Raw genomic sequence first — 72,089 nt, forward strand, 5'->3', positions numbered from 1 at the left:
ATGCCTGTTTCGGACTGGTTGATACTTTAAGTATCTCTCTGTCAGACATAACGGCGTTTTCCACTAGTCATTCGCTTAGAAATATGTTAGACGTCCTCCCTATGCTGAGACCACTGTCTTCTTTCTGTTGTCATATAGTCGCTGGATGAAACTCTACCCCGTTTGTCTATCAAAGTATTGCTCTCGAAACTTCATCCTCATTCATTCCTCGTTTCATTGTTCCTCTAAAATGAAGTTACGAAGTGTCTGCTCATGCACCCGTTAAACCATACACTCATACTTGCTTGCTGCAGTTCCACTCGCCTTTCGGTGATTTCCTTCTTCTGCAGTCCGCTCGGCACGTCTTCCCTGTTACAAAAGAATGATGTTCATCTAATGAAAAGCTGTAATTGAACCAGTAGAGCATCATACGAATACAACGGGTGTAACAGAGGATTTCAGTATCAGGTTAACTGAATGACTAATTGAAAAGTAGTTTAAGAGTGACAACTTCAATATATCGTGGCTTGTTTGATGCAAAACAGCGCCAAGTTCAAATGGTTCAAATGGCTCTCAGCACTTTGGGACTCAACATCGGAGGTCATCAGTCCCCTAGAACTTAAAACTACTTAAACCTAACTAAGCAAAGGACATGACACACATCCATGCCCGAGGCAGGATTCGAACCTGCGACCGTATTGGTCGCGCTGTTCCAGACTGAAGAGCCTCGAACCGCTCGGCCACACCGGCCGGTTAGCGCCAAGTCCTTGTGCAATCTTAAGTTACAGTTTCATGATTCAAACGCAATCACACTCACTCGTAATAGACGGTAATCAATCAAGCCTGTATCAGAAGGATTACAAAGCGATTGTCGGTGACAGAATGCTCGCTAAAACATTACAGAATTTGACCACTACGAATGTTGTTTGCGATCACGCATTGTATAACACGTAGAAGGAAACTTTAGAAAATGCCTGTCCGTGTATAAAAATATACCGAGGTTGCTTCACAGAGAAATTTGCACTTTTACTTAGCATATAACGGACTACTTTTATATTTTGAATTTAAAATAAGTAACCTTATGTTCACACGATATTACAGTTTTCCATCTGTAACCCGTGCTTTGAGTAGTGAAAGCATACTTCATTTAAAGTGCTGAAAATGTAGCAGGTCAAACTGAATACAGACGGCTAGTAGACAAAATTAACAGGAAATGAAAAATGACTAAGCTTGAGAGGCTGGATGAAAAAGTCAAGACTAGGAGCATGGATAATTACGGGAAACATACATATATAGACAAAAGTAGTGGTTCTATGAATATGAGGAGCATAGATGTCAACCGAGTAGTAGGAAAATTGAAAGGGGGAAGGAATACACAGGGTGTAACAAAAATGTATGGCACAAATTTCAGGACACATTCCTCAAATGTAGAGGAAGAAATTATATTATATGAACATGGGTCAGGAAACGCTTTGTTTTCATGTTGTAACTCATTTTCTTCGATTCATTAAACATGGTAAACACACACGAAAAGAATGAAGCAGCATACTACATGGAGGTCTTTCTCGTAGGGTAGAACATTCTCTGCGAAATTACGATAACTTTGACCGTTGAGCCTGGATGGAAGAAAGTAAGGCGCTACCAAACAGTCACCAACAAGGACGGCCCAAACAGTGACAGAAAATCTTTGTCGATGACTTGCTTCAAGAGTTGCATAAGGATTGACCTCTGAACACACTTGCCTATTGTGAAAATGTAAAATTTGATCTCGTTGAGACTTGCTGGAGAAAAAGAGTTGTAACGTGGAAACAAAGAGTCACCAGACCCACGTTCATATAATTTCTTCGTCTACATGCGAGGAATGCGTCCTGGAATTTGTGCCGTACAGTTTTGTTACACCCTGTATAGAAGAACTACACAAGGGAAATTAACCTGAGGACCTTATTGTAGAAAGGAGTGAGGAAGAACATGAAATGATAAGTACGCTATGTACAGGGTGAACCATTGATAGTGACCGCGCCAAATATCTCACGAAATAAGCGTCAAACGAAAAAACTGCATAGAACGAAACTTGTCTAGCTTGAAGGGGGAAACCAGAACAGTGGGAAAACAGAATAGTCACAAACATATGGCTCACAATTTTAGACGAACAGTTGGTAACATGTAGGTATTTTAAATTAAAATGCAGACCGTAGGTACGTTTGAACATTTTATTTCGGTTGTTGCAATGTGATACATGTTCCTTTGTGAACTTATCGTTTCTGAGAGCGCATGCTGTTACACCGTGATTACCTGTAAATTCTACATTAATGCAATAAATGCTCAAAATGATGTCCGTCAACCTCAATGCATTTGGCAATACGTCTAACGACATTCCTCTCAACTGCGAGTAGTTCATCTTCCGTAATGTTCGCACATGCATTGACAATGTGCTGACGCATGTTGTGAGACGTTGTCGGTGTATCACGATAGCAAATATCCTTCAACTTTCCCCGCAGAAAGAAATCCGGGGACGTCAGATCCGATGAACGTGCGGGCCATGGTACGGTCATTCGACGACCAATCCACCTGTCATGAAATATGCTATTCAGTACCGCTTCAACCGCACGCGAGCTATGTCCCGGACATCCATCATGTGGGAAGTACATCGCTATTCTGTCATGCAGTGAAACATCTGGTAATAACATCGATAGAACATTACGTAGGATATCAGCATACACTGCACCAATTAGATTGCCATCGGTAAAACGGGGGCCAATTATCCTTCCTCCAATGCGGCACAATTCATTAACCCGCCAAGGTCGCTGATGTTCCACTTGTCGCAGCCATCGTGGATTTTCCGTTGCCGAATAGTGCATATTATACCGGTTTACGTAACTGCTGTTGGTGAATGACGCTTCGTCGCTAAATAGAACGCGTGCAAAAAATCTGTCACCGTCCCGTAATTTCTCTTGTGCCCAGTGGCAGAACTGTGCATGACGTTCAAAGTCGTCGCCATGCAATGCCTGGCGCATAGAAATATGGTAAGGGTGCTATCGATGTTGATGTAGCATTCTCAACACCGACGTTTTTAAGATTCCCGATTCTCGGTCAATTTGTCTGCTACTGAGGTGCGGATTAGCCGCGACAGCAGCTAAAACACCTACTTGCTCATCATCATTTATTGCAGGTCGTGGTTGACGTTTCACATGTGGCTGAACACTTCCTGTTACCTTAAGTAACGTAACTATCCGGCGAACTGTCCAGACACTTGGATGATGTCGTCCAGGATACCGAGCAGCATACATAGCGCACGCCCGTTGGGCATTTTGATCACAATAGCCATACATCAACAGTATAACGACCTTTTCCGCAATTGGTAAACGGTCTATTTTAACACGGATAACGTGTCACGAAACAAATACCGTCCGCACTGGCGGAATGTTACGTGATACCACGTACTTATACGTTTGTGACTATTACAGTGCCATCTACCACAAAGCGAAAAAAGTGGTGCAACTGAAACATTCACATTTATTTACGTACTACACGAATAAGAAATAAAAATGGGGCTTCCTATTTTTAAAAAAACGCAGTTGATATCCGTTTGACCTACGGCAGCGCCATCTAGCGGGACAACCATAGCGCCATCTGGTTTTCCCCTTCGAGCTAGAGAAGTTTCGTTCTTTGTGGTTTTTTCGTTTGATGCTTATTTCGTGAGATATTTGGCCCGGTCACCATCAGTGGACCACCCTGTATACAGGGTGAACATTAATAAAAGCAACGAACTGCATGGGACGGTTGGTGACTGGAAATGGATGAGAAAAGGGTAGTACTAACGAACTTGTGTCGAGAAATGCATCGTTCCTACGGTAGAAGGCGCTGATGAACAGAAGTTCGTCTGACCTCGTGCAGTGCGTTCCTCGCGTACTGCCGAAGCCCAGTTCTCGTGGTCCAGGGTTCGCACTCCGCAGTGTTCTCAGTTGAACGAGTCTACTTGCAGGTGAACGCCGTCTCTGTATGTCGTTCTGTGGATGTCTCTCTGTCAGAGGAGGCTGCCCACTGTTTAGAGTACGTTGCTCTGTGCCAATTTCTGACTTTATCTCTTTGTGCTAGTTTCTAAATCATTTATTTGTGTTGCGATTTCTACCACCAGACATTCTTAATTATGAAGAGATCTGGTGACCTTGCTGGCCTAGGTGGGGTTTGGGAAAAATGAAGACAAGCCGTAGAAATTCTCGGCGTGTGCAGTCTGGCATTATGTTGCTGAAATGTAAGCCCACGATGGCTGGCCACGAAGGGCAACAAAACGGGACGTACAATATTGGCGACGTGAAGCTCCACCTCTCAGTTGTTATACGAATAAGAGTACAACAGAGCGGCAAGTTAAGTGTTTTTCTGTGTTTTCGTCTTAGTGTATTTATTAAATTACGTGCGTGGTTTTCGGTTTAAGATGTTTAACCTTTCGTTTCTGAAAGTATAATTTCATTCAGTCTGTAGCGCAGTAGTTGCTCACTGAACAGCTAGCCGTATAGCTCATTACCGCATCAGCACCCACTGGTGATACATCGTAAAGGGAGCAAGTTGCAAGTCTACAACTCTGTCTGTTTCTGTCGTTTGCTTCTTCAGTTAGTCTTCTTGGGATGGCCAGGGTGTGTGCAGCCTGAAGGTGACGACCCTCGTCACCTTCAGGCTGCCGCATCGGAGTACAGCAGTGGCGCAGAATCTGGCGCGTCGCAAGGGATGCCGCCTGTTTACCCCAGGGCTCTGCTTCCGAGGCACCTCCTTGTGCGCCCGGGTGTCCGAGCAGGAACTAGTCACTGGGAGCGCGTTATGGAGCCCCTTAGGGAGATCGCGTCCAGGGCCGGTAAGAAAGCCAATGTGCACTCGGTATGTCTGCCGGGGGGCCTCATCGGAGACGTGGAGACAGCCTTGCCGGTGGCTATGGAGCGCGCAGGATGCAGGCGTCTGCAGGTGGTGGCCACGTCGGCACCAACGACGCCTGTCGCATGGATTCTGAGGCGATTCTCATTGGTGGAGGTGGCGAAGGCTGCTGGCATTGTGTACGCGGTGCGAGCAGCGCTCGCAATTTGCTGTACCGTTCCCAAAGTTAATCTAGGTTCTTTGGTTCGGAGCCGAGCAGAGGGTCTGAACCAAAGGCTTCGTCGACTCTGTGGTGTTCTAGGGTGCAGGTTTCTAGACCTGTGTTATCGTGTGGAGATTTGTAGGACTCCCCTGATAAGTCAGGGGTGCCCTACACAAAGGAAGCAGAATACTTGTGGAGTGAACATGAGGGTGTTTTAGAGTTAGACAATACTATAACTGCAGCTAGATATTTTAAATTATAATTTCAGATGATGGCGTAAAAAACTTAAAACATGCAAAATGTTAATTAATCTGATACAGAATCTTTGAAATCGAAATGATGTTGAGTAGTCATGAGACTACTTAGTCTCATGACTAAGTGCGACACGAACCCTCCCCCCGTCCTCACGGGTGGGCTGAAATCTTGGTTATAGTGAGAGGTCGACTTTTATCACAGTCTATTGTTTACATCCGCCCCTTACATAACTGTACTTCACCATATTTAACACACTTTTTGTCGGAAAAACTAAAACTGGAAAGTAATTTCAGATAATGTATTAAGATAATGGGCAAGGCTCCAACTGTTTGCTGCATATTATGCAAATGTATCGTATATGAACAACAAAAATTGAAAGGGCAATCCACTAAGTAACTTTGCAAAATTTAGTTCTGTGTTTAAGCAGAGTAAACTAATTCATCAGAAAGACAAGGTAGTATGTTTACTATTATTTTAATAAACGCACGGTCAACTAAAAACTTCACTGCATATTCGTCTGTCTCGGTAGCTCAGATAGAAATATACATGCTATGTAGGTTGGTGGTCTCCTTTTTCAGTGAAACATAAGTTTTTGTTTTGAATGTGTAATGAATGGTACTTAAAACCGTAATAACGCTCGTCTCTGAAAACCTTTGTTATCTATCGAAAATTTTCTGTAGAGAAATGCTGTACTAAAACACACGAATATGAATCCTAAACTCAGTTTCACAGACTCTATGTTTTACTTGTAAATGCTCTCCTGCTGACCGTCTGGGGTTACAGTATTTAAATGAAAGCTACTGACACTATCAGGAGACGATATATACAGCGTATCCATACGCTGTACTCACAGCTAAAATGGTTTGTGCATTAAACTGCTAAATGTTAACACTTTCAATTTCGCAATTTCATGTACCAAGTCCCTTTCTTTCGACTTCCGAAAACACGTCATAGTGTGGTTCAGTTTGCCTCGCCCTGGTCCGGGCGTTGCGTATCTATGGTGTTCTATATCTTCAGCCTGTCAAAGCTACCCATTAATTTTTATTGTATTTCGTTGCCCTGCTTCAGTCAATCGTTGCCTAAAGCCCCGTTTGAAACTCTCAAGAACCTCTGCTTCCTGCCTTAATTTCCAACTTTTGTGTAATTTTTTCTGTTCTAACGTGCGGTTCACAACCAATAAATTATGGTCGGGGGAATTTTTTTATAGTTTAAAATCTGGTTTCGTCCTCTAATGCACAGTGCACCAACTGCAGCGGTGGGCTACTTGTCCGTGTCCGTCTCATGTGTGTGCATTGTTCTAATTTTTAGTTTATCTGAAAGTAACTATTCGTCGTGTAAAGTAATTTGGGTTGGTTGACTGTCATTGCAAATCTTTGTTTGAGACATTAAAATAATTTGATATGTCGTATGTTTTTCCGTGTTCTGTGTACTTTCTGTCAGCAGTGCGCTGCAAATCAACTTTAGGCTATATCTGCGTTACTGCTTAACTCAGCACGCTTATATGTCTTTGGTACACCCTTCTGCAGCCGACACACCCTTGGTATTTGTTTTACGATTCCTAATTTGTAGCTGCGAGAGGCACCTCCGTTAACTATGGTTACCACTGCCCAGAACTTGCTGCGCATATTCGCTCGATATCTTTCGTTATATCCTCATCATTGCCTAGTTTGCTTATTCGTTTACAGAGATCAACAAGAAGCTGCAATAAACTAAAAGGTACACACTTCGAGAATTATTTTTGTCTGACGACGCAGCTCAAAACGTGGAGCAACACAATAGTCCAACGTCGCTTTACATGCAACAATTAATCATTTTTATTTCTATGTCCCGTTGCCAATTAAAGCAAAACGGAAAACAACTCGAAAAATATTCGTTCCACTTTCGTGTCATCGGATCATTTGGCGTGGCTGCACACAGTAGCCGAAAACAAGACACACGCGACTTGGTTACACTGCTGCTGGGCACACCGCACAACACACCTCTGCGTCTTCCCGTTCCGGTGCTCCCCACACCTACACCTTCTTCCCGCTCCTACCCTGCTCTTACTGCCCTCTTTCTTTGCTTTTCCTAACTGTCAATTTTTACGCTAGTCACAAACTGCGCCCCAAAAAGGATACAGCATCTAAGGCAACTTCCCCCCCCCCCCCCCCCGGATGGCCGCTGGCAAAAAAGACCTCCTTCGGACCGTGTTCAGCCCATACGTCTTTTTTCTCTTTCCCTTTGTCAAAACGCTTGCTAACCTGTCTGGTATTCTCACCCTGTCAGTGTACCGTGCTGTTTTCAAGTTCCTTAAAATCTTAATAACCGATTATCACTCTTCCGTATACAACTTCCTCCATCATAAATTGTGGCTGGTCCTAGTCAACTACGGTATTATTTTATAAATAATATGCAGTTTTTATTTCTCAGTGCATTCATCGATCGTCTTGTATAGTCTCTTGTAGCTCATTTTACTGACGCCCATGAAACCAAAGCTGCTTTAGAAAATAAGCTTATTATTAAGCATGCAGTGTCGTAAATTTCTGATTATCAACCTTAGAGAAATGTGAACAACAGTTTGTGTTGATTTGTTGCTGTTAATGCTTGTAAATCATTCAGATGCAGGGGAGGCTGGGATTATCAGATAGCTAGGGTTAATCTAACCATCGTATTAATTGACAATTAAAGAAGAATAATTTCTTGCGTACCACAAAGTTTTGACCTTTGTTTGGATGTACTATTTGATCGTATATGGCTACTGTATGTTAGCTAGCCAAGAATATTTTTTTCTTTTCTTCAACAGTCTTCTAAAATTTTAATTACTTGTAGGACACAATATTTTTTCTTTGACTTAAATTCAGTGTTTATTGCTTGATGATACTGCATGAAACATAAGCTGTGCACGGGAACCATTCTTACCCTATTTTAAAGGTTTCTGATAAAGTGAACGTGAGGTTACCTGCACCATTAAGGTTTGGAGTCAGGTGGACCCAGACTTGCCATGTAACACACTGCAGCCTTGTAGAGGTAGCACAACCTTTGGTTTTTACTGTCTGCAGCATCTTGGAAGGCTTTAGTGTCAGTCATATTGAATCTTTCAGTTCAAACTTATTAACCGGCCGACACTGTTTTGTCATCATATGCACAGAACACACTTCTACCAATTCGGCAACAAGTAGCACATGACTCACTGGCGTAAGATGCGAACAAAACTGCAGATCACAGTGAGGAGAATCTTGAGCATCAGACAGACTGCACGTCCTGCTCAAGTTTCGACGTACTCTGAGACTGGTGCGAGGAAAACGACAACAGGGGAAAGAAAGTAAATAAACTGTCCTCACTGGTACACTGGTTAAACAACAGTTAGACGCATCTGTAAAAGGCAGTGGATAAGAAAAGCAGTTGCCAAAAAAGCGTACGTTCAACAAAGCAACCCATCAGTCAAACTCCAAATAGTGGAAGAGGGCAGCAGCACATCTGAAGACCCTGGTCACGTCCAGAATATTGATTCCTCTCATAATGACTCGATTTGAACACCAGTGGTCACGAAAATTTCGAAACACTGAAGATGGGAAAACTGCTACGATTAGTCACTATTGTGTTGGCCAAGCCATTAAAATGTTCGATGACGGCTGTTAAGAAAAATGTTTTAAGAAGTTGCTTTTACCACAGAATTTGAAGCTACAGAAGATGATATCTTGGTTGCTACAAATGGAATAATTGTCAAATTACTTCAACACGTGGCACTGGGGCTTGCAATGAAAACCTGATCTGTTTCTAGACTGACGTCACTAAGTTCATTGTGCGTTAGTTTTGCTATTTCCACGATTTTTTTCATTAGCATACAAAGGTTCGTTTAGCAATGTTACTAGCGTTATTGCAATAAATTTTCAAATTTTATAGTCCTGTAATTCATTTATTTAACCGAGAGGTCTTGTTAACCCTGATAGTCTAGTTAACAAAGCCATTGGGGTTAAATGGCCCAAAGGTAGGGTCAAACTTCTGATTCAGTTTTGTAAAAAAGAAAGCGCCTGTAGTAGTTGTATATGTTTCCCTTCAGGTTCAAAATTTTTAAAAATTATTTAAGTAACATTTCAAGCGAAGAAGTAAACAGGTCCAGTTAATCTCAGCTCTCCCTATACATTTTCCCAGCGTTTCTTGACCTTCACCTTGCAATAGGTTTGATTGTGCAAGTCAGTAGATTTTTGCCTTAAATTACTCTTCCACTTCATTATGATGACATCGGTGTTGCCAAATAGGCGACCATGCAACGGGTTCCTCAGTTCCAGAAGCGAGAAAAAAAAAAAAAATCATCTGCTGGGAGAAAAAGGCGGAGGCTGCAAGCTCTCAAATCCAAACGACCTCCTTTTGTCAGCTGCAACTTGAAATGAACGAGCCGGGTGCAGTATCAGACGGTAGAGGAAAGCCACTGGGGGCACACCGCAGCTTTTTTTAGTCAGACATCGTCCAAAAGGTTGCTATAGTATTTGGCAGTGATGGTTTGGCCCTTTGCAAGTTAATCTGTGAGGGTGACTCTACGACAGACCCAAAAGATGAGTGTGGCCTTTCCAGCTGACTCGCACTTTTGCCTTGGGGCGGAGGGAGGAATCGACTTGCTTCCATTCCATGCTCGTGGTTTTTGTCTCTGAATCATACTGCTATATACATGACTCACCTGTGGCTAGTAGACTATCAGAAAAATTACGTCCACCCTGTTCGAACAGCATTTGACATCTGATGATGGTGGTGGTGGTGGTGGTGGTGGTGGTGGTGGTGGTGGTGGTGGTGGTGCACGGTAGAAGGGGTGTCGCCTGACCTCTGAGGCAGCGTGCGTGTTGCACCCAGCCAGCAGGTGGCGACCCGAGCTGCCGTCAGCGACTGTCCTCGCACCTCGCCCTAGCACCGGTGTGACGTCACGACATCCCGCTCATGCGACGCCGCTGTTCACAGGACGCACCTGTGCCTCACTTCCCAGGTGTCTCTCCACGTGGAAGGTCTGCGTTTGAAGCCTCGTATTACTCCTGTACTGCCTTTTTCTTCTTGTGTCACGGCATTGGTATTCAGACATTCCTGTCATGCCGTGTTTAAAGGTTTCCTAGACATCTTTGATTAGATGCTTTTAATGAAATAGTTACACAAAAGTGGATAAAAATACAAATCGGTTTTATAGCGCCTCCGTCGATGGAGACACCGTACGAAGAGTTAAAATATGTATTTGGGACAAAAAGGAAAATACAAGCAAAACAGGTCGAGACCTATTACACTCATACTGCAGGGCATTCACGTTAAAACTGTCCTACATTCTTAATTTACATATTTTACACAAGTGTTAATATGATTACTGCACTTCGTGACACCTTTTGCCTTGTGTTGCTTAGCTTCACACTTTCCAAACATACTCTGTCGTTCATCCCGTGGGATGTGTACATACATTTCAATTCTCATTGTAATTATCTTTGTGTACTCGGAAGCAGCCTGTTTCTGCATTGCAGGATTGCACCACAATTCATGGAAAGTTGCAAAACATTTCTCCATAAGATGGATACTAATCAAGCCAAATAGTATGCACTCCACATTAACGAACTGACTTCTTATGCAAGAAGCGTTTGCCAAATATCTACGTGTACATTCAGTTTTAAAAAAAAGTCTATTTTGGCAATGTAGGCCTACGACCCACATCGAGAAAGTACAAGTACTGAGCATCTGAATGTCCAGGGGGACATTTTTCCTACAAAGTTTGCAGCACTTCGTTCAACGACGAGGTGTTGGCAGTAGGACGCATGCTTCTCTGTCTCAGTCGGCTGAAAATTCAAGTTTCTCTTAACGGGACATCCACGACTTGATCACTGACAAGACCTGCTTCCTTGTAGGAAATACGAGATTTGACAACTGTAGCAGATCTCATCATTAATGATGATCTTGTTACAGAGCCGTTATGAATTTGGTGTCTCTTCCCGAATGCCGCCAGCTGCAAGGTAAGGAGCGTAAATGGTTTCTCTCCACACAGAAGGTGCCGTTCCAAGTTTTTAGCGAAATCTAAGCTGTTATTTGGATGGTGCTAAGGTGTACAAGTGGTGTCGTGACTTTCGAGCGGGCAGAACGAATGTTCTTGACGAGAAACGGAGAGAGCGTCCCTTAGTAGTGACTGATGAGAAGGCGGACTGATTTTGGACGAGGTGTACACAACGTTTCCCCAAATCTCCAGATCTCATCTGAGTGAAATCATTACTAAAATACTTGACTTTCGAAAACTCTGAGCGATGTGGATACCAAAACTGCTCACTGATCAAAGACACGCCTCTTCATGGAAATTTCTCGAGGTCTTAAAACTGAACGGTGAACAATTACTTGATTCTATTGTGACCAGACATTCGACGTCGGTAGCCAACTACACCCCTGAGATAAGAAAACGTTTGTTACGGCCCGAAAAACCATGACCTGTTTCTTCAGAACATAAACAGATTGACTCCATCGAATTTTTGCCTCAAGGGGATCAACTGATGCTGCTCGGTGCTGTGAAACCCTAAAAAACTAAAGAGCACAATAGAGAACAAAAGAAGGGAACTGTTAGCGAAGGGTGGGTGTTTGTTCCCTGAAAATGCACGTCTCTGCACAGCCAATGCCGCGATGCAAACATGAAATGGTGGTACGGCGTTATTGGCCGGGAGGTCCAGTCCGAGTCTGATCGGCCGCTTGGTGCAAATCTTTATAAAAACCCGGCCTTAGTTCGTCAGGTTGCGCGTCTTTGTCAATAAGATGAGGTGAAATGACCTGAAAAACCGGCACACCCAGTCCTCGAGCGAAGGAAAACCTCCGACCAAGCCAGCAATCGAAGCCGGCACTTATATATCGCAGACAGCCTGTCGCTGTTTGGAGACACATACGAGGGTTGGGACTTTAATAGTGGTAACTATTTATGTACAGCTCGTACAAAATAGATAAGTGTTTCAAAGTTTTACTGAGCTTCAAAGTAGTCACCAGCATTGAGTATAGCTCGTTGCCAGCGATGTGGACAGTCGGATACTCTTAGCAGTGCCAATTGTGTTGACAGTTCGAGCGGTGCGGTCTATTGCCCAACGAATTTGCAGCAGTTCCAAACGAATGCCATGGAGGGATTCCTTCAGTTTAGAAATCGAGTTGAACTCACGAGGGCTCAAGTCAGCTGAGTGCAGTAGGCGGTACAGCACTTAGCAGCCCCATCAGTCAAACAAATCAACAGCTTGCACTATATGTGCTTGAGCACAGTCCTGCAAAAAGATAGTCAGGTCCTGCAGAAAGTGTCACAACTTCTGTCTCTATGCTGGTCGTAGGTTGTGTTCCAAAAATGAACAGCACAAAGACAGAAGTGATGTATTTCAAGAATTCCAAAATCCTAGCTGCTGAGAAAGCTAACAAAATTTCCAGATTTCTCTGTAATTCTACTGAAGGTCACCTGCCAGCAACTGAATACTCACCTTCTTTGCAAATTGCCCTCTGATATTCAGAATATAGATGCAGTAGCACAGATAGCACAAATGTGCTCTCACTGATTATAATTTACTGTTCACTTATGATGCCCTGTAGTATAGTCTGATTAAAATTATGCATTAGTTGACCCTTCACACAATGTGGCTGGTTTCCTTCGAACAGAGCACTTGATATCATGCCTGAACCGTTCCACAGTGCTAGACTGCCAAAACAATTAGTTCACTTCGAATTCTTTGTCCAGCTTTTTGTCTTTAAATCCTTTTATTTTGTAATTCATCACAGGTGAGTGTATTCTAATGAAATACACATTTCATACACAGCCCTAATGAAAACACTACTGGAACCTTCTATACAAGATGTGATCCAGCATCATTTATGAACTTGTTATAACCACAGAAACTGGCTTACATTAGGTAAGCTATGCATGACACTGAAGACATTTAAGGCGGCCACTTCTTATGACTGGGCAAGCTATAAATACAACAGCCTTTTGTAGTGTAATGGCAAAATGTAGTGGTTAACATTTCCTGGTGTGTGGCAGCTTGAAGACTGCAACTTTACTGCAGAGACAGCTTTTATTTTTCAAAGTCTAATCAGAAGATTTTGATCATTTTCATTTAGTTAATTGGTTCAAATGTAACTTATTTCCAATGCTTGTCATGCCATTGTCATTACATTGACTTTTTTTATTTGCTCTTACTTTTGTTATCCTTGTTTTATTTGGATGCCATTTTGTCACCTATAATTTGCAACGAAGTGTGTCCTGTGTAGCCTGAAACACTGTTACGAAGCAACTGTTATTTTAGTTCTGCTGCAAATTAGTGATAATTTTCTAGGCAACATTGTGCACCATGAGGTTGTGATTAGGTTAGGACATGAGTGTAAGTTCAGGACTATAATACCTGTTTATTACAGTTAAATCATTGCACTTACAATCAATGTTAACATAGCATCTCCTATTTTTTGTAATAGCTTGCGTGACATTGCTTGGCACATTGGTCAACAGTACACATTAACAGCATTTGTGAAGTGACCCACCATGTAACCTCTAAGTAGCAGCCAGCAGCAGATTTGGCAACACTGCATCAGCAAGTGACAGTTCTGTCAAGTCATTTCCTTCTTACTGTTTCCATACTAAGGAAAGCAAATTTTATAAAAGCAGTAGCTACAAACGTTTTCTATGGTAAGTATACAAACCACAGGAAAAAAAAAAACACCATTCTCCTTCCAGGCATGATTGTGGATTTTAAGATAAACATCAGCTGGCCAGGACCTAACTAGACTTAATGTAACTTTTGGCAAACATGAACATTATGAGTAATCTACATAAACAAAAATGGTGTATATTACCTCATTTTCATTAATAGCCTCAGATTTTTCAAGTTCTCATGTGAATGTGACTTGTCCTCAATTTCTGATGAATATGCACTTTCCATATATGGCCTCTTAACATATAACTTTAGTTCCAGGCCAGCCATAACACTTTCCTAAGGTCGATATTAGACTGTCTAAATTCTTTAACACATCTTTCATAAATGATAGGATCAAAATAAATTTTATGGTGTGATGAAAGTACCCCAGTACATTCAAAATTTTCATAAAATTTTTTTAAACAAAGATATTTGATAATGGTCTTTTACGTTGTAATACTGGCATAATGTCAGGGATTAACAATGAATGTGCAGGAAGTTAAGTTGTGTTAAGTGATCCTGCAGTTAAAGCATTTGGCAGTTGCAAACTGAAGTAAAAAAACAGTGCAATCAACTTCATTTGAAGTTTGCTTTCACTGGCAATCGCACAATTATTTCAGGGTTAATACAAACCCTAACAGTGGTTACTTCACAAAAGATTAGAGTAGTCCAGCAATATAAGAGCATCCTTTAATTTATAAGTTTTGGCATACTACGTAATGGGTTTGTGCTAATCAGATCACACTGAAGAATCTTTACTGTGGTTTCTGACTTAGGTAAGTCTTACTACCAAGTAATTTTATTTTCATAAACATGATTAGAATGAAACATTTGAACCAATGGCTATTTAACATTATTTATTTTAAGAAATATTCTGAGTGTAACTGAAATCCAGGAGCAAAAGACTCTTAAAGAATCTAAAATTTAGATCACAATGTGAGCCAGAGAATGGGTTTCAGAGTCAAAATAGGTACAAATGAATTCATTCCATCTCAGTACTACCCATTTGCTTTCCACTGAAAGACTACAGGTAGAATTAATTAAGACATTAGTTGCTTTTGTAAAGTTTTAAAAATATTGACTTGTTTGACTGTTTGAAAGTCATCCTATTAGCAGTAGTGTGATAACTATGAAAACTGACATTTTTCTGAAATGCAGTTAAAATGTTAATAGTTCAATTCCAGAAAAACTTCAGTTAGGACAAATTCTGTTATGTTTAACACCTCAATTCAAGACACAGAAACTGATGCACAATTGTTTAATAAATTGAAGGATAGGGAACTTCCTTAGGCCATTTTTGTCTTTATTTAACATTATACAATTTTACATAATCAATGACAATCTTTATAAAACAAAGATTCACATGCAATCATGAACACAGCCTGCTGTAAGGTAGTATTTATTAGAAAGGTTTAGTGTTTAACAATACTGTATTATTAAAATTCAAAGTATACAAAAAATAAATAACAATGTCTCGATTCAAGATCACTTTTCCAAGTGTTAAGGATAATTTACTTCTGTCTGTGCTCAATGTCATTAACTACACACACACTGGCAAATTGAGTTTTCTTAAAACAGAAAATCTTGTACCTGAGAAATCTTTCTCCTGCAAGTTATCTGTCAACATTGAGACAGGCCTAGATGACAAGAACCTCATAATGACTATAAGCAATTTCTCTTCCTCCATAAGGAATGTAGCAGACTGAATGTGACTGGTGAACCTGAAAAACACAGACATTACTTCAGACACTGGATCAGGGGAGAACTGAATTGCACCATTTCTCAGTTCTCTGACAGTGGTGAAACCTCACCTTTCCTGGTGTTGTTGTGCCATCATGCTGGACCCTGGCTACATAGAGGGTCTCACCATCCGTCGTATGTCCCACGGGGACAGCCCCGTCGGGAACCTCGCCATTACTGGATGGCACCCATTCTGCAACACCTGCTCCCAGCACCAGCACCTGGCAAAGTATGACTTCTTTCAATTCTCCTGCCTGTTTGTGATTAAACAATATATTTCCTATCCATTATGTACCCAGATCTCTCTTCGTATGCAAGAGGTTTCAACTCCTAGAAAACCCCATTACACAATTATGCAAATTTGTTACTACTACTACTACTGCAATCAGTTTTATTGAACACTTAATACAAAATGTAGAGGGAAGAAGGGTGCCAATGGAGACTAGGGCTCTTCTTTACAAGACTAGATCAAATTTACATGAAAACTATTCTCATTCATCATCCTGAATCACTACCTAAACATAGGCAGATCAACTTTTTCCTTTGCTAACAATGTCAGAAATAGAGTGAAAATAATTTCCTAAGAAATGGCTTATAAGGAAACATTCTCTTTAATTGAAATCAAACTTTAGAACAGTAAATTAAGTTTGTTACTCTGTTACTCCAGCCTCCACCAATCTGTTGTCATATGGTTGACCATCCACTTGTTGGCATGTTAACTCTGTTCTTAAAATTTAACATCTGGTTTCTGTCCGTGTTAATTTCCATGTGTTATTTGTCGACTCCTAGTTGACCTCACTGAGATTTCCAAGAAAATCAAAATGTTTGAAGTATATGCTGAAAATGTGTGAGATGAAATGGAAGAGGAAGTAAATGAAAATAAGATGGGAGATATGATATTACAAGAAGAATTTTACAGAACATGAAGATGTTATGTGCACCAGGGAAGTGTATTACAGTCACTACTATTTTCTGTATATATAAATGATCTGGCAGACAAAGTGGGCAGCAATCTATAGTTGTTTGCTGATGTATGGGAAAGTGTATGTCAAGTGAATATAGGATGAAGTAAGATAAGACAATTTTCAGTTTGTGTGATGAATGACAGCTAGCTCTATATGCAGAAAAATTTAAGTCAAAGCAGATGAGTGCAAAAAAGAAACCCATAATGTTTGGCTGCAGTGTATTGCTTGACACATTTACATTATTTAAATATCTGGACATAATGCTGCAAAGCAATACGAAACTTAACATGCATGTGAGGATTGTGGTAAGGCTGGCTAATGGTCTACTTATTGGGAGAATTTTAGGAATGTGTGTTCATCTGTAAAGCGTATCATATATAGGACATTAGTGTTTGGGATCTGTAACAAGTTGATTTACTGGAAGACATCAAAGCAGTTCTGAAGGAGGTTGCTAAGTGTCACCAGTAGATTTGAACAAAAAGCAACTTTATGACAATACTTCCCTACTTTTCAAGAAACTCTTGAGAAAATTAGTGAATTGGCATGTGAAGGTGACATCAGAATGACTGCTGCAGACAAATACACATTTCAGGTAAGGACCATTAACAGAAGATACTAGAAATTAGGACTCATGGAAGCATATAGACAGTTTTTCCCTTGCTGTATTTGTGAATGGAACAGGAAATGAAGTAACTATTAATTGTACAGGGTACCCTCTGCCATGCACTGTGTTGTGGCTTGCAGAATACCTGAGTAGATGTGGAAGTCTAAACACATCTCTTGGAGTTGATTAAACACCCTCAACATTGTGATCTTGGCAACAGCCAGCCATCACCAGAGTATTCCACCTGGTAAGACACATGAAATACCATAAAATTCAACAGAAATGTTTTAGTTCCTTTTCCAAAGAAGTAGGTCTTAAGTATTAAACTATCAGTTTAATATAAATTTGCAAAATACGTCACTTATCGAAGAATGGAGAAAGTGGAAGAAGTTTACCTCATGGAAGATCAGTTTGAGTTCTGGAGAAATGTACAAATATGTGAAACAATGCTATGACTTAGCTTAAAGTTAAGTTAAAGAGGCAAACCTACTTTCTTAGCATCTGTGGATTTAGAGAATATTAACAATGTCAACTGGAATAAAATCCTTTAAATTCTGAAGATGGCAGCAATTACATTCAATTTGTACATAAGCCAAAAAGGGCAGGGAACAAGAATGCAGTATTGTAACCTCAACCTCATGTTAATCTGTTATTGAGTGAACTGTATAGAAAAGATAGGAGAAATATGGAAAGTGAAGTAAATTTAAGAGAGACGAAAAAAATTCAGATTTCTGGTGACCCCTTAACTCTGCCAGAGATGGGGGAAAAATTAGAGTAGTTGAATAGATGGTAACAGAAAATAGTGTAATTTAATTCCGTCAGCATGGCCAAATTTGATTGCAAAATATGACACTATGTAGAAGAGGAGTTTTGCTCTTACTGACGATGGTTAGGTAGATGCAGACTGACCGTATTAAGAGTGCTTCTGAACATGAGGTATTTATTGTAGAATATAAATTTGAATGATAGTTCTTCCTGAAAGAACTTTTCATTGTCTCCTGCTACAGAAGTTAAATGAGGACAATAAGCAGTTCAAAAAACAATGAAACAAAACTCTAATGTGCTGCTACTGAATGCTGAAGATCAAATGGGCAACTTGACTGACAACTGAAAAGCTACTCCATCTAACCACGGAATGAAATTTGTGGCATAGTCTGAATCAGGTATCTAATGGAGAAAGGATGGGGATAAAAATTTTAGAGGGAGACCAAGGCTAGCTACAGAAATCACATTCAAATTGATGTAAGATGGAGAAGTTATGCACAGTTGACTAGAATAGGCTTGCACAGAACAAATTAGCACAGAGAACTTCATCCTACGTCTTCTTATTGAAGATAGTGAAGACCACAGCTGTTTTTTTTCAATACTCTCCAAAGACGTACTTTATATTTTATATGGTATGACATTGTCCTCAATAGCTTTCTGCAAAATTACAGGAATATTAAAAAATACTTCTGGCAACGATGCTACACAAGATTTTCATGGTTGAGGATTCACTGATATTGATAATGTGCTGTGAAATTTTAACAGCACTGAGCCCTATGGGACTTAACATCTGAAGTCATCAGTCCCTTAGAACTTACAACTACTTAAACCTAACTATATGACGTCAACCACATCCACGCCCGAGGCAGGATTCAAACCTGCAACTGTAACGGTCGCACAGTTCAAGACCGAAGCACCTAGAACCGCTCGGCCACAGCAGCTGGCCATAAAACTTTATGTTGTTCTATTTTGCAATACACATTTAAAAAGAGCAGTGTGTGTTGGCTTTGCTTCTGGTTTCTTTTGTAAATGATGTACACGTTGCTTGTACTTCTTTCTTCCAGTGATGTTAATTTTTGTTAACTGTCAAGCAAAGTAGTGAACACCCAAATGCACTAGCTTCATTAAACTCTCAGTTCAGCACTGTAAAGAGTGACTGAAGAGAGAAAATATTCAAAGTTGTTGGCAGATTAAAACTGTGTGCCAGACAGACTAATTTGGGATCATTCATTTTTATGGGCAAGTGCTCGCCAACTCTGCTACCAAAGCAAGACACCTGACCCATCCTCACAGCTTTCCTTGCACGAGTACCTGAACTCCCACCTTTAAACCTGCAGTGAGATTTGTCTGACTAGTACTCCTTTCTTCGCCTTCCCTCAGGTTCTTTCAACTGTACAACAAATTCTGACAAAAGCAGTTCTCTCAGGAATATTACTAGCAAGTCTAGGACAACCAGAAGTGAATTACATATTGCTACATTATCTTAATGTCTGGGATTAAGAGAAATACCAGCTTGTGTGTACCTATTGAACATGAATTACTCTTCTGTTGCTTTTATGTATTTAATCTTTACTGCATCATGTTCTGTTACACAACAGAACAGCTCTGCCTTTAAATGAATCTGGAAAGACAGGAATGGCTCTGGTATTCTGTACGGTTCTGTATGCTGGTGAATTATTTCACCGACACCTTCACAGTTTCACCCCTTTGTTTTAGAAGCGATACTTATTCGACTTTGTACAGCATTATGGTGCATTACACAATTACCACTACTGTTTACGGTATCTGTATGACCACAGTCTTTCCCACATTCACATTCTTAATTTTGTACTCTTTATGATGATGGTCATGAAATGTTTTCTGATGTTCAATTAAGCCACCCACTGTAACATCTCAGTATCCTACCAGTCTGACAGCTGTTTGTAGAACCTGACAGTGGCACCAGACAGAATTGTCTTATTCGCGGAGGTCTGATCTGTAACCCAGGTTCAGCGACTGGCCCAGTAGAACCTCCAGTGCACGCTGCCCGTCGCTGGCACACAAGTGTGCTGCTTCTGTTGTAGTGCCCGATTTGTCTCCATACTTTTAATACGGCAAGTGATCCCCTACTCCTCCCATCTGCCTCACTAGATGTAACAAAGTGACCACAGCTACATTCTGGATGTACCAATTTCATGCAACTTCTTCGTGGTACAGTTCAGTGGTGTATCACTCACTGGCGTAGCTCACCGCAGTGATGTCCTCTGGTTGTGATAGATCTTTCTACACAAAGTTCGACTTATTTACGCTTCTTCGAATCTGTGAAATCTAAGTATGGGAATTGATCATGCTGCTCACTGCAAACTGTAATCTCTCTAAAGTGCGAGTCATTTTATTGCATCTAACGCTGCAATAGGCTCATATCTGCATAAAATAGCTCACTTCTTCCTCTCCTGCAAATTGCTTTGCATACTGAATAATGCTGTCTGAGCTGCTACGGGAATCTCATCTGTGGTACTTCTGTACTTTTAATATGGAGTTAGAGTGACAGAATAAATGTCTTTAGATAAGCGTGTTTAAATGCTGCTTTGATGTTCTTTAATTCTACTGCCTTTTGATAAGGCCACTGACACAGCCAACCAATTCGTTCACATTTGGCAAGTTGTGTGTGTAAAATCAAAAATAAAAAGAGTAAGGTAGTTTGGGTCAATGCCTGCCTTCTGCTTATTTGAAGAAAGACAGCCCTGAAGTAAATGACTCACTCAAAATTTAGGTGATCAATAGATCATTAAAAAACTTAGCATTTTCCATTAGGACGTGAGGTCAGAAATGCATATTTTCATATTGCTGTTTATGTACCCAGCTGCTACTAAAATATGAGTCTGCAGCCCCCATATATGATGACTAGTGCTCAATTTTCAAGCATTTATCGATCCTGTGAATGTGGCGTGTAAGGCGGCCTTTCACTTTGGGTCGTACACACCAGCCCCCCCTCGCTAGCCTAGTGCTGACCCACCTCGTAGTGGAACTTGGAGTGCTCGAGGCAGTTCCAGGAGACGAAGGCGCCCTGGTGCGTGGGCGCCACCTTGGCGGGCAGTAGGTCGCCGGCGTGCGGCGCTCTCCCCACGTACAGCGGGCCGCCGTCCTTGTCGCTGCCCGCGCGCACCGCCCGCGCCGGCACCTCGCCGTAGCTCGCTTCCTGCCAGTAGTAGCTCGTCGCCACTGCAACACCGCGCCGTCACTCTACACAGGGCCCTTCACTCTTACAGAATGCTGCACTGCCAGGTGCTGTCTACTGTGTTCTCTACGTGCATCCTGGCGCGCAATGCCACTACTTCCTACGACTTATTACGAATTAAACTAATATTATGCTAATGCGGTAATACCGTGGAGGAAAAAAATAAGAGGACTTGTCATGACGTCACAAACTAAGCCGACCCAAGTGAACATCCGCCATGTTAGCTACCCCAAAAAATTCGCTTCTGGTGCTTTGATTCCGTGTAGTAGCGAAGTGTTTTGATAAATGCCGGCCTGCGTCGCTTACGGGTGTACTACAGTTCAATTCTTTTATCTTGGCAGCTCGCGCATGCCCGCCCAGAAGCGGGAGATTGCTGCGTAGCCAATTGCACACGACGCACGCTCCAAGAGAAGCAGCGCCATAGTATAGCATAGTTCGCAAGCTTGCGGTTAGAGGGGAGCGCGCAGTTCATGAAGTAAAGCCACCACGGCCGCATTAACCCTTTCGCTGCTACAAAGACGTGCTCCCTGCATTCCGCGTTGTGCGCGATTTTTTTCACTGCACTGCTCGCCTGTGCAGACACATCGTGTTCCGACTGCTTTGACACTTCTCATTCGATTCCACAGTAACTAATCGGCTCAAAAATTAGATTTTTACACATCTTCTTGACTGATACCTTCCCCCATAAATGACAATTTTGTTTCGATGTTCAACGCAGTTATTATGCAGCATTGAATATAGTAAACCATTGCACGAAATTTTGAGGAGTTTGCACAGGTTGTTGTTGTTGTTGTTGTTGTTGTTGTCTTCAGTCCTGAGACTGGTTTGATGCAGCTCTCAGTCCATAAAGTATACTCTCCGTATGGTCGATTTTAGTTGCCACAATGTTGAGAATGACATGTGGACAAGATACCTAAATTTTATATAAAATTTTTCTGTATAACAGTATCTCATTTAATTTAGGTACCACATAGGCGCCGAATGTAATATTGACAAATATTCCATCTTTAGCGACTAACAAAAGTTTTATTTACACAGGGCACGTTTGGCTTTATTTTAAAGCACTTCAGTCAATCAAAAGGAAGTAGACAAAATACATTAAACAAAACTGTGGACTTACAAAAACATTAGGACTTCAATATACCGTCTATCAGTGAAGTGCTCTGAGCAATGTCAAATATAATTGTGTGTCGCACACACAAACATTTATTTGCTAAAACACTGATCAGCCATCACAAATTGAATATTGTGTTACCACAGCAGAAAACTACGAAAGGTGATTTGCAAATGGAGGAGACAAAATACTGTCCACTGAAGATGCTTCAAAAGAAAGGCGTCTGGTCTAAAGTAGCTTATTACAGTTGCAGAAGAGGAATATATTTCAATACCATTGCTAAATGGTCTTGCGGTTCTAGGCACTGCAGTCCGGAACCGCGGGACTGCTACGGTCGCAGGTTCGAATCCTGCCTCAGGCATGGATGTGTGTGATGTCCTTAGGCTAGTTAGGTTTAAGTAGTTCTAAGTTCTAGGGGACTGATGACCACAGATGTGTAGTCCCATAGTGCTCAGAGCCATTTGAACCATTTTTTTTGAACCGCTGCTAAAACTGTGACTATGGAACAAAAACAAGAAAGAACATGAGTACCATTGTGTATGTGCCGTACCTTTCATTGAAGTGCTTTAAAATAAAGCCAAACGCGTCCGGTGTAAATAAAACTTTTATTACAGTCGCGAAAGACGGAATATTTCTCAATATTACATACGACACCTATGTGGTACTCACATTAAATGAGATACTGTTATACAGTAAATTTTATATGATAATTAGGAAACTTGTCCACATTTCATTCTCAACATTGTGGCAATTAAAATCGACCATACGGAAAGTACACGCTATGGACTTTTACCTCTGCAGACATTTAATGCTGCATAATAACTGCGTTGAAAATCGAAACAAAATAAAGTCATTTATGGGGGGAAGGTATCAATCAAATAGACGTGTAAAAATCAAATTTTGGGCCAAATAGTTTTTGTGAAATGTAATGATAAGTGTGTCAAAGCAGTGGGAACACCATGTGTCTGCACAGGCGAGCAGTGCAGTGATGACAAAATCGCGCACAGCGCGAAATGCGGGGAGCACGTGTCTGCAGCAGCGAAAGGGTTAATGAAGAGACAAATCACTAGAAATTTCAAAAAATTGCATTCAAACGAATATAATTCGTTAAGTAAGGCACTTCGATATTTTTTTTAAATAATGAAACTATTAAGCACCACACAAGGTTTGAACTCATTACCTTTCGCGTAGTTTCTTTTATTTTTTGCCTTTACTTTTTTCTAAACTACTTAAAATAAAATGCGTACGTAACACAAATGGGAATTTTTTTTCAATAGCCAGCTATCCTAGCCACTAACAAAAATGAAAAAAAGGAAAAAGGATTTTGGAAGGTTTGTTTTTCTGCTTTTTTATTTTTATTTTATTTTTATACAAATGGATAAAAGGAAGGCCTTTCCTCTTCGGTTACATAAACAGAATAATAGGAAGTCGTTTCGTTACGACAAAAGATGCTCCATACTATAGCCCACTGCGAATTTTTCGATGACTCTTCTCGTTGCTGTGTTTCCGTTGTTTGTTCAATCTCATAAAAAAAGGAACTAGGAAGAGGTGTTATGGTTATCCCCTCATGTCATCAATAATCCAGCTGCGAGGCGGATTATGGAATGCGCTCCAAAGGAAATTAGGAAATATTGCCTATATTTAGGGTTCTTGACGATCGCCACAAGGTCGTTCGTTGAGGTAATACCAAAAATCGGGTACTGTCTTTTCGCCATTATCGAAGAGGTAGTGAACAGCGTGGCCGCTGATCCACGTCACAGAGTTCGTTTTTGCTCTTCGTAAATAAATCTTATCGGGGAAACGAAGTGATCGGGTAGTTATCCTGTCGGGAGTCGTGCGTGTGAGACAAGCCAATATCTGAGGCACCAAATACCAAACGTCCTTTGCCGACCTGCATTCGAAACGATGTTCATCCGTGTCAATCAGTTGGCATGTGGCACACAAGGGTGAATCAGCGAGGTGGATGTGATGTAGGCGGGACTGGCACAATTGTTTCCCATTAACAGTTACGTACCATGCAGATTGCACGTCAGTATCAAGGGTTTTGGCATTCACTGCCCGCCACACAGCGCGCCACTTTGTATTGTGGTGTTTGCTTTCAATCACATTCGGCGTCCTATTCATTTGCATGGCAGCATATATCGCCCTCCTCATCAAGCATGTGCGTAGTAGTGTGGTGCGGATGTAGCTGAATTCAAGGAAGAATTGGCTGATGTAGAAAAAAGGTGCTGGGGTGTCCGATATCACAGGGGGGTGCGAGTGAGATTGGTCGTAAGGCATCCAGTAAGAGACTTGTGAGGCACGTCGGACTTCGTCGCCACAGTTGCAGGTGACAGCTGACGGACAGGGCCTTTGCTCTGTTCTGAACATGACAAAGGCCCAAACCACCTCTGCTCCTCGGGAGGGTTAGGGACTTAACGAATCTTAAATAACATGCCCGTATTAACAAAAGATCCCAAAACCGCCAACATGCGGTGAGCCAGGGTAGGTGGTATGGGGAGTATCTGTGCAAAATGGGGGATACGTGACGCCAAATAGACGTTAGCATATCGTGTCCGTTGCAGGAGGTCTAGATGTCTCAGACGGTGGTCACTTATTCCTGCTCTCATCTGATTCAATAAACGCCTGTAGTTAAGGGCTGTTGAACGTTTCATGTCAGATGTGAAATCAATGCCAAGACAGCGGACTGTGTCACTGATTCGTAGCGGTGCGCCGCTCTCGTCGGGTAGTCCTCTGCTATGGACAGAGCGTGTGATTAGTGGAGACTGAGATGGCTCCCCGATGCCGCGCCGTAGGTCGCCACCCACGCCAGTGCTGCACGAACATCGTCATTATTGCGAAGAAGGAGTACCAGATCATCCGCACAGGCAGTGCAGCAAAAAGTGTGTCCACCAAGGGACATCCCAGTCAGGCGTTGTCGGAGGCCGCAGAGGAGTAGAGGAGTGGTTCCAAGACGAGGGCGTACAATATCGCCGAAAGAGGGCAGCCTTGTCGCACCGATCGCTGGATCTGTATCGGCGGCGTAAGACTGCCACGTAGTAGGCAAATACTTTTACCGTTACGCTAATGCAGCTCGTGGAACTACAGAACGCCATGAGGACTAACACGTCACGCAAAATACTGACTAACACTGTTGGTATGATTATGAATTACTCACGCTTCGCCGAAGTACAATAGGAAATAAACAATTACCGCTGTTCTTCATTGCGAAAAAGCGGTTCGTGAGATTGATACAAACACCTTTCCTTGCTATCGCCTGAATTAAGAGTCTTATTGCTTGCTTGGTTTAATTAATAGAATATGAAGCAATTGGTATAAAGAATGCTTTTTCAAAACTTTCTATAAAAGAAAGTCTGCTATCAAGACATTGCTTTTGTTCTAGTACTTAATTATGACTAAACGTTTCTAAAACTGAACACACTCGTCCATGCTCTGCACTGCAGTCGAGATCTGGCAACGTCTGGCTGTTTTGTGACCTCAGATGCGCAGAACGAACCTAAACTCGGCCGCCAACATAAATGACGCACACTTTAATCGTTCTGATTGTAGTCTAAAGTTTAAACAAATTACATTTCATTCGTAAGTGGGCTTATTTAAGCGCTATTTTCTTACATATACTTGAAATTCTGATGCACTGTAAAGTTTTACAGAATGGTCTTATTTCTGTGATTTGACTTTAGATTCCCTATCAATCCAACGCGAAGAGCTCTCTGGAGGTGAGCAGTAAATTTCGTTTTCATTATTTCGTTATTCCCAAGTAACCGAAAAGTCCTGGCAAGAAATATCCTGGTAATGGGGACTAATGTTTTAAAATGCAATAATTTAATATAAAAGTAACTACGTTTAGTTAATTAAATCTTCAGTAAAATATGTTAAGTGGTTAAATTATAAGTACTTAAAGGGTTATATTTGTTAAAGCAAAGTTCCCTATCTAACACCAGGCTTAGATCATTGATCACTGTTGTCGTGATACCCTGTAAATTGCCGTTATTTGCCACACAAATGTCATTTGGTAGGTACAATTTGTAAACAAAGCAGATGTGTAAACTACAATGGGCCTGACAATCTTAAATTCAGTTCTTTTCCTTCGTAATTTAACGAATCTTTCACTTAGTTCACATGACAGCTGGCTTGTTTGTATCATCCCTGCATACATCTATGGGACACCAAAGAAAACGAGGTAAGTTTCTTGCCAACTGCAACATTTAAAATTTGCATTTGACTTGCAAATACAACGAATACAAATCAGTGCCTCTAAACTATGAATCATTGCTTTTGGAGTTCTGACTATCAATTATCGATACAAACACAATGAAAGTGAGTGGAAATGGATTACGAAAGCACGCTTTTCATAGTACATCCTTCTCGGTTATTCGAAATGTATAAACAAAAAGGAATTACACTACTGAGGCCAGAAGAGTTATATTTTCTTGTATTACTGCATCGAATACTCATTGAAGACCAGAAAAACGTTTGAAGTTGCGTTCCTTATGCTTTGTTGTTCGCTAAAACAGTAACACTTACAACATAAAACGAATATGGCTTGCACACGACGGAAATAACGAACAAGAAGGAATTGTAAACAGTCGTCTGCTAATGTTTTGGGGGATCCAAGATGGCGGCAGGCCCCGCCCACTGGCTTCAAAACAACGTACAGCGTGAGTGTAGCGCCATCTCCCCTTATTCTACCTCCTTGGGTAATACACACGGGGGACCGTCTTAACCCGTAACGGGGAATAAGTAGGGATAGAGATGAGCTGCAGCAGGTCGTACATCGTTGTCGGTGACAAAGAGGGTCACGCATTGCTACTAAACATGATCGAGGTGATTCGAACGTTTAAGTGATTTTTTAAAAATGGGAGCCGTAATATTTTATTCGAGATCTGAAAAGAGGGGCAAATTTTACATATAAAATACTTTATTGGAGGTCATGACAATGTTCAGGCAAGGTCGAAACTGCAAATACAGTTTTGGATCTATAAAAAAGGGGTTCTATAGGGTTTAACTCTGAATAGAGGGGGGATACAGCAAAATACCATGGTAGATGGAGATTGGCAGGGGCGTAAGTGGTCACCTATAATTACCAAAAACCATGATTCTACTGCAATCTATCGACGGTGTTTTTCGTTTTATCGAAACCCCTATTTATGACGTCGGATTTGGAAAGAGCAAGCAGAAGTTTGAACTTTTAATTAGCGTGTTTATTAGCGAAAGTAAATATATCACAGCGTTATTGGGGCATTTGCAAGACAGAACAAACGTAAATAAAACAGATTATTGATTTAGAATTGATTGAATCAGTTCCCTCGCCTCTCGTTCCTCACGATACCCCCTCCACTTTGTATCTGACATTGTCCTATGCTGTATCCCTCGTCTATTCTATTCTAGGTTAATCCCCAATAGAACAAAACATTTGTTTATTTGATCTTCATTGCGTCAGCCATTACAGTGAATAGTTTTGTGAAATTTTCCGGTCTTTTCAGATCTTTAATCAAATATTAGGGTTCAAAAATCATTACAATTTAAAAATCACTAACTTCCAAATCGTCTTGATCACATTCAAGGTCACGGCCATTAGTTGCAGAGTGCGACTGTGTTTGTCACCTACAACTCCTAGATAAATCGTTTTGCTGTACCTCATCTCCACCCTTACTTATTTCCCATTATCGATTAAAATAGTCCACCACATATACACAGACTGCGGAGCCACTTAACAGTGGCAGCGGTGTCCGAAGCGAGATGGAAGATCGAACTGCGAGGGTGTCATTGGTACAATTCTTAACCATCTTACTCCCAAAAATAATAAAATCTTCGATTTATCGAAACATTGTAAGGTATATCGTTTTTCTCCTGCGAGCTTCGAGAACTTCGTGACTCTTTCGATGCAACCAACACTGTTGCTGAGCTTCACAGCGTTCGACGCCCAGCGGCGACGCACGTCGCCTTCCAATTCACACTTCACGTTAACGTCTCTGGAACTGCTAACAAGCTTTGAGACTTGAAGTGTCTGAGAAACTACTTCGAATAAGAAACTAGTTTCGCTAACATATTTTCTCGGAAATCTGAGCAAAAAAAATGGTATGAATTAATGAGATTTGGGAGCGTTTTGAGTAACTTTCATTCTTTATATGCTTACAACAGTGATAAGTCACAAAGTTTCCGTGTACAGCATTCAATCCAAGTGGTCGAGGTGGGATAGTGGTCTACATCTGGCTGCTTCCTGAACCTGGCTCACTCTGCTGAGCCCCACAAGGCCGACTCGACAACTTCCGCCTTCTCCACAGGTTTGAAGCACACCGAGTCCTCGTTATCTCGGCGGGCAGACTACTGGTATATCCTTCGCCGCCTCCAGTGGTATCACCAAAGCGGTGCTGGAACCACCGGCGTGATGAGCACTACTCTTCGTCTACACTGCGAAAAAATATCTGACAGAAGTAACTGGCTATCGAGAAGTAGCAGTTACTGTAATAACAAATAGTGTGTGGCGGCATGTTTTTACTGAAGGGCGCACTACGGATAAATGAGCAGCACACAGCGAGTGACCGTCTGTAAGGTGCTCATTAGCTCATGGAAGTGTCAGACTGGAAGCCACCTGTTTACAAATTGTGTACTCTGGTGTCGTGCTAACTACGTAGAGTGACCGTACGGAATTCCTGCCACTATGGAAATAATCGTCGGTAGGTGAGTAGAGCTCACTCACATTTGTTTCTCTCTGCGAGTTACGGTCTACCATGACAGGTAATGTATCCCGGAGTCCGTTACGTCGCAGCTGACATACTATTAAACATGTATGTTCGTACGACTACGGAAAAACCTGAGGCCGTTATGGGCTTCCACACAGTTTATTTGAAATTAAATTCCCGGGGAGACGTGAAACTTTCGAGACAGCTCAAAAGCGGATGACAATTCAACATTAACTCGCTTTCTTGTGTGGTGTGGAGGGTACTTTTAACACTGCTATTTCCACCTTTTCCTATTCCAGTCGCCGATGTCCCGCGTTAAGACAAATTACTGATAAGCCTCTGTGAGACTTCGAATCCCTCAAATTTTTTATCCTGCCTTTTCACGATACGGTAGATACGTAGCAGGAGACAAGACATTGATTGACTAACATGAAGAGAAACTGAAATAAAGCCGAAATTTACTACAAGTGTCTGTTGTAATGCCACCAAAATGTTTGAAAAGTATCACACATACAAAGACAAAAAACAACTTTTTTTTATAAACTATGCTTTAAAATGAACCAACAAGTGCAAAATAATTTCTCCTAGCGCCATAAAGATTCCTAACCTCACACTGACATTACTGGAAATCTGTGCTTGTGTACACTGTACGATCGTGGTATCACGTTAGGGGTTCAAAAATCTTAGGATGGCTTTAACATAAGGCGAAACCAGTCTATTTTGAAGGTTTTTGTCCGTTTTAAAACCGTTATAAATAATGTTACATGTACGGGACCCTCAACGTTCTTAAGGGTTGGAGATAATTACTCATATTCACACTAAAAACTATTAAGACCCTGTCGGTAAGCGAAGAAAATTTGCTGAAACCTAGCTGTTTTTCAAACCTCACATAAAAATGTGTTACCATGGTCTCAGTTTTCTCAAATGGGGTATCTTGCACCGGAGTAAACGAATCTATCATGTTAAGTTAATTTTCGTGTATTTCATGACCCTACACTTATTTCATTAAGTGAAGAGCATCAGTAATTAAGTGAAGAACTTTGCCTACGATATTCAGCTTCGGTATTAGTTCGCACATGCGAAAGCGCGTATCTAACATTTCACATATTTTTGGGCCAAATTTCCTGTAACTTCTGTGGCAATTTCGCTATTTAATTTCCAATTGCTACCGATAATCTACACACATGTAACGTGAAAGACCGATAATACTACAAACATCAATTAAAATGTAGTGGGCAGTTAGGAAGCTAATTCGTTAATTACCACGATTCAGCCAACATTGCAAACTTATAGATTCCACCTACTTAGTTATTTAACAGTACCCCGTCTGCCGATCTCGGTTTTAAAAGTATCACTGTCGTAAATAACTGTCGAAATAAAAAAAAAACCTAACCGCGATATCTAATTCTTTGAAACAACCGTCTGGCTCACCTCAACTAGCGCCAGGACGCGCTTCGTCGTTCTGCAAGACTTTCTGTAGACGTTTCGACACCGCATGACCTCAGGTGGTCGTGCGCTGCGTACCGAGCAGCGGGGTATTGCGTCACAGTCTGACTGCGGCAAGCACAGCAGGACTCTTGCCATTCAGTTCTGAAGTGGCCACCACACTTATCTGGCCGAGAGACTGACAAGCGTCCGTGGTGGGTTGCTTTGTGCCGGCAATCTAACCCTGCATGAAACCTTACAAGCGTCATTTAGTGGCTTCGATGTGGACGATGGCGGAAATGTCAGTCGGGCAGCAATGCGAGGAAACGTTGGGTGGAGGTAAAGAATGGTTGGGAAAACGAAAAATGGGTTCTCACATTAAGACACTCGCTCAAGGGCTTGCAACATGACTGAACGAGTACTTCAGGATCAATACTGAAACGACATTTAACATATATTTCTGGGAACGCCTCCGATTCAAAGGCAGGGCATAAAAATACTAGTGGCGGCAATGTTGCTGTTCTTGCGCGCTTCAAATGCTCTGTAGATTTCAGATCTATGCCGATGCGTGTTTGTCTCATCTCATTCTGCGCCATTTTATGAAATCCTACCATATTTTAACTTCTTTCCTCTTGTTTTCTGGGAGAATTTATCTTTTCAAGAATGACATACGTTTGGCAGGTTCAGCTGCTCCGTATTTACTCAAACAGTATAACGTATCCTACATACTACGTTGTCTTACTGTGCACTACTCTAGAAACAAGGCTAGCTTCCGTATAGTTTCGTAAACGCTTTAGCTGCAGTTTGCGATTGATTTTTATTTACATCGCGGGACACAGGGCCGCCAGGAAGATGGCGTCACAACTGACGTTTGCTTGTGTAAGTTAGGCTCGCAGCTGTTACGTGACACTGGCTCAATTGCATAACTTCGATACTCCGACTGACAACCGGTAGCCGGACGAGCCTTCACGTTAGGCGTGTTCGGCATTGGTCTTTTTTAGCAAGCGCTAGTGTAAAACATACCGCCTGGAGGTTCGTGTTGGGATTGCATTAAATGCATCGGAAAGTAATCTGGAAGCTGCTACTATAGAAGGGTCGCATATTTTATTATGCTACAATATGAAACCAGTCAATGGGGAATGAAGCATTGCAGTTTAAAGGATCTGAAACAGTACCGCCAAACAGTGCCGAATAACAAACTTTTCGCGGGGAACGAGGTGATTTGCGGAAGGCGAACTGCACTTTTTCTTTACCCCCCACCCCCCGAGAGAACAGTAATGCGAGTCACTGAAGTTCATTGCAACATTCTCTTGAACTTGCCATGCTTATGTCCATTGCAGAGAGCCGCCGCCGCCGCCGCCGCCGCCGCCGCCTGCCGCCATTCCCACCAGAGAAAGCTTTGTTCTCTCCAACTAGCAAGGTTGGCTTCTATAATGTTCACTTTTAAACTCAGATTTATCCCGTGGTCATATGACTTGTGTATATGTAACTTGCAAGAGGCACTATGTGTAATCGTCCGGCGCAAACACAATCTTCTCTAACGACAGGGGCCGCTTCGGCCGGAACCTGCCGTCCTCAGACTGTGAAACACATGCTGTGATTCAGTGCAGCCACCGCGGAAGCCTCTGTAGTCAGCGACTTCCTCAGTGGTGGGACTTAACCACCGCATGTGCATTTCGGTCTGAAGATGGCAGCCGGAGCTAGTCATTTTGTCAAATGATTCATTGCACCACATACCTAAATTACACTGAACAGTAATCTCCTGCTCGACAGAGATGCCTTCCTTCACAAAAATTGTTTGGTTTACGAAATGGGTCAACTTCAGGTATCGTAGACTTCCGATACAGTTGATACCGATTTTTCTGTACAGAAGCGTGATAAAATTCCTTGACAGATGCCAGATATTAACAGACTGAACATGTAGAGATTTCACTGTGCGTTCCACCCTTATTCAGTAGTACACTTCAAAAAATCTACGGAGGTTTTAATTAGGTGATGTGTTGTTGGTTTCATCGTAAGACGACTTGCACTGCATTTACAAAGCGTACAGCCATTTACAAACTATGTAGCGTATCACTCAAAATTGGCGATTTCTGTTCTGTATGTCTTTCATACAGAAGGCCACAGCATCTTTGGGAATGCCTCGTGCAGTACTTTGAAAGTATTGCGTATAACATTTGCCACATATTTCTCAGTGAAATCTATGTAATGGCTTCTGCATCCGGCTGCCCTCTGATGCTCTCTTACACCAAAGCCAGTGCCCTTGGAATCTCATAAGAGTGTCCCAGTTGACAAGATTTGCACCAAAGCTCATCAAGCTGTAAACGTACCGAAACAGCTAACGCGACCCTGCATTACTGTTTCGTATATTGCTTTCAATTGCTCTCACTTACACAATACATTACTCTAACAATTTGATTTCCACGGTATCAAAACATCGGCTCTAAGTTACAAAGCTGTACTACTCGGCATCAAACAGCTATTCATTGAATATCAAGGTCAGTGGATTGCTCACAAGAGCACAGCAAGGCCTTTGCAATCAAAACGCTGATTGGAGGAGGACAGTTTTTTTTACGATCGTGAACTGTGCTTGTTTCATTTATTCATACAGATCTGTTAAATGCGCTTCTAATAACTGCTACACGAAGAAGCTCCTTCGTGACCTCACTGCACTGACTAAGGTTTAGCTATTATTTAACGTTGCACCGACAGGGTGCAGAAACATAATGCAGTGTAACAGTCGACAAAATTGTTTATGCGAATTGCTTCGACAAAATTGTTTATGCGAATTGCTTCGTTTCTTCAACTGTTTCTCGAGTGAGTTTAAGAAAATATTGTTGATATAGTTCCTTCATAATATTTCAGATCAGTGAAAACATATCCAGGAACGCAGCACTTTCAAGAGTTCATATGCACGACAGAGCATCTCACGTACACATACGCCTCCTCTGGCTTCGGATAATTTCTAGAGTCGTAATGTAAGGCGCTGTAAGCTCGCCTATCAAGGTTCTTAAGCACAATGTGCTTCGTTAGTTGGTATTCCCTCCCTCGCATCTTCGTCAGCGGCACGCTTCACAGTACGAGTCGTGGAAGAGGGCAAGGTCACGGCCGTCCCCCACGCCTGCCCAAGACGTCATACCTGTTGCGCTGATTTGTATAAACCAGAGATTTTAACCAGGCCTGCAACGTGATGCCCAACTCCATTCCTGGCATGCTCCTCACCATTTACCTGCGTTACAAACGCGTAACACGCTGTCTTTTCAACGCCACACCTGCTCGCGTTACAACGATCGTTTCCTACAGGTCTGCATCGGTTAGGTTGGGGGACGACACTAACATTAGGCGAAAGATTCAGACTCATTTCTGCACATATCCCAAATATGACGACGGTAATTCATTGCACACGGCTTCGGGCAGACTTTGCCGAGCAGTAATGGTCGAGGAATTCTTCCTAGTGTCGCCCGCGCGGCAAAGCTGACCGACACGTGCAGGATTAAACCCCCGGAGTGTTCGAAGGCCCAACTATGAGAACATTTGTCAGCTGAACTGATAAACCATCAGCCTCATACTTCGTAACAGAGACGAACAGCCAGTAACATAAGCGCCTGTAAGAGAGCCAATGATTTTTTACTGTTAAGGATACAGAGTACCAACTTGAGTGTTAAAAATGACGCTGTTTGTAGTGGATTTGTTGTTAATGTTGGCATCTTTGATAAAGGACGATGCGTAATGTAAACAATGTGATTGTTTAGCATGTCTAAACAACTGAACAACGGAAGCGTCCGATTCCATGCGTCTGCTTTGACCCATGAGGTAAGGGTGTTGTGTGTGACGTCATTTCGGCGGGGAGTATATGAGTTGGTTGTGTTTGATGGTGTGTGCGTGCGCGTGCGTCTGTGTGTTTGGATGACCGACCTACTTTCAGCGCCGAAATTTGTTGGTGGTAAGTAGCTGTTTTGGAGTCTACTTCGAGCTATAATGTTTTGTGTATTTATTGTGTATTTAATGTGTTAATTTACGTAGAGATGTTTGACTTGAATTTTTGCGGTGTTTTGGCTTTGTTTTTCGTAGTTGTAGGTGGTGGTTTTTTCGTGTCGATACTTATGGCTCAGCTATATAGATCAGGGGAAATGACCGATTCCAATTTTCGTAGCTTTAGATGTAGGTACTGGTGTTTTGGTACCGTCAGCTGTGCTCAAGAGAAATGTCTGATTCCAATTTTCGTAGCTTTTGCTGCAGGCGTTGGTGTTTGGATATCGTCCGCTGCGGTTGACCTATATAGGTCAAGCTAAGTGTGATTCCTGTAGATTTTGTGAATATTTTCTTGTTGTTCGTCATTGTGTGTGGTTTGGGGTCGTGGTGTGTGTGTGTGTTTTACTGTTACATTTAGCTTGTCCCCTCCCTAAAACCGCCAATTTCTCGCGGCTGACCCGTTAGTTTGATTGTATGTTTTGAGGGAGATATTGTATTTACGTATTTTAGTGTTGGTTGCTTTGTGTATGTAATGACATCATAGGCGCCATATTGCAGACGTTTAGAACAGCTATTTCCACCATATTGATGACGGTATGGGTCAAAGACGGGTGGGATCTGACACTTCGGTAATCCCAGAAGCAGGAATGGTTTAGCCTCAAAATTAGTTCTGTGTAGATCCTGCAATAAATAAATGACTTCGAACATTGTGCATAACTCATATGATATGACTCTGAAGTTAGTGTATGCAATGCGTGCAATAGGAGAAGGAAGAAAAAGGCTGCTCGAACGTTGTTCCATGAATGGTGTTGTAACTTCTACTTCTCCGGAGAATGGAAAAGTTATGTTGAGTGCTTATCTAAGTACTGCTGCACCTACCATGGTAGCACTGAAGGACAGTCAACATCAGTGTTCTAAGAACTATGGTTACAGTGGAGGTATGGAGTGTTATGAAGCTCTAAAAATATTTGAAGAGGTCGCTGCCCGTTTATAACGTTAGATATATGAAGTACCTAGGAGACTAAAGCTTTCAATAAAATTAACGTGTTCATTGTTTATGGTGATAACTTGGTTACAAAGCTGGAGTGTTGTGGACATGTGTAAAAGAGTATGGGTGCTAGACTGACGAAGCTATGAAGAGAAATCAAAGGAAAGTTGCTATCTGATGGAAAATCTCTGCCTGAGGTAGATTGACAAACTGAAATAGATCTCTTTCAGAGTTATTATGCACTGGCCATTAGACGAACTGCACCTCTGAATGATGTTACAGCATTGAGAAAACTGTATGGGCCGCCTATTTTCATAAGTTATCCACAGATGACCACCCTGTTCACAGACTTTGCCCTAAAGGAGCACATTCTTGGTGTGGTTACCAAAAAGCAAAAGTGGTCAAATATGCCAAAATAAGCAATCTCTTCGAGAGCCTGTTATGAATGAATGAAATAAAACCAATTTTTAGTGACCTGAGTGACCATGTTTTGCTTAGTAAATGTCTTCATGGGGGCACTCAGAATACAAATGAAAGTTTCAACCACTGCATATGGGAAAGATAGCCGAAGAATGTTTTTGCAGGACTAAATACATTAAAGTTTTTGTACTAGATGCACTGATACGTTTCAAGGATGCAGAGATAGGAAGGTTGGAAGTCCTGAGAAATTTAAGCATAAAATGTGGTTCTAATATGGAAGATCAATTGCTTGTATAGGAGACAACAGGTGCATGAAGCTGAAAGATTTGCTCTTCAAGTTACCAAAGAAGCGAGACATGCTAAAAGGCATACCAAGAGGGAGCTTGAAGATGAAGACTGCGTAATGATGACTATGCTTCAAGAATGTTCTGAGGCACAGTTTAATTGGACTCAACTCTAAATTCGCAATTTCCTGCAAGTTATATTTTTCAGAACCCAGGTAAAAATATTACCTGAGGTTCATGAAGCTTTGCTCTATTTTTTTCTGTAACATGCAATAGTTCGTTCTTATGTAATGGACTTACGCTTTATTCCAGAATCAACTATATTATAGGAAAAAGTAACTTATTAGGAAAACTTACATAAATTAAAATGTAAGATGTGATTTATTATCCTTGTAATATATATATATTATTAAATAGGTCTAGTACGTCAGCCATCATGTCATGCATATCAGGTAAAAATTTTGTCCCCTTCAAATATATAACATTGCATTAAATGGTACCTCAATTTGAGGAAGCATTTTGGAAAATAACTACATGAACTTCTCTGTAATTTTTTTAATAACCTTAAAAACAGGTTCAAAAATATTCGAAATAATTCTAGTCTGTTTAGAAAGTGTGCTGCATTACGTGATATCAACAAAAAAGTCGAAAACATACATTATGAACAGTGCCTGAAAGAAACAGGTGTTTATTTTTACATAATATTGATCCGGAAAAGTATCTTGTATCCTTAAGTAAAATTCAGGAACTTATTTGGTTGGGTCCGTCGACTTGCCACCGGGTCCTTTCAAACATCCACTTCATACCAACGTAATACACGTTGGGACAGAAGCCGCAGTCGCCGGTAAATTGAGTCCACTGATACCAGCGTGTGACATAATGAGACTTCAGAGAGAACAGAAAAAATTGCTTGTATAGTAGTTTCTGGAATGTAGACTGGCAACAGCGTAGCCCAAGGTCTAAGGATGGAATGTGAGTTTCACTGACAGAGCCAAGGAATGTCGATACGAAATAAACTTAGAAGAAATTTAGGTATCGACAGGGTACGCAATTTCGATGACGTCATGGGTTAAAGAACTCTGACGGCAGAACCATCTTCACAGAAGCAGCGTTCATGTGTAACGTCATTTATATAGATCTATACACATTTAAGTGCCTGGCAGGGAGTTCAACGAACCACCTTTAAGTTGCTTATCTACAGTTCCACTCTCTTACAGCGCGCGGGAGAAACTAACACACAAATCGTCCTTTACGAACTCTGATGTCATTAGGATTACTTGCCCCCAAAGCAGATCGGCACAACAAAATATTTTGACACAAGAGAAATGCGGTGATCGAAATTTCATGATAAGCCCATACAGTAAATGTGCCCATTATCACGAGCTGGTATACGATAAAAACAATATGAAAACGAAATTTCAGAATTATATGAAAGCCAAAGAGGAAGGCCTTTGTTAATATGAAGTACGGATTATGCAATATCTCGAGTTCCGCTTACGAGATGAATCAACAAATACTTCCGTACACATTCCGTCTAACACTATTACGCTGTTACAGTATGAACCACATACTACGTTGTCACCATTTTTCTAAATGCTACTCCTAGCGTTATTTACAGTAGCCTGACCTCGTGGAAACACTTTGCTTACTAGTATGTTGTCAATAATGATGCTTGATTTAGATTATGTTGAGTGTACTGCTCTTTTGGAACATCTAGGTCACTTTGTAGCTTACATGTCGGTTAGTGAAGGGAAAACAGGGGAAGGCAGCGCGCTATGATGGAAATTATCTGGCGCAGGAAGTGTGTTTACCTTTCCTTGTGAACTGACTGTAGAGCGTTACTCTAGTTCAAATTCGAAGCGGTTCTGTAACTTGAAAAAACCTAGTGTGCAGCAACAGCTGTAGAGACATCTAGACAGGAGCCTGACCAGCGAGCCAATTTGTCCTACAGTAATTTGCTGGATACGTTTTGCAAGAAGCACAACGGAGTTTTGAGGAAGAGCAACCAGCTCAGAAACTCGTGGCTACTTCATGCTCCGCCGACCAACGATTGCATCACACACCTCACGAAGATATCTGAAAGGCATTTCGGCCCATGCGAGCAAAAAAACAAGACATTTTGTTGTGACAGTATTATTCTGAGCGAAGCTGCTGAACACATCAAACTACATGAGGGTTCAGACAGCGTAAAATCTTAGAACCACACGTGTTTCGACAGCGCTGCGATCCACGGATTACTACGCTCATGCCTTCACGCCTTAATCAAATCTACACAGTGCTACCAACTGCTGGAAATAGGTCACGCGCTGCTCCTGACCAGATTCAAACGTAGCAGCTGCTAGGCCCACTCGCGCATGCGCTCCAACGTAGGAACTGACTTCACGTCACGTGTTGTTGCACAGCTGACTAATCACAACACGAGGTCCATTCGTCATCGATAAACTAGTTCTCAAAATCCTAAGATACTGGAAGAACGTACATAAAACCACAATGTCTTTCGAGGTCTAGTTTACGGTTTTCTACTACTGCGCTGTTGGACTCTTGCCAGACGATAACGATCTGCCTCAGCCGACACTGCTCTAACCCGACCAAAGAGGTTGCACCGCACACAAACTCCGGAATTCTTCGAAGACAAAAGAGCGTGTGACGAGACCCACTTACCGACCATTCCGCTGCGTTAAGCGTCGCGTAGTGCAACTTAGCCTCCCGCCCAAGGACACGATGGCCGCGGCGCACGCACGGCGCTGCCTTGCGTAGCTGTGTAACTCGGCACACCGGCTCGTAGCCTCTCTCAGCTGCGACTGAAGCCGGCCTGTTCTGTGGCTGGCTGGCAGAGCGGCCTGTGCGGACGGTGACGTCAGAGTCGCGCTATCGAACAGGAGGCGGCAAGCACTGCCGGCTTGGGGGGGGGGGGGGGGGGGGCGGTGACGCGGCGGGACGGGGAAAGCCAGGCGGCGGCTGTTGGGGCCGGACGTGTTGTCGTACCACGGCCGCGGATCCCAGCGTCCTGCTGGGCGGGCGAAAACAAGCCGCGCCGCCCCCCCCCCCCCCCCCCCCTGCCATCAACTCGGCCGGTGCTGCAATCTAACGAAACAGGGGCGCGGCACTGACTCAGACCGCGGGTGCGCACGCCTCTCTTGTTTACAGGTGTTCAAAGCGCCTCTGTACGCACTGTTGCGCAAAACTGTTCAATACGTGGCATCTGTTCAGTTACGCCACGGTACATCAGGTCAGTCGTATCAAAAGTCACGTGCGAAACAACTGTCAGCAACTAAACCAAAGGAATAAAGCACACTCTTGACGTGCGGGAAGTTGGAAAGACCGCGAGAAATGAATGCCTGTACATATAAAGGTAGCCACTGAGCCACGCATGCAGGTTACGCTGTTTTATTTGATCACGAACGGCATCTGTGAAATGTCCTAAACGAGTTATTAGGTTACCATGCCTATTTTCATTCTCTGCTTTCGTATGGCATCATATTGTGGGGTAACTCGTATTGAGTAAAAGAGTGTTCATTGCACAAAAGCGTGTAATCAGAATAATTGCTGGAGCTCATCCAAGATCATCCTGCAGACACTTATTTAAAGAGCTATATATCTTCACTGTAGCCTCACAATATATATATTCTCTTATGGAATTTGTTATTAACAATCCGAACGAATGCAAAAGTAATAGCAGTGTACATGGCTACAACACTAGGAGAAAGGATGATCTTCACTACTGAAGGTTAAATCTAGCTTTGACTCAGGAGGAGGTAAATTATGCTGCCACAAAAGTCTTTGGTCACTTACCTAATAGCATCAAAAGTCTGACAGATAGCCATATAGCATTTAAAAGGAGATTAAAAGAATTTCTTAATGGCCAAATCCTTCTACTCATTAGATGAATTTTTGGATATAGTAAGTGGGTAATTTCCCAAACTCAAAAAAAAAAAAAATATATGAAAAAATTTGTTGAGTGTCATGTAAAATTTTGTCTAATGTAATCTGTTGTATAAACACCTTTTATTAACCTGACACGTTCCACATCATTACGAAGTCTCATATTCATGATCTATGGAACAAGTTGCACGCGCTCGCGAACCCTGCTAGCTCCTAAACATCACGAAGGCAGCTCCATAAACGAGGAAATGCAGACCGAGACAGCGGGCCGGGGTGGCCGAGCAGTTCTAGGCGCTACAGTCTGGAACCGCGCGACCGCTACGGTCGCAGGTTCGAATCCTGCCTCGGGCATGGATGTGTGTGATGTCCTTAGATTAGTTAGGTTTAAGTAGTTCAAGGGGACTGATGACCTCAGAAGTTAAGTCCCATAGTGCTCAGAGCCATTTTTAAGCAGGCCGAGCTGGAATTACAAAGCCACGCGTGTGATGCGAACGCTCGTAACAGGAAAATGTGCTGCCCAAGCCGTAGATCCTGAACTGTAGTGAAATGAAAGAAAGTCATTTGGCCGGATGAGTCTCGGTTCACGCCGTTTCCAACTTCTGGGCGAGTTTACCTCCCAAGAGTGAAAAATGGCGGGGGTTCGGTAAAGATTAGCGCAACCCTATTGCGGTATTCCGTGGGCTGTGCAAGATCGCATTACTGCGTTTCGGTTGATCAGGTACATCTACAGTGGTTGTTCCCAAGAGGTGATGCCTTCTTCCAAGACGACAGAGTCCTTGTTCACACAGCTCTCTTCTTGGTGAGCACGAGGATGAATTTTTGCATCTCCCCACCGAAGTCACCGGATCTCAGTATTACGGAACCTTTGTGGTCTACTCTGGAGAGAAGGGTGCGTGGCCACTATTCACATCCGTCATCATTACTTGAACTTCCCACTATTTTGTTGCGAGGATAACGTGAGAGTCCCTTTCAGATCCGTACTTATCCATTCTGAGGCGATTGTAAGCTGTTTTAAATGCCAACGGCTTCCCTACATCGTATAAGCATGGCAATGTCTTGTTTTTAGTCCACCGCTTCTACTGGTCTCTCTCTCTCTCTCTCTCTCTCTCTCTCTCTGTGTGTGTGTGTGTGTGTGTGTGTGTGAATACACCCTCTCCTCTAGCACGATCCGATGTCGACACATTGCCCTTCTGCTGCCATCTTTGTCGATAATCAATGGCATATTGGTTAGTGTGACATCACAACTTTTCCTTCCATTCCATCCAGATCCGCAATTCAGACCAGTCCTTCCACAGTTCAACAGTCTGTTTGGTTTGCATCCTTCCTCTTGTCCCACCAATTGTCTTCCACACCTTTATGGACGTTGTGTCCGTATTCTTCCCGATCACATGTTCCGTTAATCTTATTGTTTTAAAGTCTGATATCTATATGTAGTGTCGTGTCCTGTGGCTCGTGTGCAGTTCCTTCTTAGGGCGTCTGCGTCCCAGCACTTTCCTACTCTCTCCACACTCTAGTTGTTGTGCTCCGTGTCCTAGAGTTGTCATCTCAGGAGCCTACAGAACCACATTCGTCACCACCGCCTTACTGTGTATGATTTTCGCGCCCGTAAATAAAGGTACTCTGTTTGCTGCACACTACTCTGGCCATACAGAAGACTCACGTCATCTTGTCCGCCCTCTCAATTTTTCCCTGCACCTATTTCTTTCACGTACGTATTCTACCAAGTATTTATCCCTGACCATCTTTTGCACAGTGCCTTCTAGTCCTTTCCGTTCCCCATTGTTACCTTCAACATTTGACGTTTTAATAAAGTTTTTAATGAAGTAGGTTGCACATTTATTACCGTTAATCGACGTAGATGATGGGTCGTTGTTGCATCAAGTGGTACATGGGAATTATGTTAGTAGGTTGACTTTCATACTTGACTGACACACGTTTCGGAAAATTGATATATATTGATGTAATTTGTGGAGTAATGAGTATTTACATATTACAGAGAGAAACTTCATTTTATACTCTAGTCGTTTTCTCAGCAATAGGAAAGCAAACGAACAGTTTTACAGATTAGCTTGTAGGACTAATTACGGTGTCTGATTATGTGTACAAAGTTATAACAAGTACACCGCCATACACATTTGTACTTTGCTTGATAAAATGTAAAAGCAGTCGTCAGCTCGAACGCAGGTTTGAAGGTCACTGTGTGTGCTTTACCAGGAACTGCATTCCTCCTCCCTTTACCGGTCAAAGAGTTAATTTAGCCATTTAGTACAAGAGGAATCGAAACTGTGGTCGAACTGGATTACACTGTTACAGGTCTCGTTATCCTGCGTGAAATTCTCGCTGAAAGTTGCAACTGAAGCCATCTTCGTCCATTAAATCCGTAAATCAACGCCGCCTACAGTACACTTGCCTGTTCTGTTTATGAGTCCCTGAAATAGAAATTTGTTACAGCTTGTCCAGAGGAGGTCTTTTAATCGAGACTTGCTCACCAGATCATTCGTTATATTTAGTGTGACAGTGTACCTCTATAATGCATGGACAAATTTCAAGCTTACTTTGTACACGCATGTAGCGTCCTTTCTGGGAAAAAATGCTAGGTATGGCTATTTGTGAGGGTGAAGACGGGAAAGTGCGTAACTAGGTAGGGCGTGCAGTTATTACAACCAGTCTTTATACTATCTGGAAAAATATATTGTTTGGGCGAAACACTCCTTTTGTCGTTACGGGTCGGGCGGTTGTATGAAGCGGTTACATGTAAAACAACGCAATACGTTAGTGTCGCATTCACAGCTCTCGAGACAGTTGGGCTGCTGGTGAGAATCCTGATGACATTTCCCCCCTGGCAGTGGGGGTGATGGTAGGAAACGCTAGCATTACACAGAAACGCTGAGAACATTTCCAGCCAAGCGATATACACTAAGCGCTTATTATACGGGAAAAAAGACTTTGGGAGTAAGGATGCCGTCCCTATTCGTGGGGCGGGGGATGGGAATGTACGCTTAACTCTGGAATGCGTGGAGAAATTTCACCAAATATTGGTACAAACCTGAGGAATAATAATGGGGGAGAAGGGGGAGAGAGGAAGGTGTATCCAGCACCCCTTAGAGTTGCGTTAGGGAAGGAAAGGAGGCGACGTGTTAAATTAATTGAAGAAAAAAAAAACGATGTTAGTATCGAATCTGTAGCCTTTGGTGCAGCTGTTGGTAACAATTCCCCCTACAATTGTGGATGTATACGAAAAGTGAAAAACGGGATGTGTGGAGCAATTTGAATCAAATTCACAAGCATATTGTTTACTCTCTGGACAAACCCTGGGAGGGGGGGGGGGGGGAGGGGTGTGAAACGTAGACTACCACGTCTGCATGGAGGGGGGTAATGGGAGCATGGTGACGTAGGAAAAATTAAAAAGTGACTAATATCGGTATCACATTGGGGTGTTCGGCTGACTGCTGCCTTCTCGGCCCTGCTGGCACGGTAGCGACTGCAACGGAGTGGGAAACAAAACAGCATAACGGGTCACGACAGTTCCTGGTGACAGTTAAAAACGCCGTGCGGCACACACGCCGAATGCAAACCTTCGACTGGCCGCCACTTTTGCGGAGTGTGTTTCGATATCGTTCTTTCGAGGGCGTACCCAGAATAAACTCAAAACTACTGAAACGAGGCTTTTATTTATCGACAAACGGACTAACGCTGCCCGCTTTATAGTAGGTACTTACCGGGCACAATGTGCTTCTCTAACAAGGGGACCGCGTCTATTCGTCATCGCCGACTTCGTCCAGGGCTCGGCCAGCAATGAAAGCGACAGAAATGGTAGCTGCAAGTGGCGAAGCTTTTAGAAAGAAAGAATTTTTCGTGCTGGTCGGGCGATGCGTGAGTCTTTTATGTTAAGCTACTTGGCAGCGGAAACCGTGCAGAACAGAACGGTAATCCGAGGGTAGTCGAATCGAGTCCCTATGCAGAAACTTTTTATTTCCAGTTTTGCACTATAAATAAATAGAAACGCTGCTCAAAGTATTGCATTTAGTAATATTTTCATACAGGCATGAAAAGAAAAGTCAAATCTGCGAATACTTTCAGCGTCGATGAGGATTCTACAGATAAGTTTCCACCAAGGGATTGCAACTGAAACGTAGAGGTGAACTCGCGGCATTTATGACGTCTTCAAGATTCCGGAGAAATTACCGCTTCCCCTGTTTTTGCTATGGATGTCACAGCAGAACGTATAAATCCTCAACTGTAAAATAATAATAGTACGGTATCGAATTTTATATACAAAGTTCTCGTGTACGCCTTCCAATCGTCCTTAGAAATTTTTCTTCTTTGCAATCCCAAATTGTTCTTCGACTTTCCTTTCCTTGGCTTTTATGAAACATTACTACATTAGCGCTCGTTGATTCGCTGTCGTAGACTCTATGGTTTGCAGAATTTTGTTTTTGTTTTTATTCAATCAAATTTTTATGTTGTTCACACAATGCAACAGGTTATAAGCTTTCCACGCTATTAAGGCCATGTAAGGATAGTCTTTTCTGAATGTACTTCTGACCAAAGAGCGGTTCTGGTAGCGGGAGTCCAAAGTATTTGTTAATCACGCCTTTTGCGTTCTTGTAGAGACATTTCCAGTGCAACTGTCATGCCTAACAAATATTTCTTTACATCTAACCGAGGAGCGAAGTACCAATTTTCATAAATTTGGCTTTAAATTTTTTTTAATTTAACGAATTTCTTCATCCCCTATTGCAGTCCCTTAGGGGTTGAATTTCCAGATACACTGAAAGACGTATTTTTTTATTTCTAACATAGTAGTCAAATAGGAATTGCCTTAGATGTAACCTTAAAAATCGTTTAGTAGTTCTGTAGTAAATATTTGTTTTCGAAGAAACATTTACCCACTACTTTACCCCCTTATTCTTTCATTTCATTTATTCAACATGCTCCATTACAGTATTTGTTCTACTATACGTTTAGATACCAAGATACATAAACAAGGAGTATAATTAGAAGGAGTTACAATACAATACTTCACCCCCTTAGGAATGGAATGGAGCACAATCCCTTCAAAAACGATGCTTACATTATAAGATTCGCATCTTCTTCCAATGTCAAGTTCCAATCCTTAGCGTTTTTAGAGTGGGCGATGATGAATCATTCGGTGGGTCAGTCACTGAACCAGACAGGACATTGGCTATTATGTACAGCGATAAAGATTAACTAATAAATACACTATACTGAGCATTATTCAGGTTTATTTACAGTGAAAATGACACAAAAGTTGAAGACAACAAAATTAAGCCCTGGGTCTCGCCCCCACGACGCTCTCATTGCCGTCCTGTACGCTTTTCTGCCTTCGTGAGACCCGCACCTGTTATCTCGCTGACAGGCAGTGACTCTTGTTGTAGTTGTAGTCTTTAGTCCAGAGACTGGTTTGATGCAGCTCGCCATGCTACTCTATCCTGTGCGAGCTTCTTCATCTCCCAGTACCTACAGCCGCCTACATCCTTCTGAATCTGCTTACTGCATTCATCCCTTGGCCTCCCTCTACGATTTTTACCTTCCACACTGCCCTCCAATACTTAACTGGTTATCCCTTGATGTCTCAGAACATGTCCTACCAACCGATCCCTTCTTCTTGTCAAGTTGTGCCACAAACTCCTTTCTCCCCAATTCTATTCAATACCTCCATATCAGTTATGTGATCTACCCATCTAATCTTCAGCATTCTTCTGTAGCACCACATTTCGAAAGCTTCTATTCCCTTCTTGTCTAAACTATTTGTCGTCCACGTTTCACTTCCATACATGGCTACACTCCACACAAATACTTTCAGAAACGACTTCCTGACACTTAAATCTATACTCGATGTTAACAAATTTCTCTTCTTCAGAAACGCTTTCCTTGACATTGCAGTCTACATTTTATATCCTCTCTACTTCGTCCATCATCAGTTATTTTGCTCCGGATGATAGCAAAACTCCTTTACTACTTTAACTGTCTCATTTCCTAATCTAATTCCCTCAGCATCACCAGACTTAATTCCACTACATTCCATTATCCTCGTTTTGCATTTGTTGATGTTCATCTTCTATCCTCCTTTCAAGAAACTGTCCATTGCGTTCAACTGCTGTTCCAAGTCCTTTGCTGTCTCTGACAGAATTACAATGTCATCGGCGAACCTCAAAGTTTTTATTTCTTCTCCATGGATTTTAATACCTACTCCGTATTTTTCTTTTGTTTCCATTACTGCTTGCTCAATATACAGAGTGAATAACATCGGGGATAGGCTACAACCCTGTCTCACTCCCTTCCCAACCACTGCTTCCCTTTCGTGCCCCTCGACTCTTATAACTGCCATCTGGTTTCTGTACGAATTGTAAATAGCCTTTCGCTCCCTGCTTTTTGCACCTGCCACCTTTAGAATTTGAAAGAGAGTATTCCAGTCAACATTGTCAAAAGCTTTCTATAAGTCTACAAATGCTAAAAACGTAGGTTTGCCTTTCCTTTACCTTTCTTCTAAGATAAGTCGTAGGGTCAGTATTGCCTCCCGTGTTCCCACATTTCTACGGAATCCAACCTGATCTTCCCTGTGGTCGGCTTCTACTAGTTTTTCAATTCATCTGTAAAGAATTCGTGTTAGTAGTTTGCAGCTGTGACTTATTAAATTGATAGTTCTGTAATTTTCACATCTGTCAACACCTGCTTTCTTTCGATTGGAATTATTATATTCTTCTTGAAGTCTGACGGTATTTCGCCTGTCTCATACATCTTGCTCACGACATGGTAGTGTTTTGTCATGACTATCTCTCCCAAGGCTGTCAGTAGTTCCAATGGAATGTTGTTTACTCCTGGGGTCTTGTTTCGACTCAGGTCATACAGTGTTCTGTCAAACTCTTCACGCAGTATCGTATCTCCCATTTCATCTTCACCTACATCCTCTTCCATTTCCATAAATTGTCCTCAAGTACATCGCCCTTGTATAGACCCTCTATATACTCCTTCCACCTTTCTGCCTTCCCATCTTTGTTTAGAACTGGGTTTCCATCTGAGTTCATATTCATGCAACTAGTTCTCTTTTCTCGAAAGGTCTCTTTAATTTTCCTGTAGGCAGTATCTATCTTACCCCTAGTGAGATAAGCCTCTACATCCTTACATTTGTCCTCTAGCCATCCCTCCTTAGTCATTTTGTTCTTCCTGTCGATCTCTTTTTTGAGACGTTGGTATTCCTTTGTGCCTGCTTCACTTACTGCATTTTTATATTTTCTCCTTTCATCAAATAAATTCAATCTTAGACACACGCAAATACAGTGTACATCCTCATTTTTATTAGTTTTGTAAGTAGGATGTTTAGGTTTTTTTTATTGGTAACGCCAACGCCACGTAGCGCTCTGTAAGAAAATCACTGGCTGTGCTGTGTGCAGTCTGTGGCTGGTTTGCATTGTTGTCTGCCATTGTAGTGTCGGGCAGCGGCAGCTGGATGCTAACAGCGCGTAGTGTTGCGCAGTTGGAGGTGAGCCGCCAGCAGTGGTGGACGTGGGGAGAGAGATGGCGGAGTTTTGAAATTTGTAAGAAATGGTGTCATGAACTGATATATATATTATGACTATAAAGGTAAATACATTGTTCTCTATTAAAATCTTTCATTTGCTAACTGTGCCTATCAGTAGTTAGTGACTTCCGTAGTTTGAATCTTTTATTTAGCTGGCAGTAGTGGTGCTCGCTGTATTGCAGTAGCTTGAGTAACGAAGATTTTTGTGAGGTAAGTGATTTGTGAAACGCATAGGTAAATGTTAGTCAGGGCCATTCTTTCGTAGGGATTTTTGGAAGTCAGATTGCGTTGCGCTAAAAAATATTGTGTGTCAGTTTAAGCACAGTTGTGTATAATTGTTCAAAGAGGACGTTTCACATAGACCAGTCTTGTATAATTTTTCTAAGGGGACGTTTCAATTTCTCACCCTGACTGATAAAACGTGAAGGAAACATAGCGAACTGATGGTGCAGTGTTACTGGAAACTCTTAGGACGCAAAGGCACATGCTGTTTTCAGTTCCAATGAGCGAAACATCAAAGATTTCTACCGAAATGTCAGTGGGTACACTCACTGTTAGTGACGACATCCGCCACGTGTTCTGCGTCACTGGCTCTGAACTGTTATTCTGTGTGTGTGTGTGTGTGTGTGTGTGTGTGTAGGGCCGTGATTCGAGGAGTTGGGTTTTTCTCTGGTTGATGGTCGGTGGTGGGGGGGGGGGGGGGGCGGGGGGAGGCGAGAGGGTCTATGTCTGGCTCTCTACTGGCCACGTTCTTGCGCTACTTATGTATGCCATGCTGTTAAAGCACTTACTCGGGTTACAACTGTCGTCGATTACATGCTTCAGTTACGTCGTTAGAGACAGAAACTGGTGTAATCAGTAGCTGAATTTTGGACTCGCGCTTCGACAACAGGCCAGGCCAATGTGCCTAATAAACACCTTAGCAAGAAATCAGGAGAAGCTACCGTATATGCGCTTGCAAAACCACAGAGCTCTTAGGGGCATGTGCCAACACCAGTTCATAACCGTCAAATACATAGATGATGCAATCAACTGTATACTACACACAGTTAATACTGTAAGGCAGAAATACACTGTGGCAATAATGATTGGCATTGCCGGGTCAGTCGATAACCTCTGGTAGCCGGCAATGTTTCAAAGGTTACGGCATCTGGATGTAGCGCAATCACCTTACAACAGTTTCCTAGACTACTGTAAAGACGGAATAATCGAGTGGCAGATAGACAGCCGGAAAGTAGATAAAAGAATTACAAAAGACTACCTCCAAGAGTCGACCTGCGGAACCATCTTCTGGTACACAACAATCGAAACCCTACTACAACTTTTAGATGGGGATGTCAGGCCAGAGGGAACTGTCGCCTACGCCAGTAAGTTACGTATGGATTTGCTGCATTATTTCCTAGGGTAAACAAGATTTTACTGTTCGTGCCCTGCATTTGGCGCTATAGGTCCCTCTGTATTCATTACATGTAATTGTGTTTCTTCTGTTAGGTCGATGATCACGTGCCCTCTACCATCTGTTCCACCTGAGTTCTAGAGGGTAGATCTTGAATTAATGTCAGCACTTTTCACTAAATTTTTTCCGTCTGGCGTACTTTGCTACGTCTCTGGTGTGGTCTGCGTAACGATGTATTTGATGGTTGTATTGTGTTTATATGCATGCAATCACACATATAACGTTCCCATTGGCTATCTCTATAGTAAATTAATGTTGATATCTTAAATAACTTATGAGATATATTTAAAATTACATTAGCCGTCTTAGAGTCATTGCACCTGTTGTTATGGTAGCATGCGATTGCAGATATATTAGTTATCCATTTACATATTGTAAGGTTCTCATATGCACATGGTGTCTCGCAGCAGCTCTTGCGCTATTTTCAGGATCCAGCCATAACTATAGTACTGTATCTTCTGTTAATTTCCAGTTTACGCACTTTGTACCTGTATGTACAAAGCAGTAAGATAATCAATTTTCGTCTGTGCCTACAAGCATTTACTGCCTGACTGCGTAATCGAAATATGTTAGTACATGTGCTCTTACATAATCTGTATATATTTTGTCCAAGTCGAATGATTCTGACCTGCTCAGTAAGCAGGAGCAGCGGCTGTGCTGATGTAGGAATATTCTGTCTCCTTAGGATGATTCTGTCCGTCTGCTCGTACAGAATCATCCTTTCGATGGTGCAGTCTAGGTAGCATCCGCTCTTCTGGTAGCAGTATATCTTTTTCTCTAATCTGATTCATAGTACATTAAATACTAAGTTATCATAATCAGGTATAGCTGGCTTCTAGTTGATGCTGATTTTTGATATTAGATGGATTGTGGTTTGGTGCTCACCACTGACGGGGAAACATTTGAAGATGTTTTTGGGTTGTCTCGAGGCTACACTGCATTTTTTTTTTGACACGCTTTTTCAATAATTTTGCCTTCTCACGTCTTTCACTGATTTTGTTGGCGCTTGCTGTTGTGGTGTTAGCAATGGTGGTGGCTTGTGTTCTACTGACTGTATGTGTTGTGGCGTCACGGTTGATGCTTGCCCTGGTGGTTGATGCTACATACACGTTTACATCGTTGCAAATGCCACACGCGTCTCCCTCAAATTTGTCGTCATCTCATTCGTCTACTTTTATAAGTGTGGATTTGGTAGCTCTGCATCTAGTATTGGTTTGTGGTCTGATTGTTTCGGCCTCTGTTGGCTCACGCTCTGCGTATCTGTCTATTCATTATTTCTTTTGTCCGAGGCGGAGAGTGCCTCCAGAGACAAATTCGAGTGGTTCGATATATTGTTCACATTCACGTGTGTCGTTGGGTTTTCTATGTGATGGTGATTCCGGTTTCTGTGCGTCTTGTGTACACGTCATGTGATGCACTTCGGTTGGGTGAAATTGTCTATGTGTGTGTTACTTCTGTTTGTACATTTTCTTAAGTGTAATGTATGGGAGCTCGTTTTCCTTTCATGTGTGTCTTAATATTATTTGGAAGTTTATTCAGTAGCGTATTTGTCTTTTGAATTGCTGTACCACCTTGTAGTGGATGCAGCCACTGATTCTCATGTCGTCTATACAGGGTGAGTCACTAACTATTGCCACCAAACAGAGCTTGAATGGCGTGTACAGGTACAGCTGCCAATGCATCTTCAACACGATACCACAGTTCATCAAGAGTAGTGACTGGCGTATTGGGACGAGTCAGTTGCTCGGCCACCATTGACCAGACGCTTCCAGTTGGTGAGAGATCTGGAGAATGTGCTGGCCAGGGCAGCAGTTGAACTTTTTCTGTATCCAGGAAGGTCTGTACAAGACCTGCAATATGCATCTGTGCATTATCCTGCTGAAATGTAGGGTTTCGCAGGGATCGAATGAAGGGTAGAGCCACGGGTCGTAACACATCTTAAATGTAACGTCCACTGTTCAAAGTGCCGTCAATGCGAACAAGAAGTGACCGAGACGTGTAACGAATGGCACCCCATATCATCACGCCGGATGATACGCCAGTATGGCGATGACGAATACACGCTTCCAGTGTGCGTTCACCGCGATGTCGTCAAACACAGATGCGACCATCATGATGCTGTAAACAGAACCTGGATTCATCCGAAAAAAATGCCATTCCTGCACCCAGGTTCGTCGTTGAGTACGCCATCGCAGGCGCTCCTGTCTATGATGCAGCCATGGTCTCCGAGCTGATAGTCCATGATGCTGCATACGTCTTCGAACTGTTCGTGCAGATGGTTGTTGTCTTGCAAACGTCCCCACCTGTTGACTCAGGGAGCGAGACGTGGCTGCGCGATCTGTTACAGCCATGCGGATAAGATGCCTGTCATCTCGACTGCTGGTGATACGAGGCCGTTGGGATCCAGCACAGCGTTCCGTATTACCCTCCTGAACCCACCGATTCCATGTTCTTCCAACAGTCGTTGGATCTCGACCAACTCGAGCAGCAATGTCGCGATACGATAAACCGCAATGGCGATAGGCTACAATCCGACCTTTATCAAAGTCGGAAATGTGATGGTACGCATTTCTCCTCTTTACACGAGGCATCACAGCAACGTTTCACCAGGCAACGCCGGTCAACTGCTGTTTGTGTATGAGAAATGGGTTGGAAACTTTCCTCATGTCAGCACGTTGTAGGTGTCGCCACCGGCACCAACCTCATGTGAATGCTCTTAAAAGCTAATCATTTGCATATCGCAGCATCTTCTTCCTGTCGGTTAAATGTCGCGGCTGTAGCACGTCATCTTCGTGGTGTAGCAATTTTAATGGCCAGTAGTGTACGATCTGAGAAGTACGCTGATGCGAACACCAAGTTTGTGGAGCAGCATAACTGAAGAGCGTATCGAAATGAAGATGTCAGAAAACTCTAGAAACTGGGACGGCTTTTTCAATTTAAATAAAGCTGGGTGTGTGGCGCTCACTTTAATAAAATCTCACCGGCCATTACGTCCACCAATTTGGAAGACGCTGAGAGAATTTGGTTTTCAGCTGTGAAAAGCGAAAGAGTATCACAGTGTACTGGGCGTCGGGACGCGAACTCGGCTATAAATTACGGATCGAGACCGACAAGGGCTTAGAGTCTCGTTGGAGTCCAGGCAGCGAGTAGGCGTAAGTCGAGAACTCGCAGCGCCTCCACAAGGCGGCCGGGCGAATGTCGCGCAGAAAATGGAAACCACAGCTCGGCGGACCACCCTTAAAGGGACCGATCGTTGTTTCTACTCGTGAATCAACTGACTTCTGGTATCTTTTGTGTAATGGTTTGGCTCCATGCACTAGACTCATTCAGTCCTCATTTCGCTTCTAAGAAGGGAAACCCCGTAGCACACCCCACGCGGATTTACTGGTAGAATGGCGCAGTGGAAATCAGCCCAAGAATGGAAACAGGACGAATGTGTTCTGAACAGTGAACAAAGAAGCAAAACAGAAAGAGGGAATGATCTAAGTTCGAGACATGCAACATAGAGAAAACTGGGAACATGTGGTTCTTGTGTAGAACAAATGGGAGGTACGTATGACTCGAGGTCCCTTACTTATATCTTGCTGTTGAAAACGGACGTTACAACATGACAACAGACACGTCAGTGAGAGGATGGACAGTCCATAATTTGAACATTTGAGGACGGACCTCTCCCATCACAGACCAACAGTGTGACTACATAACCACGACGCGGTAGGTATTGAGATTCGCTTGATGTTGTACCTCTTGGGACAGAGTAGGTGCGATGGGGAGCTTCCCTTGTCAGTACACCACTGAGGCCAGTTCCGCACAGGTGGTGGTGCTGCTGCTGCTGCCACCTGGACCTACCTGGAGACAGTGCTGTCCTGGAAGGCGCGGATTCGATCGCCTCCTGTTGCATCTCCTCGGGAGGAGGCCCGAACAGCCGGTCAAAGACTCGCTGCTCCGCCGAATCCCGCTCTGTTGTTCTCGGAATCTTGCGTTCGATTATTCTGTCGTCATCGGGAACGGCTCGCCGTTTCTGGGCTCCACTTCCCGACGCCGTGTCGTCTGTGTCCATTTTATTCTCTGGATCAGCTGCCTCTGTTAGCGTGACAGAACAGAGCACGGGTTTAGTATTCTAAGCAAATAACACTATCCAAAAGTGAGTGTTTAACATGTACAGGAACACTGAGACTACAGTAATGCAACCACTAAAATTATCCTACAGGTGAGCCCAGGTACAGAATAATTACTGTTGAGCAGGTGTTCTAATACGTTGCTGAGAAAGGAAGGAGGTACTAATTGGCATCCTATGTATATCGATCCCTTCAACTAACGTAAAAGACATTGCTCGTAATGTTAAAAACGATCATTTAAACCCACCCAGTGTGTGTGTTGTGGAAGAATGTTCCATTTGGTGTTGGCCTTACACATCGTACACTATTAGCGAAGCTTTGAGAAGTTGCCATTTCCACCGAATGGTCAAAACCAGGTCCTGTTGCACTAGCTCTGCTCACTCTGCTTCTACACAGGTTGCAGAAGGTGGTAGATACAGTGCTCTCTGACTTCTGCTCAGTTCCAGCTTGAGCTGGAATGATCACGTGGACAAAGCTGCAGAGACTGAGCAACAGTTACAAGAGGCGTAGGGGCTGCCTAAAAAGTCGCGTTGGAGTTTAACTGGAGCAGATAGTTTCGGAAAAGGCGACTTATTTCAAGATATGAGAGTGCCATTAATATGATTCACTAGTGGCTGTAATCATTAAAATACTTCTTCATAGGATCCAACGCAGGTGTGTGATTCAATGGAGAGACTTGATTCCAAATCGCAGACAGCATTTGTACTAGAAAGCATAACACTATAGATCTGAAAAGCCTGTGGAATGGTCATAGGATTTTGTACATTTCTTATGACCACAACCGAGCGTTGCATTTTCTAAAAGTGATTCGTCGCATAGCACACCATCTATTTCACGTTATCATTCTCAATCGCCTATAACCTAGTGTATATGTCGCAGAACCTGTGCCATGGCACTGAGATAGAATGCATTACAAACACTGGAGAAATACCTAGTGGCGGCATGAGGGCGTAGCAGATAGCAGCTTCATACCACGTTCGTCAGCCGAATCACTTTCGAAATTTGGTTATTTTATTACGAGCTTACCTCGCAAGTGATGTGCACCTGCTCTGTCGGTCTGTTAATACACGATCCAGCATCCACTGTCTATATTCAGTGTCGCGATATTTGTGTACAAGACCACATCATTTGAAAGCAGTACCAACCTCGATTTATACAGCTTCCATAGTTTTTAACATGGACATTGTTACCGATATTTGCCTGCGCTGGTAGAACAAAGACGCCTTTGACTAATATAGGCGATGCAATTGTGTTTTCATGATAGCTGTTCGCTTATAAGACGATTATGTCTGTCTTTCTGAGACACCGTGGTACTCGTCGCAAGAAAAACAAATGAGACATGTCCATCCATCGCAGATTTTCGCTCAGTATTGTGTGGTGTAGCCAGCATTCAGTTATTGTCGAAGTATTATACAGGTTGATTATAAACTTTCAAGCCGGCCGAGGTGACCAAGAGGTTCTACGCGCTACAGTCTGGAACCGCGCGACCGCTACGGTCGCAGGTTTGAATCCTGCCTCGGGCATGGATGTGTGTGATGTCCTTAGGTGTCTGCAGCTCGTGGTCGTGCGGTAGCGTTCTCTCTTCCCGTGCCCGGGTTCCCGCGTTCTATTCCAGGCGGGGTCAGGGATTTTCTCTGCCTTGTGATGACTGGGTGTTGTGTGATGTCCTTAGGTTAGTTAGGTTTAAGTAGTTGTAAGTTCTAGGGGACTGATGACCATAGATGTTAAGTCCCATAGTGCTCAGAGCCATTTGAACCATTTTTTGTCCTTAGGTTAGTTAGTTTTAAGTAGTTCTAAGTTCTAGAGGACTCATAACCTCAGAAGTCCCATAGAAACCTTTTTTTTAAACCTTCAGACCGCTGTAGAAATAACTCCACTGGTCAGAATGACGTCACATTGCAACGGAGTATTATCGGAACAGGAGGAAAACGTATGGCAGAAGAAAAATAAATAGTTACAAAATGTTAATTTAATAGTGGTTGACTACAAATGACAAATGAATGATACAACAATGCCTAAGGTGTACGTTTGACGTTAAACAAATTGTAGTACTCAGTGTGCATGGGTGTACAGGTGTGGTGTTGTTAGTAACGTAAGCCCATCCACCATGCAAAGGTCATTTCACACTGAATGGGAAAATTCTGTTTTTAATACCCTGAGACCAAAAACCGCAATAAAAACGATCAATCACTTGGTTTTTAATTATCCTGGGGACAAAAACCGCATAAAGGTCACCAATCACATCGGTTTTTAATCGTCCTGAGGCCAAAAACCGCATAAAGAACACCAATAAAAATCAAATCTGATTATTAATTTCCGTGTGACTGGCGCAAAACTTGTTCAATATGCTGTCCACCGTTTTCTACCCGATTTGAAACCTGGAAACAGCACGTTCCACAGCTGATCGAAGTGCTTCCAGGGTGACGTTAAGAATGTTTTGCACAATGCGTGCTTTCAATGTAGATAAGTTTGCAATCGGAACACTGAACACAACATCTTTCAAACAGCCCCACAGCCAGAAGTCACACGAATCAAGATCCCGTAATTGGGACGGCCTGGCTGTAGGGAAATGGCGGCTGACAATTCTAGCATTTCCGAAATGGCGCTTCAGAAGCTGCTTAACTGGATTTGCGATGTGGGGAGGTGCGCCATCTTCCATATAAAAATGATCCCATCCACACATCCACGCTGTTGGAGAGTTGGAATGAAGTGGTTGCGCAAAAAAACACTCATAGCGTGTACCAGTGATGGTACAAGTAACAGGACCAGAAGCATTTGTGGGTTCGAAAAAATATGGTCCTACGATAAATGATGCCCTAAACCCTCACCACACAGTGAGCTTTTTAGGATGAAGTGGTACAGGGTGATATGCGTGTGGGTTTTCTGTTGCCCGTATTCGAAAATTCTGTGTATTGACATATCCTGTCAGACTGAAGTGGACTTCGTCTGTCCACAAAATCTTCCATGTCCGATCATTGTCCACTTCCATGCGAGCAAGAAATTCTTGCACACCACCACTCGTCTCATCTTGCACTGCTGTGGCCGCTGCTTCAACTGACGTCAAATCAATTCGTTTCCTCCCTCTACCAGGTTGCACACCAAAATAATCCATCTTTTCGAATTTCCGAATGATTTTCTCCAGATCCATGGCAGTCATCGGACCAACGCCCTTTTCCAAACCCTTCAGTGCCCGGAATTTCTGAAGACGTGTGCACAGACATCATTCTTGTAATACAGCTGTACAAGCGGAGCGCGATCCTGCATTGAGACAGTCATGGAGAACGTCGAAGACGCGAAAGAGTTTCAAGCCGTGTACCCGGCGTATTAATACCAACTTCAGTGGATCGTGTGCAGGATAGGAGTTTTCATTTACGTATTCTGACACAATGATCAATTTTCACACTATTTTTTTCTCCTGCCATACGTTTTGCCCCTTCTCTGGTATTATTCTGATGCAATTTGATGTCATTCTAACAAGTGGTGTTATTTATACAGCGGTTTGAAGGTTTAACTCTATTTATAACTACCCTGTACTTAGTATAGGGGATGTGTGATAGGTTCGCTGTGATCAGCACGCTTATGTAGTATGTGTCTGTTCCGGCATGTGCAAAGAAAATGGCTCTGGCCTCTCATAAGGAATGTATGGATTTGACGTTGAAAACTGTGATAGCCGTAAGGGAAATGAAAGATTCCTTTATGCGGAAAATTAGGTCCAGTCATAAGAATGGTACAGATGTTTCTACTTCCAGAGCGACAGTCATCAGGTGAGGGTATTTCCAATACTCCGGTCATTGACAAATGTCATCAGACTGACCCTGCAGTCGTACTATGTAGTTGTAAGTACAGTGATTCCTAGGAAGATTATGCCTGTGGTGCAGGGCGGGGAGACAGTGGTCTGTCGCCAGAACTGTTGACTTTTCTGGCTTACGGTGGCGGCTCTCCAGACTGCAGAAGCTGTCCGGTGCCTGTGAATGCAGCTGACCTAACCCTGACGTCCTCTAGGTGGATGATTAGCGAACTAATACTCAGTAGAGTTTGGGGGGGCTTCATGATTGCGTGTGTTCTCCATGGAAATTTGAGAAGATTCAATATGGGCGTGTGTTTTCCCTGGACAGTTGTTCCCTCCCAATTAAATTGTGCGGTTTACTTCTTCTATATACTTCCCATAATTATTTAATAGAAACATCGACTGTGGTGCGTGTTGTGTGCACCTATAAGGTGAAAGACATATGGAAGAGTTGTTTGCTGGTTCTCTAGACATGAGAAACACCTTAGACGACTAAGTAAAGTAGAAGGATGATCTGGAATCTGTTATATCACTGACATCGGTGTTCATGAGTGGAACTACCAGTTTCCTCTATTTTTTCGAATTTGCAATGTAAAGACCTTCTCAAACGTTATATCTAGTTACTCGGTGGTTTTCAGCATGTTCAACCTCCCTGACCTCGCTTAAGTTTCGGGACCCTAGAAAAATAATTCCCACTCTTTGTCTTCGGAACTATACTATGCAAATGATGCAGCTGTGCATGCGATATTGCTATGTGCTTGATATCGAGAACTATCGCGTAAATGGTGTGATATTCTGGCAAACCGTGTAAAAATACATTTGATCTTGTAATCCCAGAGTATGGAGATGGGTGTGGAAATTAAGCAAACTAGAAGGTCGGGGAACCAAATGGCTTTGAGCACTATGGTACTTAACATCTGAGATTATCAGATTAGAGCTTAGAACTACTTAAACAAAAGTACATGACACACATCCATACCCGAGGCACTATTCGAACCTGCGACCGTAGCGGCCGCGCGTTTCCAGACTGTAGCGCCTATAACCGCTCGGCCACTCCGTCCGGCCCTGATAAGTGTTCACTTTTTGACGGGCTATCCACTGGGACATCTTACCACTAAATCTGAGCGCCAGAGTAGGTGCGATGGGGAGCTTCTCTTGTCAGTACAACACTGAGGCCAGTTCCGCACAGGTGATGAACGCCTGCTGCTGCTGCTGCCACCTGGACCTACCTGCATACAGTGCTGTCCTGCGAGGCGCGGGTGCTATCTTCTCCTGTTGCATCTCCTCGGGAGGAGGCCCGAACAGCCGGTCAAAGACTCGCTGCTCCGCCGAATCTCGCTCTGTTGTTCTAGGAATGTTGCTTCCGATTATTCTGTCGTCATCTGAAACGGTTCGCCGCTTCTGGGCGCCACTTCCCGACGCCGTGCCGTCTGTATCCATTTTATTCACTGAATCAGCTGCCTCTGCTAGCGTGACAGAACACAGCACGGGTTTAGTAATCCATGCAGATAATGTTAACCGACAGTCAGTGTTTTACATGTACAGGAACACTTCCATTACACTAATGCGATAAACTATTCCACCGCTGAGTCCAGGTACAGAATCAGTGTTGTTGACAAGGTACTATGACACCTTCGTGAGACAGAAAGGGCGCTAACTGTACATCTAAAAGTACTAATTGGCATCCTATGTGTTTCGGCCTCTTCAACTGAGGTAATGTTAAAATTGGTATAGGACAGCCATCTGTGTATCGCATTTCATGCGAACGTGCGGCAGCTGTATCAAAACAGGGGATGAGAGATAAAAGGAACATAAGCGTGTAACCCCGGAAATGCATATCCTCCTATTTCCATCTATTGTACTATAATTCTTTTTCCTTATTTTGTTACCTGAAGATATGACATTTCTCTGTCTTGTATTTTTACGCTGGGTCTTGCCTAGGGAAAACTATGCTATCGAACGATTACATCGATAGGTCGTGTGGAGAACCAAAGTGTTTAGGATCTTTGGGAGTGTTAACTGTGTCGCATGGACCACGGGTAGGGGGAGTCTGGCTGGAGTAGGGCGGTGGAGCAGGAGTGTTGAGTGACGCTCCCGCGAGTTGCCGCGCTTTCGGGGTTTGGCAGCATGTAATGTCACTCGACTCCCTATGATAGTTTCTGACACGGTGTCGCGGACGGGAAGCGTTATCTGTCGCACATTAAGAGCCCGTTTCGCCTGGTGACAGTGTCGAGAAGAAGGCGCGCCAACATCCAGCTTCTGCAACAGCGACGGCCGACAATGAGTGACTGTCGCCACCTGCCCGATCGGCGGCTTCAAACTTTCAATCAACCAACAAGGAAGACTGGAAGCACGTAAAGTTTTAGAACTGTATGGCAGACCTCAGCTTTTTCAAACTGTTGCCTCACGAAATTACAGCAACTTAGCATGAACCTCTGTTCTTCATTGTCCCAATTGCATTACCAAGCAGGGTCCCTTCCTTTTTCGGAATGAACTCGAGTGTCGTTGAAATTCAAACGCCAGCATTAAAGTAATATCATTCGATTTCACTGCTTTAATTTCAAAGTTCAGTTAAGGTATTCATAGCTGGCTACAATATTTAGATTACACAAGCACAAATTAAGAGTGCTAGTTTTGTTACCATATTTTAGCTTACCTGTGACTGCAGCTCAGCTTGGTACGTACTAAATTTTACTACTGTTAATTGTTCAGAATCATTTAATTCAAGTTCAAAGTTAAATCTCTTATTTCTAAATTGCGTAGATTTAAGTAGCTTTTGAAATGGTTGTTGAAGTAGCCCAAGACTAACCTTATTTTATTAAATTTCGTAGTGCTTCGGAAACAAAGTTCACTATTAATTTCAGCCCCTAAATTAACTTTAAATTTTCCGGTTTGATTAATTCATTTGCTAAATTAAGTCAGAGTGTAGCGAAATTTATTACTTCTGACAAACATTCAGTTTTCACATAACATGTGTCAATCTTCAGTTGCCACGCTTTTAGTGCTAAACATATGTGCATTAATCTTTCTTTTTCAGTTATCATAGTAGTTGTCCATAGGACTGGCGACCGTAATTTTCCCCAAATCTCAAATATCTACTTAACGCCAATTAATTTGTTAACGTAACGACCGCACATTACTTTCTTTATTAACTTTACCCCTTTTCAAAACTGATTTCCATCAATTTCATTTGCATTTTTCCTTTCATTTAGATGTAACCCTTTCCTCCGTCTTTACCGACCAACTAACTTCGGTGACGATTGCTTTTCCCAAATTTCCATTAGGGGCACGCGGTTTAATTTTTCACTGTCATTAAGGTCGATAAGTGAGGGGGAGGTTACAAGCGACAAAACCCACATGAAAATCAGCTGTTGTTGAACACTCCTTCGATTACAAGCAATGAATAAAACACGGTGCGACGACAACGTTTTTCTGGGGTAGCATAATTAAGGATTGTATCGAAATGAAGATGTCAAAAAACCCAATAAACTGCGATGGCTGTTTCAATGGAGATAGCGGTGGAAGTGTGACACTCAGTTTATTAAAATCTCGCCGATCGGCACGTCCACTACTGATTAAAGATGCTGAGAGAATTAGCTTTTCACGAAATACCAGTGCCAGCTCTGAGAAACGAAAGAGCGTCGCAGGCATTGAGGGTGTCGGGACTTGAAATCGGCTATAAAAAGCTGTTATAGAGCAACAACAGCTTAGGGTCTGGTTGGAGTCCAAGCACCCCACTTCCGGCGAACAAACTAAGCTCCTGAATTTCCTCCTGAGTTTCAGCAATTAAAGTAATCTAAGAACTACACATACACGGAAAATTTGGCAGTGAGCGCGAGAGAGAACATGGGCTTTGGGGAACGAATTTATATCAACCGTTACTCTGAATACTGGATCCGTCAACCACAACAACATGGGGCTGCTAACAAGAGCGAAGAGCAGAACTCGGAGCACCTCAACAAGACAACTGCGTCGGTCGTGAAAATGTTGTGCAGAAAAAGGAAATAACAGCTCGTAAGAATGCCATATAAGGTACCGTTTGTCGTTTTTACTAATAATCATCTGATTTCTGGTCTCCTTACCTACTAGACTCAGTGTGTCCTCATTCCGCATCCAAATACGAGGCCGAAGCCGGTCGGTTTCTCCCATGTGACAAACGCCTGCCTGCACGCCCGCCGCTGCTGCTGCCGCCACGCGGACGTACCTGGAACCGGTGCAGCCGTTCGAGGGACGAGCGGCCAGCGCCCGGGTTCTACCTCCACAGGCGCGAACCCGATCATCCAGTCGCAGTCTCGGTCCTCTGCTGAACTCCGGTCTGTTATTCTCGGAATCCTCCGCTCTATTTTTCTGTCTTCAAAGGGAACAACAGTTCTCCGGTTCCTGGCTCCACTTCCCGACGCCGTTTCGTCTGTATCCATTTTCTTTGCTGGACCAGCTGACTCTGTTAGCGTATTAGAACAGAACATAGCTTTAGTATTCCAAGCAAATAACGCTAACCGACGATCAGTGTTTCACATGTACTCAACTAATGCGTCACTTTCATTATTCTACAGGTGAGTCCAGCTACAGAATCAGTATTGTCGATCAGACACTATAGCACATTGACGAGACAGATTGGGTGCAAGTTATTCATCTAAAAGTATTGGCTCTGAGCGCTATGCGACACAACTTCTGATGTCATCAGTCGCCTACAACTTAGAACTAATTAAACCTAACTAACCTAAGGACATCACACACACCCACGCCCGAGGCAGGACTCGAACCTGCGACTGTAGCGATCGCTCGGCTCCAGGCTGCAGCGCCTAGAACCGCACGGCCGGCTCTAAAAGTATTAATCATAATAATTTTAAGGGTGATGGTGTTTACAAAATTAGTTTCTCGTTTGAGAAAGTTGCTTAAGTAGCTTCTGGAGTGACAAACGCGATAATAAAAGTTGGTTTGCGGAACGAGATTACGGACTAATAGAAGCATTACTAGGGTTGTATTTTCAACAGTAATTAAAACTGTACCTGAGTTTACAATCGTCTCAAATAGAGAATTTCGCCTCGATTTGATAGTGTATGCAAAGAGCGCGGACGGCGAGGCGAACATCACGCGAGCACGATCGCGGTCTGCTCGACGGCCGAGGCTCGGCCTGTGTCGGCTTTGCTCGTTAACTCTCAGAAGTGCTCGGTACAGCGCCGCACCTTACTTAGCACTTCCTTGAAGGGCGGTGTTTCTCCGCTGGCACAGCTTTCTTCAGTTCTGCCGATCCGTGGTGTCAGTGCCATGAACCAACTTAACCAGCACCACAGAGAAAACTTCTTACGGCTGATGTACTAACATCCTGGGTGGACGTATCGAACCAATAATGGCAGTGGGTGATTTGTGTTTTCAACATCCCACGTGGAATTTAAGGACAAGCAATCCCAACAGGAATATATTAGTCACCTACCATAATTCTTCCACTTCTTTCACCAATTAAACCAAATTATTATCCCAGAAATACGGTTTTCTTACAGGACGTTCTGGTAGTCATAGATCGTAAAAATAGATCGACCCTTACCAAAGCAAATTATCTTTGACCCAAAATTCTCATCCTATTCCGTTCTTACTAGCAGTAGGAGGTGCATCGCTAAGTCAGAGAGAAAATTCAGCCGAAATATATTACACTACTGGTCATTTAAGTTGCTACACCACGAAGATGACGTGCTACAGGCGCGAAATTTAACGGATAGGAAGAAGATGCTGTGATATGCAAATCATTAGTTTTTCAGAGCATTCACACGAAGTTGCTGCCGGTGGCGACACCCACAACGTGCTGACATAAGGAAAGTTTCCAACCGATTTCTCATACACAAACAGCAGTTGACCGGAATTGCCTGGTGAAACGTTGTTGTGATGCCTCACGTAAGGAGGAGAAATGTGCACCATCACCTTTCCGACTCTGATAAAGGTCGGACTGAAGCCTATCGCATTTGCTTTTTATCGTATCGCGAAATTGCTGCTCGCGTTGGTAGAGATCCAATGACTGTTAGCAGAATATGGAATCGGTGGGTTCAGGAGGGTGACACGGAACGCTGTGCTGGATCCCAACGGCCTCGTATCACTAGAAGACGAGATGACAGGCATCTTATCCGCATGGTTGTAACGGATCGCCGGCCAGAGTGGCCGAGCGGTTCTAGGCGCGTCAGTCTGTAACCGCGCGACCGCTACGGTCGGCGGTTCGAATCCTGCCTCGGGCATGGATTTGTGTGGTGTCCTTAGGTTAGTTAAGTTTAAGTAGTTCTAAGTTCTAGGGGACTGATGACCTCAGATGTTCAGTTCCATAGCGCTCAGGGCCATTTGAACCATTTTTGTAACGGATCGTGCAGCCACGTCTCGATCCCTGAGTCAACAGATGGGGACGTTTTCAAAACAACAAACATCTGCACGAACAGTTCGACGACGTTTGCAGCAGCATGGACTATCAGCTCGGAGACCGTGGTTGCGGCTACTCTTGGCGCTGCATCACAGACAGGAGCGCCTGCGATGGTGTATTCAACGACGAACCTGGGTGCACGAATGGCAAAACGTCATTTTTTCGGATGAATCCAGATTCTGTTTACAGCTTCGTGATGGTCGCATGCGTGTTTGGCGACATCGCGGTGAACGCTCATTTGAAGCGTATATTCGTCATTTCCATACTGGCGTATCACCCGGCGTGATGGTATGGGGTGCCATTGGTTACACGTCTCGGTCACTTCTTGTTCGCATTGACGACACTTTGAACAGTGGACGTTACATTTAAAATGTGTTACGACCCGTGGCTCTACCCTTCATTCGATCCCTGCGAAACCTTACATTTCAGCAGGAAAATGCACGATCTCATGTTGCAGGTCCTGTACGGCCCTTTCTGGATACATAAATTGTTCGACTGCTGCGCTGGCCAGCACATTCTCCAGATCTCTCACCAACTGAAAACGTCTGGTCAATGGTGGCCGAGCAACTGGCTCGTCACAATACGCTAGTCACTACTCTTGTAGAACTGTGGTATCGTGTTGAAGCTGTACACGCCATCCAAGCTCTGTTTGGCTCAATGCCCAGGCGTATCAAGGCCGTTACTACGGCCAGAGGCGGTTGTTCTGGGTACTGATTGCTCAGGATCTATGCACTCAAATTGCGTGAAAATGTAATCACATGTCAGTTCTGGTACAATATATTTGTCCAATGAATACCCGTTTATCATCATCATATCTTCTTGGTGTAGCATTTTCAATGGCCTGTAGTGTATTAACTGGGAACTGTATGTAACAATTTCAGACGATGATTAAGGTTGTGTCTCGTTTGGAAGGACTGAACTGCAAGGTGTATTATTTACTTTTTTTATCACAGTTGCTAACCTCAACACTATGACCCTTCCATCAAACAAAATAAGCACCTGAATTTCCTCCCGAATTCCAATAGCTAAAGTAATATAAGAACTATACATACAATCTCTGTCAATGGATACGAGAGAAAACACGGACCTTGGGGAGAGAATTTACGTCATCCATTACTCCAAATACTGCATCCATCGGCCGCTGCAATAATGTTACTGCTAATAACACTGCCAGCAAGCAATTCCTTGACAATGAGCGCATGGATTTCAGTCTTCTGTGGAAAGTTAAGAAAATTGTGCCCCACCTAAAGTCACCGTAAAGAAGCATTATGATATTAGGGAACTTGTCTCCAAGTGTCCGAAGACTGCTGGTCACCACAATAAATGCGACATTAAAACTAAGGCATTTTCCCAATCAGTGGAAATCTGCCACGGTAATTAATATACTAAAACCAAATAAAGACCATTGATACCTAAAACATTATGGAGCAATCAGCCTCACATCACTAATTTCGAAAGCAGCTGAACAGATCACACTTCTTCGAACTGCGTATATTAAATCCACAACAGTCATAATCTTGCACATTGTTTAAGCCTTTGACAAAATATGACAAATGGTTATTGTACAAGAAAATAAAATTAAATAAAATTAAAATTAATTAGTTCATATCTTAAGGGCCGTATTTGTAGTGCACTCATTGGTGACAGTGCTTCTGATGGCTGCCCTATGACCGCCAGTGTACCGCCGTATACCATTGTGGGAACCGATATTTTTTAACACACATTTACCAGCTGCAACAGTCTTACATCCAATTAGAATGAGCGATAAATTACACCTGAAACACTGTAATAATGATGAATGATGTCCAATAATGAAGTGTACGAATAGTTGTAATTGAAAGGGTAATACAGTACGTACAGGGAGATGAACATCAAAATGTTACAGGACAATATGGGCTTGGGAGAAGAAATGAGAGAGGAGGAGGACTAATTGAGTTCCCTAATAAATTTCAACAAGTAATAGCGAATACTCTGTTCAAGAATAACAAGAGGAGGATATGTACTTGGAAAAGCCCGGTGATACGGGAAGATTACTGTTAGATTACATCACGGTGAGACAGAGATTCCGTAATCAGATACTGCATTGTAAGACCTGTCCAGGAGCAGATATGAACTCAGATCACATTGTGATAGTGATGTAGAGCAGGCTAATGCTTAAGAGATTAATGTGAAAGAAGTGAGACACGGAAGTAATAAGGAATGAGACGGTCGAAGTTCTCTAAAGCTATAGACACAGCAATAAGGAATAGCTCTGTGGGTAGTACACAAATGGACACCTCTAAGAAGTGCCATCACAGAAAGTGGAAAGACAGATTTAGGTACAAAGAAGGTAAATGCGTGAAAATCCTGGGTAGCAGAAGATATCCTTCAGTTGATCGATGAAATAAGGAAGTACAAAAATATTCAGAGAAATTCAGGAATACAGAAACACAAGCCACTGAGGAATGAAATAAACAGGAAGTGCAGGGAAGCTAGGACGAAAAGCTGCACGAAAAATGTGACGCAATCGAAAAAGGAAGACTGTCGGAAAGACTGACTCAACATATAGGAAAGTCAATACCATGTTTGGTGAAATTAAAAGCAATGGTGGCAACATTAACAGTGCAACGGGTATTCCACTGTTAAATGCAGAGGAAAGAGTGGATATGCGGAATGAGTACATTGAGGGACGCTACGAGGGGGAATGTGATAGAAGAAGAAACAGGAGTCGCTTTAGAAGAGATGGGTGATCCAGTATTAAAATCAGAATTAAAATCAAATAGGGCAGAAGCGATAGATAATATTTCATAGAATTTCTAACATCAGTGGCTGCAGTGGCAACAACACGACTATTTACGTTGGTACGTAGAAAATATGTGTCTGGCGAAATACCATCTAACTTTCGGAAAAATATCATCCACACGATTTCGAAGACTGCAAGAGGGTTGGGTAGGGTTGTTTGGTATAGGAGAACAGACAGCGAAGTCATCGGTCTCATCGGATTAGGGAAGGACGGGGAAGGAAGTCAGCCGTGTCCTTTCAAAGGAACCATCCCGGCATTTGCCTGGAGCGATTTAGGGAAATCACGGAATACCTAAATGAGGATGTCCGGACGCGGGATTGAACGGTCGTTCTCCCGAATGCGAGTCCTGTGTGCTATCCACTGCGCCACCTCGCTCGGTGAAGACTGCAAGAGCTGACAAGTGCGAGAATTATCACAGAATCAGGAAATTAGGAAAATTGTGATAAGGACTATTGGACCAAACTGCTGAGGTCATTGGTACAGAGCTTACGCACTAATTAATCTAACTTAACCTAACTTACGCTACGGACAACACACACACACCCATGCTCTAGGGAGGACTCGAACCTCCGACGGGGGAAGCCGCGCGAACCGTGGCAAGGCGCTTCAGCTTGAGACTCATCTATCGAAGTGCTGACAAGAATGATATACAGAATAATGAAAAAGAAATCTGAGGATGTGTTAGATGACGATCAGTTTGGCTTTAGAACAGGTAAAGGCACCAGAGAGTCAAATCTCGTGTTGCTGTTGATAATGGGAGTAACACTAAAGAAAAATCGAGACACATTCATAGGATTTATCGACCTGACAATGTAAAATGGTCCAAGATGTTCGAAGTTCTGAGAAAAATATGGGTAAGATACAGGGAGATAGGTAACATACAATATGTGCAAGAGCCAAGAGGGAATAATCGAGCGGACGACCAACAACTAAGTGCTCGGATTAAAGAAGGTTACAAGCGGAAATCGTCTGATTCCTGTGACAGTGAACCCCTACTATTACAAGTGTTACGCGACTTTCTTTCCCAAAACTGTCCGCCAGCTACTGTCCAGTGTACTGGACTAATGAATCCTTACTGACTATGTACCGGGTGATCAAAAAGTCAGTATATATTTGAAAAGTGAATAAACCACGAAATAATGTAGATAGAGAGGTAAAAATTGACATACATGCTTGGAATGACGTGGGATTTTATTAGAAAAAAAAGTTCACAAAATGTCCGACAGATGGCGCTGGACAGCAAAACGTCAGTGACTGCACATGACAATCTTGTGTAAAAGGAGTTGTAATGAGAGAGAATCAGATGCGCCAGCAGTCGCAGCATGTTGACGTTACCTGAAAAGGCGCTTTTAGTGAAGCTGTATTATCGGAATGGGGAATGAGCTAGTTCAGCGTTACGATCCTATCGCCATAGGAAGGGGATTCGAACGGGTAAAGGTCCGTTGAGAAATGCAGCTGTGGCGAGAATGATATCGAAGTTGGAAGCCACGGGTTGTTTAGACGATAAACCCCGGAGTGGCCGACCGAGAACAAGGCTTATTGCTGCTGAGACAGTTCAGGAAGAAATGGAGACTGTGGCTGGTTCGTCTATGCACTGGGAAGTCAGCACTCGTGCAGTCGCACGTCGCACCGGCATTCCATATACTAGTGTTTGGTTGGCGCTTAGGCGTACCCTCCGATGCTATCCGTACAAAATCCATCGGCATCATGAACTGTTACCTGGCGATTTAGTGAAGCGGAGGGCATTTGCGGTGTGGGCGTTTCAAAAGATGGCAGAAGATGGCGATTGGTTGAGTAACGTGTTGTGGACCGACGAAGGTCATTTCAGGCTCCGAGGGTCTGTCAACGCACACAACTGCAGAATTTAGGCTACCGAAAATTCTAGAACTGTCGTGGAAACTGCATTGCACGACGAGAAAGCCACGGTATGGGTTGGATTTACCACATCTACCGTTATCGGGCCTTTGATCTTCGAGGAAATGCGTGATTCTGATTTTGTAACTGCTACCGTGACAGGTGAGAGGTACGCCGATATGTTACAGAATCGTATCATCCCCAGCCTGGCTGATAAATACCTGCTGGAACGTACGATGTTTATGCAGGATGGCGCTCCACCCCATGTTGCTAGACGCGTGAAAGATCTCTTGCGAACGTCGTTTGGTGATGATCGTGTGCTCAGCCGCCACTTTCGTCATGCTTGGCCTCCCAGGTCCCCAGACCTCAGTCCGTGCGATTATTGGCTTTAGTGTTACCTGAAGTCGCAAGTGTATCGTGGTCGACCGACATCTCTAGGGATGCCGAAAAACACCTTGTTTTACTTTGTTATGCTAATTATTGCTATTCTGATCAGATGAAGCGCCATCTGTCGGACATTTTTTGAACTTTTGTATTTCTTTGGTTCTAATAAAATCCCATGTCATTCCAAGCATGTGTGTCAATTTGTACCTCTCTACCTACATTATTTCGTGATTTATTCACTTTTCAAATTTATACTGACTTTTTGATCACCCGGTACATCAGTACTAGTAATTACCAATACCTAATTAACATTGTTTACATTTCATACAGAATTGTATGGTTCCTGTAAATAAGAGGACACTCTGCATGAATATTAAGTTGAGCAGCAAGCGAGTGAGCGAGCATGAAGTCACGTGTGCCGACCGGGAGGGGAGGGGCCGACCCAGGGAGAGTTCCCAGAAAGGGCTGCTAGCCACTCGGTGATGTGGCCTTTCTTTGCGGGGACACTACTGGGCGCCAAACACAGATCGCCTGTTTTAGAACTCAAAGGAGGACAGAGGAGAAACACACTTTATAGCAAGGTCCAGAAGGTACCTTTTGTGAGCAAATCTTGGGAAACACGACATTCTTCGAAACACTTGGCCAACACGAGATAAGAATGCGGAGTGAGAACCCATACCAGAATAGTTGAGGACGTGGGAAGCCACGAGACCCAGGGAGTACAAACGCGGAACATTGAACAGGATGCGAGAGCTGATAGTAATGGCTATCATTTAGGTAAATTAGGAGTTGGAAATATGGCTGGTGCTGTCGAGGACCCAGCTCACTGGCCATACAAAAAGACTCTCTTTCTCCAGCAGACTCCTTCTGCAGCAGACTTCTTCACTGCCAGCCTCCACTGCCAGGAGCCGATCTTGCCAGCCGAGCGTTCCTTTGAGCGGCAGAGCCGAAGTACTTAGAAATGGACTTGGTTGCTGGTGCAAGTTGTTAGTGTGAAGCCAATGGCTGATTTACAGCCTCCACCTGCAGATTAACACGGTGAGATCTAGTTGCGACAGCAAAATTCATTTGCACTGAGTTTCAGTAATTTTAAGGTCTCACTCTGAAGACTTAATTGCAAATTTTTACGATCAATATGCTTTCATTTCCGGCTACAGATGCATACACACCCTTCTATATAGCTAACTGCCTTTTAATACTAACATTTCAACAATCAGAGTAATGCTTCACTAGTATTACTGTTTCATACTGAGATTCAATTATTAGATTCAGATCGCAAACTATTCACACAGATTTGCGGATGTAATGTGCTCTTTAATGCAATAAAATGAATTAGTGGTATTTCTTGTTTAATGTTGTAGCTAACGAATTTACTAGTCATCATTTTGGAGTGGCTCCTATATATTTGTCAGATTAACAGCGCCAATTTATATACCTCAAAAGCTTAAAACCCACTGTGAACTAGCACAAAGGCTTTGCTTTTGATATTTTCGGAGGATATTGTATGGACCAAAATAATACGAAAGCGTCCATTATATATGCTCTCTAAATTACATATCCCAAGAGCTATGAGCACTTGTGAGAGTTGTGTTCCACAGTAGCAATCCCTGAATGTTTGTTACATCATCATGGAATCGCCCACTGTAATAGCGCAGACCGAAGAAAAATCTTGTTTTCACTTAATATGTACTAGTCTGTTTCATCACATTGTTGTGGCAAGTGTGCGGGTTTGTGCTGAAGCGACTTTTCCGAAAAATTGAAGGCCTCTAATGGTTTGGCGAGTCGCTTGTCTTATACAGTTTTCTGAACTGCCACTTAACGAGCGTTTTTTTACTGGAAAGTAGCCCACGGAATGCTGTTCATGAGTAGCTGCACAACACGTCGCAGCAGCAGACTGACGTAGACAACGGTAGACAAAAATGTTCTTCATTTATTCCAACTGATTTACTCACGCATTCCGACAACTGGTTAACGTGCTCAGCGTGGGATGTTACAACGTCTGGCTGCAATACAGGCCTGACAACGACAGTGCATGCTGTGGATGATGGCATCAATTTCCTGCTGAGGCAATAACGCCCATTCCTCCTGCAGAGTTGCTCGAAAGTCTTGGCGCGTGGTTGATGGACGCTGACGTGATGCAACCTGTCTTCCTAGCGCAATGAATGAAGGCAATAGAGGAGAGCAGAAGGAAGCACACAACATCACTCTATTACCAAACGTTGAAGGCGTCGCTAAACGGGTGTACAAAACCCTGCGCCGAACAGGCATCGAGCCGATTTACTAGAGCAGCAACAGAATAAAAAAACGTTCTCTGCGCATCAAATGATGCAGTTCACAAACTACATGCTGCTGAAGTTTACGAAATCAGATGCGAATGTGGATTTGTGCACGTAGGCGAGTTGGAGAGACCGATCAACTCACTTATATCTGAACACGAAAAATATATCCCACTGAGACAACACCCAAGTGAACGGTGGCACAACACCATCACGAGTACGGCAAAGAGATTGATTTTGGTGAGGCTCGCGTACTGGCGAAACAGTTTCTTACTTTCCGGAGGAAGATTAGAGAGACAATAGAAGTAGGCAAGCGACCCGCCTGCAGGAACAGATAAGACGGCCACCGACTTCCGACGCCTCGGCTGCCAGCAACAACAGCGTCTCGGGACGACAGCTCACGCGAAGCTGCCGCAGCAGGCGCAGGCAGGTACATACAGGGCAGCGGCGCGCCTCAGCCGACGCTAGAAAGCAGGAAAACAACGCCACGTCACAACTGCAGCCTCGTTTTCCGTTCACCAATTTCTGCCAATCACAAGCAGTAATGCAAACACCCTCCCCTTCATGCTCAGCAGCCTATCACAATTAACAGCCACGTCTTCAGGTACACGAGAAACCTTCTCTTTCAGCAGTAAACAGAAACACCCTGAAGAAAGTCACTTGGAACAGTGACCGAAACGTCGGTAGTTTTACATAATGACAATGCGGTCACAAACCCAGAAAAAGCCTATATTTATAAGTCCTCGGGAGTGCCCTGAAGAAATGTTAAGTCATGTCGCGTCCGTAGCCGCCCATAATGGCCAAAGTGTTAGTGGTGCAGGATTTTGTGCACGAACTCACCTCTCGATTATGTCCCACAAATATTCGATGAGATTCGTGTCGGAAAATCCGCGTGGCTGAATCATACGCTCGAACTGTCCAGAATGTTCCAACCAATCACGAACAACTGTGTCATCCATAAAAATTTCGTCGTTGTTGGGGAACATGGGGTCCATGAATGCAAATGGTCTGCAAGTAGTTGAACATAACCATTTCTAGTTACTGATCGGTTCATTTCTACCTGAGGAACTAGTCGATCCATGTAAGCACAGCACACACACCTGTGGAACCACCACCAGTTTGCACAGTGCCTCGTCGACAACTTGGGTGCGTGCCTTCATGGCTTCTGCGCCACAGTCGAATCCCATCATCAGCTCTTACCGGCTGCAACTGGGACCCACCTGACCGCGTGTCGGGTCCAGGCCGCGAGCCCTGGAGAGGCGCTGCACACGATGTCCTCATGTCCCCGCTGGCACTCGCCTCGGTCGTCTGCTTGTAACATCGATGATGCAGGATGCATGCCTCCTGCTAGCGATATATAATTTTTTTGCTCGTGTATATGTAAATATTTGTAATTCAAATGCTTTCTTTTAATAAGTAAAGGCATTGCTTCGCTGTATGTGTAAATGTCGGTAGAATGTTGAAATTTAATTGTATTTATCTGTATCTTACTGTG

General features: G+C 43.0%; 1 protein-coding gene across 1 annotated transcript; it reads right to left on the reverse strand.

Annotated features, from left to right (window-relative positions):
• Positions 1–15,217: 15,217 nt before the first annotated feature.
• Positions 15,218–38,974, reverse strand: LOC126267247 (natterin-4-like). Its single transcript, XM_049972255.1, has 4 exons — positions 38,774–38,974; positions 21,005–21,210; positions 15,747–15,896; positions 15,218–15,656 (listed from the first exon to the last, which is right to left on the reverse strand). The coding sequence occupies exons 1-4, from the start codon at positions 38,778–38,780 to the stop codon at positions 15,573–15,575; spliced, it is 447 nt and encodes a 148-aa protein (XP_049828212.1). The 5' UTR covers positions 38,781–38,974; the 3' UTR covers positions 15,218–15,572.
• Positions 38,975–72,089: the final 33,115 nt, after the last annotated feature.

The sequence above is a fragment of the Schistocerca gregaria genome, chromosome 4 (assembly GCF_023897955.1).
Source record: "Schistocerca gregaria isolate iqSchGreg1 chromosome 4, iqSchGreg1.2, whole genome shotgun sequence".
NCBI classification, from domain to species: domain Eukaryota; kingdom Metazoa; phylum Arthropoda; class Insecta; order Orthoptera; family Acrididae; genus Schistocerca; species Schistocerca gregaria.

What these genes read in the sequence shown, in the direction of transcription:
- LOC126267247 (XM_049972255.1), bottom strand. An exon ending in ACTCCAAGTTCCACTACGAG is followed by an intron (nt 15,897 to 21,004) that starts GTGGGTCAGCAC and finishes ATACTTTGCCAG; the next exon opens with GTGCTGGTGCTGGGAGCAGG. An exon ending in GCACAACAACACCAGGAAAG is followed by an intron (nt 15,657 to 15,746) that starts GTGAGGTTTCAC and finishes TGTGTTTTTCAG; the next exon opens with GTTCACCAGTCACATTCAGT.